Below are 67471 nucleotides of genomic sequence, written 5' to 3'. Positions count from 1 at the left end.
AGTAATTGTGGCCAAGAAGGAAATTTACATTGAGATATATATATATATATATATATATATACATACAGTGGGGGAAATAATTATTTGACCCCTCACTGATTTTGTAAGTTTGTCCGATGACAAAGAAATGAAAAGTCTCAGAACAGTATCATTTCAATGGTAGGTTTATTGTAACAGTGGCAGATAGCACATCAAAAGGAAAATCGAAAAAATAACTTTAAATAAAAGATAGCAACTGATTTGCATTTCATTGAGTGAAATAAGTATTTGAACCCTCTAACAAAAAAAGACTTAATACTTGGTGGAAAAACCCTTGTTTGCAAGCACAGAGGTCAAACGTTTCTTGTAATTGATGACCAAGTTTGCGCACATTTTAGGAGGAATGTTGGTCCACTCCTCTTTGCAGATCATCTCTAAATCCCTAAGGTTTCGAGGCTGTCTCTGTGCAACTCTGAGCTTGAGCTCCCTCCATAGGTTTTCGATTGGATTAAGGTCCAGAGACTGACTAGGCCACTCCATGACCTTAATGTGCTTCTTCTTGAGCCACTCCTTTGTTGCCTTTGCTGTATGTTTTGGGTCATTGTCGTGCTGGAACACCCATCCACGACCCATTTTCAGTTTCCTGGCAGAGGGAAGGAGGTTGTCGCTCAGGATTTCACGATACATGGCTCCGTCCATTTTCCCGTTTATGCGAATAAGTTGTCCTGTGCCCTTAGCAGAAAAACACCCCCAAAGCAAAATGTTTCCACCCCCATGCTTGACGGTGGGGACGGTGTTTTGGGGGTCATAGGCAGCATTTTTCTTCCTCCAAACACAGCGAGTTGAGTTAATGCCAAAGAGCTATATTTTGGTCTCATCAGACCACAGCACCTTCTCCCAGTCACTCTCTGAATCATTCAGGTGTTCATTGGCAAACTTCAGACGGGCCTGCACATGTGCCTTCCTGAGCAGGGGGACCTTGCGAGCCCTGCAGGATTTTAATCCATTGCGGTGTAATGTGTTTCCAATGGTTTTCTTGGTGACTGTGGTCCCTGCTAATTTGAGGTCATTAACTAACTCCTCCCGTGTAGTTCTAGGATGCTTTTTCACCTTTCTCAGAACCATTGACACCCCACGAGGTGAGATCTTGCGTGGAGCCCCAGAGCGAGGTCGATTAATGGTCATTTTGTGCTCCTTCCATTTTCGAACAATCGCACCAACAGTTGTCACCTTCTCTCCCAGCTTCTTGCTAATGGTTTTGTAGCCCATTCCAGCCTTGTGCAGGTCTACAATTTTGTCTCTGACATCCTTGGACAGCTCTTTGGTCTTTCCCATGTTGGAGAGTTTGGAGTCTGCTTGATTGATTGATTCTGTGGACAGGTGTCTTTTATACAGGTGACTAGTTAAGACAGGTGTCCTTAATGAGGGTGACTAATTGAGTAGAAGTGTCTAACCACTCTGTGGGAGCCAGAACTCTTAATGGTTGGTAGGGGTTCAAATACTTATTTCACTCAATGAAATGCAAATCAGTTGCTATCTTTTATTTAAAGTTATTTTTTCGATTTTCCTTTTGATGTGCTATCTGCCACTGTTACAAAAAACCTACCATTGAAATGATACTGTTCTGAGACTTTTCATTTCTTTGTCATTGGACAAACTTACAAAATCAGTGAGGGGTCAAATAATTATTTCCCCCACTGTATATATATATATATATATATACACACACACACACACACACACACACACACACTACACAACCAGTTATGTATTTTGCCCCCTGAGAGTTGAGTGTATGTGTATGGGTGTGTATATATATATATATATATATATATATATATCGATCTATATATGTTTCATTTCAATAGAATACTATATTAATTAATATTGGTATCAATCTTGTTTTTACCTCAAAATTCTGGAGTGTAGAAAAGGGGGATATAATATAGTCCTCTGTATGTCTTTGCGTGCTGCTCCATACAGCGCTTGGCAGGCTCTGAGTGGCTGGCTGCAGTGCTCGTCTGATGAGGAGGTTGAGCGAAGTGCGCGCATGCGCACTTCGCTCAATGAGGCTGATTGTAAATGTCCGCACGGGCGCATCAGGCACAGCCCTGTGCGCACGCGCGGGATCTTTGAAAAGGAGGAGGGGGCACTGAGAGAGAGCCGGAGGCGTATTTGATTAGATTCAGGCGGCGCTGAAAGCATGAGGGGAGGAGCTGGGCACCAACGGTGGCGGCGGCGGGCGGCAGCTTGAGACCAACAGAAACGCCCTGGGCACCTTATCAAGAAGATTGACAGGTTAGATAAAAGCTCTTTTTATCAAAAGGAGACGGCGAATTTATCTTCTAACAACACATTTATAATCACAGGGGCGCCATGGAGATAACAATACTTTTAAAAGGGGGGGTTAGAAAGTGGTTTAAAGTCCATCTGTTTAAATCCAAGACCAGAGTAACACATTTCCTTACATACAGATACAATATCTGGCACAAAATGCCAATATGGTAAAAACAGTATGTACAAAAATACAAATATGCAGAACAGTTTTTATACATGATTTAGGCCTCTTTCACACTTGCGTTGTTGGGATCCGGCATGCACTTCCGTTGCCGGAGGTGCCCGCCGGATCCGGAAAAACGCAAGTGTACTGAAAGCATTTGAAGACGGAACCGTCTTCCAAATGCTTTCAGTGTTACTATGGCACCCAGGACGCTATTAAAGTCCTGGTTGCCATAGTAGGAGCGGGGATCGGGGGAGCGGTATACTTACAGTCCGTGCGGCTCCCGGGGCGCTCCAGAATGACGTCAGAGCGCCCCATGCGCATGGATGACGTGATCCATGCGATCACATGATCCATGCGCTTGGGGCGCCCTGACGTCACTCTGGAGCGCCCGGGGAGCCGCACGGACGGTAAGTATACTGCTCCCCCGCTCCCCACTACACTTTACCATGGCTGTCAGGACTTTAGCGTCCCGGCAGCCATGGTAACCACTCTGAAAAAGCTAAATGTCGGGTCCGGCAATGCGCCGAAACGACGTTTAGCTTAAGGCCGGATCCGGATCAATGCCTTCCAATGGGCATTAATTCCGGATCCGGCCTTGCGGTAAGTGTTCAGGATTTTTGGCCGGAGCAAAAAGCGCAGCATGCTGCGGTATTTTCTCCGGCCAAAAAACGTTCCGTTCCGGAACTGAAGACATCCTGATGCATCCTGAATGGATTTCTCTCCATTCAGAATGCATTAGGATAATCCTGATCAGGATTCTTCCGGCATAGAGCCCCGACGACGGAACTCTATGCTGGAAGACAATAACGCAAGTGTGAAAGAGCCCTTAGGGTAATTTCACACTATGAAGAATCCGGCAGGCAGTTCCGTATGCAAACGGATATCTTTTTTTTCCCTATCCGGTAGACTTATTCATTGAAATACCGGATCCGTCTTTCCAGTATCATACGGAAAAACTGATCCAGTGATGTGGTAATTTCTGGTACCGGATCTGGCATTAATACATTTCAATGGAAATTAATGCCGGATCCGGCGAGTGTGGTAGTTTTCCGGGATTTTGGCCGGAAAACAAAAACCGCTGCGGTATTTTGTCCGGTCAAATACCGTACAAGGGACGGAACGGAAGACATCCTGATGCATACTGAACGGATTCTTTTCTATTCAGAATGCATTGGGACAAAACTGATGCGTTTTTTTTTCCGGTATTGAGACCCTATACTAGATTTTTCAATACCGGAATAACGCTAGTGTGAAAGTACCCTTATATATCTTCTTACTTTCTTTGAGGAAATAATGGTATATGAAGCTGAGGCTTTATTGAATGCCAAAGGAATATTCCTGCAGTTAAAAATACTCTGCAATACTTTAATACTATGCCAAGTGTCACAAATCTTTAACACTCTGAGGTAATCATGGTCTTCTTTTAGTACAATCAAATAACATTCTGAAGGAGTCCATAAAAAAAAAAAGAAAATTATATACAGTGGATATAAAAAGTCTATACACCCCTGTAAAAAAAATGAGACAAAGATAAATCATTTCAGAACTTTTTCCACCTTTAATGTGACCTATAAACTGTACAACTCAATTGAAAAACAAACTGAAATCTTTTAGGTGGAAAAAAAACTAAAATAATATGGTTGCATAAGTGTGCACACCCTCTTATAACTGGGGATGCAGCTGTGTTCAGAATTAAGCAATCACATTCAAAATCATGTTAAATAGGAGTCAGCATACACCTGCCATCATTTAAAGTGCCTCTGATTAACCCCAAATAAAGTTCAGCTGCTCTAGTTGGTCTTTCCTGAAATGTTCTTAGTCGCATCCCACAGCAAAAGCCATGGTCCACAGAGAGCTTCCAAAGCATCAGAGGGATCTCATTGTGAAAAGGTATCAGTCAGGAGAAGGGTACAAAAGAATTTCCAAGGCATTAGATATACCATGGAACACAGTGAAGACAGTCATCATCAAGTGGAGAAAATATGGCACAACAGTGACATTACCAAGAACTGGACGTCCCTCCAAAATTGATGAAAAGACGAGAAGAAAACTGGTCTGGGAAGCTACCAAGAGGCCTACAGCAACATTAAAGGAGCTGCAGGAATATCTGGCAAGTACTGGCTGTGTGGTACATGTGACAACAATCTCCTGTATTCTTCATATGTCTGGGCTATGGGGTAGAGTGGCAAGAAGAAAGCCTTTTCTTACGAAGAAAAACATCCAAGCCAGGCTACATTTTGCAAAAACACATCTGAAGTCTCCCAAAAGCATGTGGGCAAAAGTGTTATGGTCTGATGAAACCAAGGTTGAACTTTTTGGCCATAATTCCAAAAGATATGTTTGGCGCAAAAACAACACTGCACATCACCAAAAGAACACCATCCCCACAGTGAAGCATGGTGGTGGCAGCATCATGCCAAGGGGCTGTTTTTCTTCAGCTGGAACTGGGGCCTTAGTTAATCTAGAGGGAATTATGAACAGTTCCAAATACCAGTCAATATTGGCACAAAACCTTCAGGCTTCTGCTAGAAAGCTGAACATGAAGAGGAACTTAATCTTTCAGCATGACAACGACCCAAAGCATACATCCAAATCAACAAAGGAATGGCTTCACCAGAAGAAGATTAAAGTTTTGGAATCGCCCAGACCTGAATCTGATTGAAAATCTGTGGGGTGATCTGAAGAGAGCTGTGCACAGGAGATGCCCTCGCAATCTGACAGATTTGGAGTGTTTTTGCAAAGAAGAGTGGGCAAATCTTGCCAAGTCAAAATGTGCCATGCTGATAGACTCATGCCCATTAGTTTAACCTCTTAAGGACACATGACGTACCGGTACGTCATGATGTCCTGGTACTTAAGGACACATGACGTACCGGTACGTCATGTGTTGTTCCGATCACTGCCGCCCGGCCGGCAGTGATCGGAACCCGGTGCCTGCTCAAATCATCGAGCAGGCACCTAGGCTAAATGCGCGGGGGGGTCCCGTGACCCCCCCATGTCGGCGATCGCGGCAAACCGCAGGTCAATTCAGACCTGCGGTTTGCTGCGATTTCTGCAGTTTCTGATCCCTGCGGTCCCTGACCGCGGGGATCAGAAACTTTAGTATTCCTAAAATAGATCTGTATCCCTCCCCCTGCACCCCCCGAGTGATTTTAGCCCGGTGGGAGGTGCAGGGGGAGGGTTGCGGGCAGTGTGGGCGGTGCGGGAGGCGGGCGGTGCGGCAGGCGGGATCGCGATCCCCCGCCCGCCTCCCCTTGTATAATCGTTGGTTTCTAGTGGGGATACCAGGGTGCCAGCACATTGCTGGCACCCTGGTATAAACGGCTGACATCTGCGATGCGATGTCAGCCGTTAACCCTTTCCATACAGCGGTCCGTACGGACCGCTGTATGGAAAAGGTTAACAGCGCAGGGAGCTCCCTCCCTCTCCCATCGGGGGGCTGCTGTCCCTTTGCAGCCCCCCGATGGGAGAGGGAGAGAGCCCCCAGAGAGCCCCCCTCAGCCCTGTGCTTACCCTTCCCCGTCTGCGCAGTTCTGAGCAGACGGGGAAGGTTCCCATAGCAACAGGACGCCTCTCAGGCGTCCTGCTGTCCATGGTGCTGAACAGATCTGTGCTAAAAGCATAGATCTGTTCAGTGTAAGTAAAATACAGTACAGAACAATATATATTGTACTGTACTGTATTATACAGACATCAGACCCACTGGATCTTCAAGAACCAAGTGGGTCTGGGTCAAAAAAAAAGTTAAAAAAAGTGAAAAAAAAGTAAAAATCAAAAAACACATTTATCACTGATTAAAAATGAAAAAAATAAAATTCCCTACACATGTTTGGTATCGCCGCGTCCGTAACAACCTGATCTATAAAACGGTTATGTTACTTTACCCGAACGGTGAACGCCATAAAAATAAAAAATAAAAAACTAGGATGAAATTGAAATTTTGCCCACCTTACTTCCCAAAAAAGGTAATAAAAGTGATCAAAAAAGTCGCATGTACGCCAAAATAGTACCAATCAAATCGTCATCTCATCCCGCAAAAATCATACCCTACCCAAGATAATCGCCCAAAAACTGAAAAAACTATGGCTCTTAGACTATGGAAACACTAAAACATGATTTTTTTTGTTTCAAAAATGAAATCATTGTGTAAAACTTACATAAATAAAAAAAAAGTATACATATTAGGTATCGCCGCGTCCGTATCGACCGGCTCTATAAAAATATCACATGATCTAACCCCTCAGATGACCACCGTAATAAAATTAAAATAAAAACGGTGTAAAAAAAGCCATTTTTTGTCATCTTACGTCACAAAAAGTGTAATAGCAAGCAATCAAAAAGTCATATGCACCCCAAAATAGATGCCAATCAAACCGTCATTTCATCCCGCAAAAAATTTTTGGAGTTTCTACTCTAGGGGTGCATCAGGGGGGCTTCAAATGGGACATGGTGTAAAAAAAAAATGTCCAGCAAAATCTGCCTTCCAAAAACCGTATGGCGTTCCTTTCCTTCTGCGCCCTGCCGTGTGCCCGTACAGCAGTTTACGACCACATATGGGGTGTTTCTGTAAACTACAGAATCAGGGCCATAAATAATGAGTTTTGTTTGGCTGTTAACCCTTGCTTTGTAACTGGAAAAAAAATATTAAAATGGAAAATCCGCCAAAAAAGTGAAATTTTGAAATTGTATCTCTATTTTCCATTAAATCTTGTGCAACACCTAAAGGGTTAACAAAGTTTGTAAAATCAGTTTTGAATACCTTGAGGGGTGTAGTTTCTTAGATGGGGTCACTTTTATGGAGTTTCTACTCCAGGGGTGCATCAGGGGGGCTTCAAATGGGACATGGTGCCAAAAAAACAGTCCAGCAAAATCAGCCCTCCAAAAACCAAACGGCGCACCTTTCACTCTACGCCCCGCTGTGTGCCCGTACAGTAGTTTACGGCCACATATGGGGTGTTTCTGTAAACAGCAGAGTCAGGGCAATAAAGATACAGTCTTGTTTGGCTGTTAACCCTTGCTTTGTTAGTGGAAAAAATGGGTTAAAATGGAAAATTAGGCAAAAAAATGAAATTCTCAAATTTCATCGCCATTTGCCAATAACTCCTGTGCAACACCTAAAGGGTTAACGATGTATGTAAAATCAGTTTTGAATAGCTTGAGGGGTGTAGTTTCTTAGATGGGGTCACTTTTAGGGAGTTTCTCCTCTAGGGGTGCATCAGGGGGCTTCAAATGGGACATGGTGTAAATAAACCAGTCCATAAAAATCAGCCCTCCAAAAACCATACGGCGCACCTTTCACTCTACGCCCCGCTGTGTGGCCGTACAGTAGTTTACGGCCACATATTGGGTGTTTCTGTAAACGGCAGAGTCAGGGCAATAAATATACAGTCTTGTTTGGCTGTTAACCCTTGATTTGTTAGTGGAAAAAATGGGTTAAAATGAAAAATTAGACAAAAAAATGAAATTCTCAAATTTCCTCCCCATTTGCCAATAACTCTTGTGCAACACCTAAAGGGTTAACAACGTATGCAAAATCAGTTTTGAATACCTTGAGGGGTGTAGTTTCTTAGATGGGGTCATTTTTGGGTGGTTTCTATAATGTAAGCCTCGCAAAGTGACTTGAGACCTGAACTGGTCCCTATAAATTGAGTTTTTGTAAATTTCTGAAAAATTTCAAGATTTGCTTCTAAACTTCTAAGCCTTATAACATCCCCAAAAAATAAAATATCATTCCCAAATCAATTCTAACAAGAAGTAGACATATGGGGAATGTAAAGTCATCACAATTTTTTGGGGTATTACTATGTATTACAGAAGTAGAGAAACTGAAACTTTGAAATTTGCAAATTTTTCCAAATTTTTTGTTAAATTAGGTATTTTTTGGTGCAAAAAAAATAATTTTTTTGACTTCATTTTACCAGTGTCATGAAGTACAATATGTGACGAAAAAACAATCTCAGAACGGCCTGGATAAGTCAAAGCGTTTTAAAGTTATCAGCACTTAAAGGGACTCTGGTCAGATTTTCAAAAAATGGCCTGGTCCTAAGGTGTAAAAAGGCTGTGTCCTTAAGGGGTTAAGGGTGTGCACACTTATGCAACCATATTATTTAAAAAAAATAATAAATTATTCCCTCTACCTAAAAGATTTCAGTTTGTTTTTCAATTGAGTTGTACAGTTTATAGGTCACATTAAAGGTGGAAACAGTTCCGTCATGGATCTGCACAGACGGATCCACACTGATAATACAGCCGTCTGCATCCGTTCAGAACAGATCCGTTTGTATTATCTTTAACATTGCCAAAACATGTGCCATATTGTGTCAGTGAAAATGGATCCGTCCCCATTGACTTACATTCTGTGTCAGGACGGATCCGTTTGCCTCCACATCGTCAGGCGGACACCAAAATGCTGCAAGCAGCGTTTTGGTGTCCGCCTCCAGAGCGGAATGAGACTGAACGGAGGCAAACTGATGCATTCTGAGCTGATCCTTTTCCATTCAGAATGCATTAGGGCAAAACTGATCCGCTTTGGACCGCTTGTGAGAGCCCTGAACGGATCTCACAAACGGAAAGCCAAAACCCTAGTGTGAAAGTAGCCTAATTCTGACATGGAAGCCCACAGGAGCGCTGCTACCTCTTTAAACTGCTGCTCAGTGGGGTGCCAGTAGTCGGACCCTTGCTGAACGGATATTGATTACCTATCCTGAGGATAGCAATGTAGAGAAATCCGCAGCACTCGTCCAATTCAGTCAATGGTGTTTTATTTAGTATTTACGCAGCATACATAGCGACATGGCAGTTAGGCAGCACACATAGTGACTTAAACATTGAATATGGATTTATCCCACTATGCTGCTCATCTTTCTTTTCTATCCGGAGGATAGGTCATTAATATCTTTGACTGCACAACCCCTTTAAGTGTGCCTATAGTATGAGAAATCTTACGACGTCATATTAACATGTCAGAAATCTTGATTGGTGCGAGTCCAGGTGCTGAGACCTCCACCAAAACTAAGAGGTATAGGCTGTGTCACTTCAGCCGAGATTGAAACTGCTCGACTTATCCTCTGAGAGGCAGGGTTAAGGTTACCATCAACTGCCCAAACTCTCCTGTTTATCTTCTCTGCTCCCGATTTCTGGAGGGTTAGTATATAGGACGCTTTCCGTTGTATACTGTAAGAGACAATGAATTATAGCTTTTATATTGCAAGTTAGTTTTACCGAATACCATTTTGTTAAATAAAGATCACTAGAAATTCATCCAAAGCAGAACACTACTCTATAAACTAATGAATTATAATGTTTGCCCATTAATTTACCATTGCAAGCAAACCTTGAAAAAATGGGTTGTAGGAACAGAGAGACCAGATGTGCAATGTAGAAAACTTTATGAACATGGAGCACACAATTATGCCAGTGGTTGTTCCAGGTTTTGTAATATCCAACAATACAGCATCTCAGTAGTTGGATGCTGGACTATGAAACAGTTACTGTACATTGTTACATACCATTTGGCTAGAGTTGCCACATGGGTCAGAGATTAACGAGCCAAGTTCAAGATCTGCAACCATCTGACGTGACTTTGCCAACAGGTTTTGCAATTTAGTTGTTGGGGAATGAGTCTGTCATATGAATAGAAACAAGATAGTTTAACATTTTGGGCAATGTAAAGAGTATTATTCTTAAATTCTTATTACAGGTAAAAAAAAAATAGGATCAATTTAATACTTCCCACCATACCTACTAAACCTCTTACTATTTCTGTCCTTTGCACCTTTTTTGTTTTCCATTGGTGGACCATACAAGGAATATAGACCTAAAGAGCTCTGATGCCCTCCTACTTCACCCAGGCAGGGAGGGCATCAATCACCCCCTGCAATGTAGTCCTGCTTAGGTAATGAGCCAAGCACCATACAAAGCATGTTTTTTAGCATTGCCCCAAATAACTAAATTTTTTTGAAGAGCACATTTGAGATAACCTACGCTAAAAATATCTATTCTTGTGGCAGTATCCTGGCAATTCACATACTGCCAACATAATACACAACATTTTACAGCCAGATAATAGAAGTTAGGGTACGTTCACACTTCCGCAAAGAACAGCCTGCCAGAGTTCACCAGATCCGGCCTAGCAGAGAACAGCCTGCTGGATCCTTTTACTGCAAGTGTGAACCTACCATTACTGTTAACCATATTTACCAAAAATAACTTCTGGCTCCAACCACTGTATAGTTTCTGGCGCTGGAGGCTGCCTGAAACAGCTGATCGTTAGGGAGTGGGGTGTTGGGCCCCCACTGATCTAATATTTGTGTCCTGTCCTGAGAATAGGTCATGAAAAGCTAAGTCCTGGAAAAAGCCTTTATGGCAATTTCTGATGGTCCCCTGATGTCTAAAGGACTGAAAAGGCTAAAATTAAATATGCTTAAAGCAGCACTCCAACAAAATTGTTTATTCTCTGACCGGTTAGAAAAGTACATGATGTAAACTGTAGTAAAGGTAATCTTCTTAACAGTGACTGTATTTCTAAATTATCCCCTCCCTTCTGATCCTCAGCTGTGTCATGTGACCAACACTCTGGCTCTTATGTATGGACAGGAAGCCAATTTCTCTATGTATTCCTATGTACTGCTCAACGTCAGTCTCATAGGAATGAATAGAGAAGTAACTGACTTCCTGTCCTGTGTCAGTTAGAGGAGCAGAGTGCTGGTCACAAAACACAGCTCAGGCTCAAAAGCGAGGTTATAACTCACAAATACAGTCACTGGTGAGAAGATTACATTCACTACAGATTACATCATAACATCTAACAGGTCAGAGAATAAAGCTTTTTGTGGGAGTGCTACTTTAATCCTATGTTCCTCCAGGAGATAAAGGAAACCAAAGATAGCTGCTTAGCCCAATCATTGCTGAAATATGCAAGTTTGGGCACTTAAATGCTGCACTACAGTACAAACGTAATGATTTTTTTTTTGTCATACATATTATGCTAAAAATCGGATTCTATTCAGCACAATATAAGGTTTCTTACAAGTACAATTTGTGAACTGCTTTTTACATGTGATTTATTTACAACAGTTTTAGTTACAACTATTTATTCATCAAGCAGCCTTAGGGTTATTGCATTTAAATTGGTATTCCCATCTCATACATTGCTGGCATATCACTAGGATATGACACCAATGACAGATAAGCACGGATCCCACCCTCTAGGACCCAATCCTATATCTAGAACAGGCCCCCAAAGTGAAAAGATTGCATACACTGCTACCTCTCCATTCACTGCTATGGGACTGCCAGAAATAGCCAGTGCTCGGTTATTTTCGAAACTCCTATAGTGAATGGAGTTTGGCCACACTTGTGCTATCCTTCACTTTGGGTGGTCCGTTTTGGAGACAGAAGCAGGTCGCAGAGGTGGAACCTGCACCTATCTGACATTTGTGGTATATCCTAGCAAGATGCCAGCAATGTCTGGGATGGGAATACCCTTTTAAGTTGATCAATTCTTAACCTGTCACTAGGTTTGGGGACACTAAACCACAGCACGACCTTACGCAGCTGGGGTTTAGCTTTCTAAAAGATGCCCCTGAGATGAATCCAGCCATTTCAGATGCAACAGAATTGTGCAGATGGAGCAGAGGACACCTGGCTTCATGAGATGTACTGACTTCCGTTTCACTTGCACAATACACATGGGTCCAAAGCCAAATGCGATAGCTCCAAATGCATCTCTGGTAATACTACTCAATGCCAAAAAAGCTGGTTGTGACAGAGACCTCTTTAGAAAAGTGTAAACCCCATCTACATAAGGACATGCTTGGGGTTTAGTGGCCCTAAACCTAGTGATAGCGCACTTTAAAGGGAAATAAGCATTAGATTTAGAATGTAAATCTGTTTTCCCTTAGTCCCGTGAACAGAAAAAGGCATATGGAGATCTCTCCATATGTTGTGCTGCTGTAAGGGAAGCATTAGATTTAGAATGTAAATCTGTTTTCGCTTAGTCCTGTCAGCAGCACAAGGCTCTCTCCTGATATTAGTCAGTCTGCTAATAAAGATTTAAAATACAAAAAGGGGTGGGGCACCTTGTATATAGTGTTCAGGTGCAGAGGCGGCTCTTCCATTAGGCCACTTAGGCCGCCGCCTAAGGTCTCGCGCTGGAGGGGGCCTTGCTCTGGCTCCCACCCGACACCGCCGCAAGTACTTACGGCAGTGTCGGATGGGAGAGTCCTTAGGTCCAAACATTCCAGGCTTGAGCCAGGGACCCGAATGCTATTCCCCACCCCCCTTGTACTTGTCCACTAATAGGCTAGGCTGCTGCGCGGTCATGAATTCAGTCACTTCAGAGCGCAACCCAGTAGTGCGGTGCGTAATCCCGCGAGACCCACCGCGGGAGGTCACGGGTCTTGCGGGATTACGCGCCGCAGGATGGGGTTGTGCTCTCAAGTGACTGAACTCATGCCCGCGCAGAAGCTTAGCAGATCAGCGGACAAGTACAAGGTGGGGGGAAAATTTCATAATATGAAGCAGTGTGTGGGCAAATTTGTGAGGCAGTGTGGCGGACAAATTACTTAATGGGGGGCAGTGTGGCGGACAAATTACTTAATGGGGGCAGTGTGGCGGACAAATTACTTAATGGGGGCAGTGTGGGGGGCAAATTACTTAATGGGGCAGTGTGGGGGCAAATTACTTAATGGGGGGCAGTGTGTCGGACAAATTACTTAATGGGGGCAGTATTACTAATAAAAGCATTCTAGAAGGGAATTACTATTGGTGGGACTATGAGGAGCACTATTACTATGGGGGCACTATTATTTCTTCAGGATAGTATTTGGGGGTATTGGGGGGCACAGCAATCAGCAGGATAACACTGTGGGGACTCCAGGTCGGGGGATGATTATAGAAAAGTGAGGGCACTAAGATGTCTGTGTGTCACACTCTGCAGAGACGAGATGGCTGAGAGAAGTGTCCGGACTGAATGGAGAAGATGACAGAGAAAATCTACATCTGAGGAGACGTCACCTGGAGGCCCTGGATGTGACAGGTATGTGCTGCTATATGGCAAATACAGCAAAATGCGGTGTGCGGGGGGAGGGTCGATTTAGAGAACTGGGCCAGTTGTCACTGTGCATATTAACCCTTTACTGTGATGTCACTGCATATTAAAGGGGTACTCCGGGATAGGAAAATAAATCCCCTATCCAAAGGATAGGAGATAAGTGTCTGATCGGGGGGTCTGGCCGTTGGGATCCCCCACGATCTCCTGTATGGTACTCCGGATCTCCTTGTGCCCGAAGCGGTGGTCAACACTCCCCCTCCATGTATCTATGGGAGAGCCGCAGATACAGCACCTGTGTATCTCTGAGTCTTCCATAGAGATACATGGAGGGGGAGTGTTGACCACACCACCGCTCCGTGCGGTGGTGGACACAGCTTATTTCTTGAGGACTGAGCCGGGGTGCCGTACGGGAGATCACAAGCATCCCAACAATCTTCGTGGGGTCCTCATGTTCGAGTTTCGCCTAAGGCCTAACAAAGTCTAGAGCCGCCTCTGTTCAGGTGTCAATTAAAAGTTCCATCTTTCTTATCAGCCCGCAAGGCGGAGAATTCCCCATATGTTGTGCTGCTGTAAGGGGCGTAAGGGAAGAACATGTTTTTAATAATTACCACAAACAGCAGTTTTAAGTGAAAGCAATACCTGCGAACAATACCTCAAAGTAAAAGCAAATTACCTTCTACAAACAATATTTGACTTTGTGAAAAGTAAACTAACTGAAATGTGATAAATTCATATCTTGTATACCTCTGAGGTTTTACTTCATGTACCTGTATCAAGAATTTGGCTACCGAGCAAGTCAAATAGTAAAAAATTAACAAGAAGTAACATGAAGGTCAGGTGAATAATAACAGAAAGATAATACATGCCATTTTTAAACCTGATCTAAATACAATGTACTCATAATTCACTAGCTATAAAAAGTGCAGCAGAAATATTTCCAACATTTATGCAGGCCACTCAGGTCAGAAGAAAGTTGATATTACATGTGTATGGGGGCACATTTACCATTCCCCGTCAACATGCTGTTGCTGCCTTCTCCCCATTTAAATAAACATGCACACTTCTGGGAAGGAACATGGCAGATAGCTGTCCACTGTGTACGACTGTCCTTAGTTTCTTTTCACAAACTTACTGTAGCAACCTGGGTAGGTGTATTACTGAGCAAATCCATTCTGACATTTGTCAGAATAACTTCTTGTTTACGAAAATTATTTTCAAGTGTCTCTTAAAGTGAAAAATTTATCAGGGGAATTTTTTTAATTTGTTTTGCAGGAGTCTAAATTGCCGTAATTTAACAAATGTCGCTTGATGTTTGATAAATTTGGTTTATCTGTAAGTCTAACACTTCTGTCTTGGGATGTTACTCCACATCTTTACTGGAGTAATATGGACACGATTTTTGTGACTGGTGTGGTCATGTGAATAGACCACTGGAATAAACTTCAGTTAGAACAACAATGTCACTACTGGCTGTAATATTTACAGGCATCTCACGTGCATGGGGACTGTCCAAATGTCACTGGCCCCAGCCATTGAGGGTAACAGGGGACTTACAAGCTGGTTCTTGAACCACTAAATGCAAATGTTTTCCACCTGAGAGGACCAACTCTACAGGGGTCTGGAAGCCACTCAATACCCCCTCCATGGTGCACACCTAGCTGAAGATTAAAGGGGTTGTCTCACTTCGGCAAAAGACATTTATCATCATGTAGACAAAGTTAATACGAGAGACTTGTATTGTGATTTGTCCATATTGTTTCCTTAGCTGGCTGGATTAATTTTTCCATCACATTATACACTGCTTGTTTCCATGGTTACGACCACCCTGCAATCCAGCTTGCACACAACAAGAAAAGGTACTGACCTATGCGCACTCCCGCGGTCCCGGACCACCAGAAAAGCTGGCACTTTTTCCTATAGTGTGCAAGCACGACCACCGATGCTGGATTGCGGGGTGGTTGTAACCCTTGAAAACGAACAGTGTATAATGTGATGGAAAAGTGAATCCAGCCAGCAAAGGAGGCAATATGGATAATCACAATACATTAGTAAGTGCTAAATGCAACAATTCTGTTTAACGTAACAAGCAATAGGACACTTATATGAAAGGTCATTTCTAGTGAAAGCAAGAAGCAGCGGAGCTGAAGCAGATTTATGGAGCATATTACAACTTATTGTGTCACATGTGGAGGTAAAAGGCTCTCCAATTTCATGATAGTCCTGACCCATCCTTAGGATAGGTCATCAATAACAGATGGGCAGGGGTCTGACTTGAAGGAGTCACAGCACTCGAGGTAGTGCTGCGTCCTCATCAATGTTTACCTGCATGTCATCTACTTTGTACATCATAATGTACATCATAATGTGTGAAGGGATGTATGGAGAGGGCCATGGCTGTATCATATAGCCGGCACCCGCCGCACTGACAGGAGGCGGCAATTGCGTCAGCCATGTCATTTAACCCCTCAGGTGCCGCAATCAACCCTGATCGCGGCACCTGTGAGTAAAGCCAGAGGGATGAGGCTCCCTCTGTGCAGTGAAATCGGTTGCCATGGCAGCCTGGATGCTACTGAAGCAATACAGGCCTACCATGGCTTTCTCCATACAGAGCTATGCATGAGGCATAGCTCAGAATGAACAGTGTGAAAATACTCTATTAGGCCTATTGCACACGGACGTTTTTTTTTCCCGTTTACTGGACGTTTTTTGCGTTCCGTATACGGTCCGTATACGGAACCATTCATTTCAATGGGTCCGCAAAAAAAACGGAATGTACTCCGTATGCATTCCGTTTCCGTATTTCCGTTTTTCCGTTCCGTTTTAACATAGAACATGTCCTATTATTGCCCGCAAATCACAGTCCGTGGCTCCATTCAAGTCAATGGGTCCGCAAAAAAACGGAACACATACGGAAATGCATCCGTATGTCTTCCGTTTCCGTTCCGTTTTTTGCTGAACCATCTATTGAAAATGTTATGCCCAGCCCAATTTTATCTATGTAATTACTGTATACTGTATATGCCATACGAAAAAACGGAACGGAAAAACGGAACACAAACGGAAACACAACGGAAACAAAAAACGGAACAACGGATCCGTGAAAAACGGATCGCAAAACACTGAAAAAGCCATACGGTCGTGTGCAATAGGCCTTAGAGTGAATAGGAGAGGGGATCAAAAGATCCCATGTACAAGGCCCCTATGGGGGCTAATAGTTTAAAAAAAAAAGTGAAAAAAGTTTTAAAAAATAAAATAAAAAAGCACCAATAAGTTTAAATCACCCCACTTTCCCACTTTTACATTTAAAAATATATAAACAATAAAAAAATAAACATTAGGTATCGCCGCATCTGAAAACGTCTGAACTATTAAGATATAAAAAAAAAATATTAAAATTCCTGTACAGTGAACGCCATAACGGGGAAAAAAATTAAACACGCGATTCACCATTTTTTTTGTCATCTTGTCCCCCTAAAAATTTTATAACAGTGATCAAAAAGATGTACATACCACAAAAATGGTACCAATAAAAAAATACAGTTCATTGTGCAAAAAACATAGAGCTCTGTAGACTGAAATATAAAAAAAAGTTATGGCTGTCAGAAAATTTGGAAAAATAAAAGATCTTTGAAATTAGTAAAACAAAAAAACCTATACAAGTTTGGTATCACCGCATTCATATTGAGCCGCAGAATAAGGATGTCAGGTTATTTTTAGAGCACAGTAAACGCTGTAATGTCAAAACCCCAAAAACCTTGGCAGAATACAGTTTTTTTAATTTATTTTGCCACACAAAGAATGTTTTTCCCGTGATCCAATACGAGATATGGTAAATTAAATGGCGGCAATAAAAAAAAGCATCTTGTCCCGCAAACAAAAAGCCCTCATATAGCTATATAAACGGAAAAATAAAAACGTTTGGTTATTGGAACGTGGGCAGGAAACCTTTGTAAAAAAAAATAATAATAATACTCTAATTTATTTTGTGCAGAAAATCATTTCTCCAATTGGTTGTATTTATCTATATTTTTTCATTTTCCTTCTACAGCCCGCTGTGCTTCCTATCTGACGGATTCTCTGTAACTCCTCCCGGCTCCACACAGGAGCGTGCAGTGTCTTTCTCCCTCCTCTACCCCCTCCCCCCTTCAGGATGGCCGAGGGTGCAGACTGTCAGCTGTAACATACAGCTGACAATCTGCTTCAAACTGCAGACATAACCCCTTCCATGCTGCGGTCCTAAAATGTCAGGTTTCTGTGATGTAAAAAAATGAGAACTTTTTCCACCTTTAATGTGACCTATAAACTGTACAACACAATTGAAAAACAAACTGAAATCTTTTAGGAAGAGGGAAGAAAAAATATAAAAATAAAATAATATGGTTGCATAAGTGTGCACACCCTTAAACTAATACTTTGTTGAAGCACCTTTTGATTTTATTACAGCACTCAATCTTTTTGGGTATGAGTCTATCAGCATGGCACATTTTGACTTGGCAAGATTTGCCCACTCTTCTTTGCAAAAACACTCCAAATCTGTCAGATTGCGAGGGCATCTCCTGTGCACAGCCCTCTTCAGATCACCCCCACAGATTTTCAGGTCTGGGCTCTGGCTGGGCCATTCCAAAACCAATCAGATTCCACCTTTCATCTATCACAGATTCATTGTAAATTGTAAGGAGTCTGGTTGCTATGGGCAAGTAAGCCAGTTCAACTTTACGCCAGTTTTGATAAATCTCCCCTGCTGTGTACTTCTATGTGTACAAAGCATTGTGTGTCGTCACACTGTACTAATCTGTGTGGGAAAAGTGACCGCTCACTGTGCGGACTGCACACAATACTGTATTCAGAAGAGAGAGCATGATGCTACCATGTGGGAGCTGTCAGTAATGAGATCTATATCCTGCTAATAACGCCATGGTTCTGACTGTAGATATCTCCACTAACGTTATCAGCAGAAATATCTATTGTCTACAAATAGTGGACTTTCTACAGAATGGAAAGAGAGAAATAAATCTGCTGCTTACAGGCTGTAGCATACAAGCAGCCTATATGTAAGTGGCTGCTAGCTGTGCTGTGTAACAGGATGTGGGGCGGGGCAGCAGAGCTTGTGCTGGTGCATGTGAAATCAACAGGAACGCCCGCAGAGCCTCACAGGAGATGACAACAGAGAGTAAAAATCATATCAGAGCATTTCTGAGGGCATGTGAAGCAAAGCTGATACCAATAAACAAACAAGTGCAATTTTATTATGTGCTGCATTACGGTAAGATATGGGGTTATAGATTTTTTAATGCACAAAGGTGTCCATAGCGTTTAAAGCACCAACCTGGCATCTGAGAGGTTCTGAGTATGTAAGGGTTGACTGCATTAAGGGCATATTCAGGTCTTCCATGCAAAGAGGTGGGCTCTGAAGGTTCGCTACTAATCCATCATTCTCAGCAGAATCCAAAATGATATCTGAAGGATTACAACTAGAAACAGAAGGTGGACACATGACATTAATGTTAGAGCTGCAGAACTTACTGATAATGACACATTTCTATGAGAAAAATGCACTGATTATTACATAAAGAAAAGTTGATCAACTATTAGATATACTGACTTCTTTGTAAAATACAATCAATTAAACATTCTAAGGGGCAAATTATTTTTTTGGGCCTAGTGGGAGGGGGCATGGCTTCCCGCAGCCCAACAGATGTTCTTCATTCACAGCAGAAACTGTTGTAAATGATAGTAGAAATCTATGCTGGTTCATAGCTGGTGTAGATTTGTAAGCCGGAATGCCTGAAAACGCACCAAATTTATGAAGAGACCTGTGTCGTGTCTTAATACATTTGTCGCATTCTCTTCTAACAGACTTGATATCAAGACCAGAGTTTGTAAGTTTCACATGAGCACAGTATGGGTGCATTTTTGTACCCATATTATGGATGAGTTTTTGCCGTCCAACCACCATTCTACTGACTCAAACGCACAGTATCATACAGATCTCGGTAGACACGCAGTGGGGCCCAGACAATGGTGCATAGTATGAGTGCAAAAATGTGGCCGTAGACACTCGTGTGAAACGGATTCTCACACATTTTCCAGTTTAGATTTTTTTGCAGTGTTATTGTTGATACTTTTAATAGCTTTTTTTGTGTTTAGGAAAAAGACACTTACTTTAAAGCATACATGAAATTACTGAAAAGTCTATATACACAAAGGAAAATTTATCAAAGTTTCTACGTTCATTTTCAGGCACAGAAAAGTCTCCAACTTGTGCACAAAAATTCAATACAGTTAGCTCAACACTTTTCTAAAAGTGACAAATTTATAGGGGCAGTTTACCCCTGGTGGCCTTTCGGGCAGAAACACGAATTTGGCCAGACCTGGGCCAGAGGGAATCATACTTACCTGCTCCCTGCTGCTGGATTCCAGCTCCTTCACTCCCCTGCCACTGCTTTCTGGTCTCCCCTCATTAACATCTGGTTTGACATGGGTCACGTGACCGCTATAGCAGCGACGTGCCCACCATGGGTCATGTTAAGTGACACTTTACCAATGCAGCCAGTCATGTGACCAAATGTTGATACACTGAGACTGGAAAGCTGCAGTGCCAGAGAAGCAGTAAAGGCACTGGAACAGGTATGTATGATACCCTGCAGCGTCCATCCACGTTGCGGTTATATGTCCAAAAGGCCTTCGGGGGTGAACAACCCCTTAGACGTTACCTGGCATTTGGACCTCCTGAAATGCATCTAAATTATTAAGAGGCATCAGTTTTAGGCCTCCTGCACACGAACGTGTGCGCTCCGTGGCCATTTGCGGATCCGCACTACACGGGCACTGTTCAGTGTGCATTCCGTATCATGGATGCGGACCCATTCACTTCAATGGGTCCGCAAATCCGGAGATGTGGAATGGTGCGGAACGGAACCCTACGGAAGCACTACGGAGTGCTTCCGTGGGGTTTCGTCCCGTACTTCCGTTCCGCAAAAAAATAAACATGTCCTATCTTTTTGCGGAACGGCCAGATCTCGGACCCATTAAAGTGTGTTCGTGCACGACCACGGGGCGCACACGTTCGTGTGCAGGAGGCCTTAATAAATTCCCCCATATCCTCTTTGTTTCATTTTATATATATAATTTTTATTTATTTATTTATTTTTTTAAATACAGCACATTCTTGGCATTCATTTCTTGCGATTTTCTTAAAGGCATCTCTATAGGACTTACAAACACCAGAAAAAATGCAAGTTTCAGATGTATTAAAACAAGTGTATGTGTGAAGGAGGCCTTGTGGTTACTATTTTTGATATACTGGGAAATCTCATGGGTATTAACAGTTACCTCACATCCACTTGCTTATGTGCTTTGTCGCAGTAACTCTCCAAAGATAGGTGAAGAAACTGCAGTTCATGCTGCTGCTTCATGTATATCTGTTATAAGGCACCAACAAGTGACATATTACAGTGTATCTGTTATAAGGCACCAACAAGTGACATATTTTATATATTACATCAAGGTTCAGCAACCTCCGTCCCTCCAGCTGTTCTGAAACTACAACTCCCAGAATGCTCTTTTCACTTCTACAGGAAGTAGAACGACAACTGAGTATGTTTGCATGCTGAGAGTTGTAGTTTCACAGCACTATAAATATTGATTTGTACTTGAGAATGTCGAAGGAAACCTGATACTACTAATAAATAAATGTTCTATAATCATTTCAAAACATCCACAGGGTGTAACCATCAATGTCTACCTGTCGTAGGTTCTGCAGTTCTTTGTCTGTCCGGTATTGCTTTGATTTTGCTAATTGAAGTAGTTGATCTTTACGTTTCTCTCTTTCAGCTGTAACAAAGATTTCACATGTGATGTAAATACGACTCAAGTAAGGGTGTTACATGTGCATTAACACCCGCGGGTACCGCCACATATTCAAGTTTCCTGCTGTCGTTTTGGGATTCAAACCAGGAGAGAATAAAAAAATAAAAAAGAGCAGCAGTTGTATCTGTCCTTAATACTTTCTCTGCTTTTATGATTTACTCTTGATGTTGGCTTCCATAACTGCATCAGGAAACCTGACCCTTAGCCTCATGCACACGACCGTGTGCCAGCCTGGCCCATATTTCTCTTTGCAAACAGCGGTTCTGCAAAATACAGGCCCCGGCTGTTTTGGCACTGCATCACGGATGCGGACCCATTCAAGCAATCCTGAAGGTGCGCAGCGGCATGGAATCCCACGGAAGCACTCCGTAGTTTCTCTATTTTTTGCCGTGCGGATGGATCACAAACCCATTCAAGTTGAATGGGTCTGCACTCTGCATCAGTCTGTGGCAGCCGCACGGATGATGCCCGTGCATTGGGGACTGCAAATTAGTTTGCCAGTTGACACATCTGAACAAGCTAAATAATACTACATAAGCTGAACATGCTAAATAATGAAATAGTACTCACCTGCAAAGACCAGCTCAGCCTGCAGATAAGCACCTTCCTGTTTTAGATGAATTCTCTCTTCCCTCTGCTCATTGTTTTCCACAGTCTTTTGGCTGAGATCATCTTAAATAATACAAAACCGTGCACTGATGAACACTAGCTTAAAACAAATGCTTTTTGACACCTCAGTGAAACTGATATATGGATGACAAAGTAGGTGGCTATACACGTCAGATAGCTGTCGGCTGAATGTTATCCCTTATAACCCCCGATTCAAAGGGGAAAAACCTGCTGCAAAACACCACTGGCAGTAGGTTATCTCTCTTGAGGACTTAAAGGGATATTTGATTATAATCTAACTAATTATATACAATCATTAAAGAGGACCTTTCACCGATTCTTACCCTATGAACTAACTATACAGATAGGTAGAGCGGCGCCCGGGGATCTCTCTGCACTTACTATTATCCCCGGGCGCCGCTCCGTTCTCCTGCTATGCCCTCCGGTATCTCCGTTCCCTAAGTTATGGTAGGCGGAGTCTGCCCTAGCGCTGGCCAATCGCACTGCAGAGCTCACAGCCTGGGAGAAAATAACCTCCCAGGCTGTGAGCTCTGCGCTGCGATTGGCCAGCGCTAGGGCAGACTCCGCCTACCATAACTTAGGGACTGGTATCTCCGCCTACTATAACTTAGTGAGCGGAGATACCGGAGGGCATAGTGGGAGAACGGAGCGGCGCCCGGGGATAATAGTAAGTGCAGTGAGATCCCCGGGTGCCGCTCTACCTATCTGTATAGTTAGTTCATAGGGTAAGAATCGGTGAAAGGTCCTCTTTAACTACTAAAAAGTGCCTTAGATGTATTCACTTACTGGTGTGACAGATGGTTACCTCATAATAAACACACAAAGATGCCGCATGCTAATGAGCTGATTTGAGTCCAGCGTGATGTCATTGAGTCCAGCGTATATTTAATTCAGAGCTATAGCCACTCCCCTGCCCACCTGCTGCTGGTTCATATGGAAACAAACTGTCATTCAGCAGCAGGTGGGCGGGGAGAGTCAGGAGCTCATGAATATTCATGACTCATAATTATCAGCTGGAGCTTTTCAATACAAGATGTTGGCAGATTGACTGGGTCAATTAAAGAAAGTGACCCAGCATTGTGCTAAGAGAATCAGTCACTTATTTATGTTGCCCTTAGTTAGGACACCATAAAACTGGTGACAGGTTCCCTTTAAGGATCAGGCATGCTGGATTTCAACAGCAGCCATTAGGCTAGAATACGGTAGAAATCACCATTCAATACATTTTTTTTTGCAGAAGCATGTAATACATAAACATATTTCCTATTATATGAACAATATTTCCCACGGAAAGTCCACAACTTATGTGTCTAGTGCCCAATCTATGAAATAATTTGTATGCCACTAGTATGGCATTAGGTGTTTTGCTTTGTAGCGCATAGTTTATTTCAGAAATGTAGAGCATTTTCTGTCACTTATTAAAGGGGTTATCCAAGTTCTCAAACAACCCCCCCCCCCCTTGTGCCGGGCCCCTCACAGGTAATATACTTACCCCGCTCCAGGTCCCAGCACCGCCGATGCTGCTTCTCCCTGTGCACAGATAATAACATCCTCTGACGAGCCTCCCTAGCGTCACCCACGATGCTAGGGAGGCTCGCCCCCGTCCCCACCTACCATTGGCTGCTCCCCCTGACACCGAATGTTTTCATCTGTGTACAGGAAGAAGCAGCAGCGGTGGTGCCAGGACCTGGAGCAGCACTGGGATCGGGGTAAGTATATTACCTGTGAGGGGCCTGGCCAATGGGGGGGGCTGTTTGAGAACTTGAATAACCCCTTTAACACTCAACTTCATTCTTCTGATCTATTCTCTTTTCTCAATCTACAAAAAAAAAGGAAGGACATATTTAGCTTGGAGCCTCAACATATTTTCATCCAGCTGAGAGTAAACTTGGCATGCTTGCTCCAGAAAGAATCATAGAGAGTACAATAAAATGAGCTGACCAGGGTGCTTGGCCTTAAAGGGGTTCTCCAGTAATTAAGAAAATTAAACTAATTAAATATTCATGTAAGAGATTGGGTCTGGAACACAACTTATTTCTCAGCTGGTAGGGTTGAGCAAGAATTAGCGCTACCGTGGGATTTAGTAGCCCTTATACACACCAGGCTTAAAGATCTTCCAGGCGAAGTTAAACAATCCATTCTTCTCAGAGATACCATAATGGCGTGGAAATTTATTTATCACCCCAGATGCCCCTGTGGTCTTCTCCCTGCCTTTTCACAGGGTAGAGAGAACAAGATGTACAAAAAATGGAGGGAGAAAGGCATCCGCACACTAAATGACATAATAGTAGACTCGGACCACAAACTGATGTCATGGGAACAATTAATGAGCAAATACCAACTTGCCGCTACGCATTCATTACCAAATCTATCAGCTTACAGCTTATTGCAAACCCCAATCGACCTCTATGGGTGACGCTGATAGATTGACCTGGTTTGCAGCTCTTCTGGGGAGAGATGGGGGCACGACTTCACTTGCTGACCTATATAGACGTATCCGAAATACGAGCTCTATAGGCTTGGTTAAAAAGGTATTTGCACATTGGGAAAAAGACATCAAGGTTGCAGATCTAGCCCTCAAAATGAGAGAGAGTTTAGAATATATTAGAAAGGCAATCCAAAGCGAACAGTGGCGAGAATCGCAATTGAGAATCTTAGGCTACTTTCACACTTGCGTTTAGAGAGGATCCGTCTGGTGTCTGCACAGACGGATCCTCTCCTATAATGCAGACGTTTGGATCCGTTCAGAACGGATCCGTCTGCATTATAGTTTAGAAAAAATTCTAAGTGTGAAAGTAGCTTCAGACGGATCCGTCCAGACTTTACATTGAAAGTCAATGGGGACGGATCCGTTTGAAAATTGAGCCATATTGTGTCATCTTCAAACGGATCCGTCCCCATTGACTTACATTGTAAGTCTGGACGGATCCGTTTGCCTCCGCACGGCCAGGCGGACACCCGAATGTTGCAAGCAGCGTTCGGGTGTCTGCTTGCAGAGTGGAGCAGAGGCTGAACACTGCCAGACTGATGCATTCTGAGCGGATCCGCATCCACTCAGAATGCATTGGGGCAGTACGGATGCGTTCGGGGCCGCTTGTGAGCCCCTTCAAACGGAGCTCACAAGCGGAGCCCCGAACGCTAGTGTGAAAGTAGCCTTACATAAAGCAACATATGCTTTCAACCTTTCAAACTCTAATGCCCCGGCTCACTATCTTAGAGAGTGCCCTAAATGCTCACAGCCAAAAGCAGATCTCTTACATGGATTGTGGAGTTGCTCACATATCAAGCCATTGTGGGAAGAAATAATTTCCTTTATCAGGGAGGTTTGGGATGTAGAGGTAAAGGCAGAACCCCAGCAATGTATATTTAAATATATCCCGGTGAGACAAGATGACTCCCAGGGGAAAGGGGTTGCGGAACCAGGGATAAATATTGTCCTCATGGCAGTAAAAAAGTGTTTATTGCGTCATTGGCTGACTAGCACATATCCTACAAAGGAAGAAGTTGTGGGTCTGGTAAAAAAAAGATACTTTATTTGGAAAGGCTGGAAGCTGGTAAAAGTAAGGGGAAGGCAGTGGCAAAATTCATAAAAAAGTGGAGGAAACTGGTTGAGCATATTTCGACGAGAGAGGAAATCAAGGAATTGATGTCCCCTTTTGTGCAAACCAAGTGGTATCTGGAAGCAAAAGTTAAGGGCACACTAGGACTACTTGAGATTTAGAGGAGAGAAGTCACATATAGTACCATGAGGATAGGAGTTTTTATTTTATTTTTTCCACAGATGATGTTTAGGATCAACATGAGCAAAAAAATTATTATTAGTTTATTATAAATATATTTCCAAATACCTTTCATTAGTTATAATGGCTCATTTTGTCTATAGAGAAAACTTTAGGAGAAATAAAATGGCCGCCATCCTATTAGTACACACACAACCCATCCTAATCACACAGCAGGACAAGTTACTTCACAGCACTGAGCTAAAGAGCTGCCTCATCCTCCTTTCTGCTCTGCTTGTCAGGGATTATGACCCTGAATACAGAGGGTAAGATCTTCAGCTCAAACTCTGTAGGAATAGAGTTCATGAGGAAACGAAGTACAGGAGGGTGGGGGTCTGAGAAGCAGCACTTGTATGCAGTCTCTATTACCATAGTTCATCCTCTCTGTACCTCATGTCTCCTTATGACCTCCATTCCCACAGAGATTCAGCTAAAGATCTTATCAGCTGTAGTCAGGATCATAATCCCTGACAAGTAGAGCAGAGGAGGAGGATAAGGCAGATCTTTAGCGCAGTGTTCTGAAGTAACTTATCCTCTGTTATTAGGATGGGTTTTGTGTGTAATAATAGGATGGCGGCCATTTAATTTCTCTTGATTGCTCCCTAGACAAAAAAAAAACATTATAACTAATGAAAGGTATTTGGGAATATATTTACAATAAAGTAATATTTAAAACAGCTCTGTCACCAGGATCAACCCTATTAAACCAGTCATACCGCCTGGTAGGGCAGATCATGCTGATTAAAACCATACCTTTCTTTAGTCTGTACGTTAAAAGGCTGCAAAGAGATCAGCGTTTTTATTCATATGCAAATGAGCAATTCGAGCACTCAAAGGCGGGGCTGAATATTCTGAGCACTGCTGTGTAACACCCCCTGTGCTCTGCACACGCCCCCCTCCCCTTGATTGGCAGGACTAGACATCAGGCTGAGGGCAGAGCTATGTCCTGGCTTATACATATCTACTGTATATATGTGTATTATACACTCTCTGCACTATAGCTCCACCACACTGAGATCTGCTCAGAAAGCTGATATACATAATACCACTGTTTCTCGTGAATGACATTGGGGGACACAGCACCATGGGTATATGCCCAGCTGCCACTAAGAGGCTGACATTAGAAAGAAAAAGTGTTGGCTCCACCCAGATGGGCTATACCCTCAGCTCAGACACTAAACTAACTAGTTTGATCTAGTGTCCGTAAGGAGGCAGACATGACCTGCTCTGTTTTTTTGCAGGTCTTCCTGCTTTTTATTTTTTGTTTTTTATTTTATTCTTTTTCATCTCTTCTGCAGGTCTCGGCCTGCTGCAGGATGGGGCTCCATAGTAGGTATCCACTTTAGTTGCACCCCCTGTGGGCACGTACTCTGAGTACCTCGCCAGTCACCCAGTTCCCCTTTACTGCATCCGGCAATCCCACATCTGTGACGAGTTTGCCGAAGGGGTGACCCTGCGGCGCCTAAAGATGCCGGACGGCGAGTATCTCCCCACCTTTCCCCTGCATCCCTGCCACATGGTCTTGGGGTGGGAGTCCTTATTCAGGGGGCCTGTCAGGTTTCCCTGTCCCCTTCCCCCTTGTCTCTCCTGGGGGGGTCTTCTCTCCACATTGTGGGGGCCCTTGTTCCCCCCCTCTTTATTAGCATCATCCCTGGCCACCTTCTGCCTCTTGGGCCCCTGGTGCTCAGTCTCCCGGGCCCTCTTCTACTTTAGTCCTCAGCTTCTGCCAGGGACTAGGCCGCATCTTCCCTTTCAGGACAGCCTCTGGCTGGCTGCTTTTCCTTTTTTCAGGCTCCCAATCAGTCCTCATGTCCTCTTCCAGAGAAGACTCCCATCCCTGAGCCGGTTTGTGCGCAGTGCCTTGCCCCCAGACCCTCTCAGGACGCCCTGACCACCGTTCTGGGTCGGTTCCTCCTGAATGGGCTGCCTCACTGTCCCATACCATAGGGAACCTTGCCCAACTCTCCCAATCCATGGTTGAGTCACTGGACCGCTTGCCTGCCCAAATTGCAGCCGCCTCGGTCCCTCCCAGGGACTCCTCATCGGGAGGGGCACGCTCCCGTTCAGACACCAGGTCCTGCAAACGACCTCGGGTTGTCAAAACCATATCCCGCTCATCCTCGGGTCACTCCCAGGACATGTCTGAGGCTGGCGACGAATCCTCACCCTGACGCGCCTTACTCGCCTCGGGGGACACCTCTGACTCAGATTCCGGATCGGAGCAGAGCACAGTCCTGTCTGCAGCCATGCAGGATCTCATCAGGGCAGTTAGGGATGCTCTCCACGTGCAGGAAGACCCCTTCTCTTCGGCTCAGGAATCCGCCGTTCCAGGCGCCCCACTTTGGTTTTCCCTAAACATGCGGATCTGGACGCGCTCCTGGCCAAGGAGTGGCGTCATCTGGATAGGCGTCTTCAGCCCGCCAAGAGCTCGGACGTCCTCTTTCCCTTTTCCGAGGAGTCCATTACTATGTGGTCTGTCCCTCCTCAGGCAGACACACAAGTGGCCCGACTTGCAAAGGCTATACCACCCTTCCTTTGGCCGACACGGCCTCCTTGTCTGATCTGTTCGACAAGAAGATAGACTCATTGTCCAAGTCTGCATTTGTCACAGCGGGTTCCGCTATCCGTCCTGCCTTTGCTGCGTCATGGGTGGCTAAGGCCTGTGTGGTATGGGCCAAACAGCTTGTTCGGTCCTTACCACAGGATTCTACTCAGGAGGAGCTCCATCTCCTTGCTTCTCATCTTCTCCAGGCATCCCTGTACCTTTGTGATGCTTCCCTGGAATCGGCACGCCGCTCTAGAAGGGCGGCTGCCAATTCTGTGGCCATCCGCCGCACTATTTGACTTTGTGCCTGGGCAGCGGATACCGCCTCCAAAAAGGCGCTCATATCTCTCTCCTTTGGAGGAGCTTATCTCTGAGGCCACGGGTGGGAAAAGTTCTCTCCTGCCCCAGAACCGTCCCTGCCGCTGCCGTCTTACGTCTGCATCGCGATCTCAGCACTTTCGCTCCTTTCGGGATTCCTCTTCCCGTCAGGACAAAAAGACGGTTTGGCCTTCCTTCAAGGCCAAGCCATCCTGGCACGCCCGCCCTAAGCCTTCTAAACCCCAGTCTGCAAAGCAGCTATCTGCATGACGGGTTTTCCCCGCTCAAGTTGCCCCCTCCAGTGGGGGGTCAGTTGCTCTCCTTTCAGGAGTAATGGAGCGCAAGCGTCGACGATGCCTGGGTAATGGTGGTTGTGTCATCTGGATACAAGATAGAATTCTCCGCCCTTCCCACGGGTCGGTTCTTTCAGTCGACACCACCCAGGTCCCCCTCCCGTACGGCCGCCTTTTTTCAGGCCATTCATTAATTTCACGCGCACAAAATGATTGTTCCCGTCCCGACCTCGGAACGTTTTCAGGGGTTTTCCTTGAACCTCTTAACAGTTCCCAAGAAGGACGGTTCCTACTTCCTTTCGTCCCATTTTGGATCTGAAGGCGCTCAATTACTTTGTCCATGTCCGCCACTTTCGCATGGAGTCCCACTGGTCAGTGATTGCTTCCCTCGAGGTGGGCGAGTTTCTGTCGTCCATCGACATCCGAGACGCCTACCTGCATGTCCCCATAGCTCAGTCTCATCAGAGGTACCTTCGTGGTAGGTTCTCTGCATTTTCAATTTGTGGCATTGCCCTTCGGCCTGGCGTCCGCCCCAAGGGTCTTTACCAAGGTGTTGGCTCCCCTTGTCGCACTTCTCCATGCCAGGGGAGTTGCCATAATACCCTACCTGGACGATCTTCTGGTGAAAGCTCCGTCTCGGGAGGACAACCTGTCCAGCCTCCACATCACCCTGTCTGTGCTGTCCCAGTTCGGCTGGCTGGTGAATCACTCCAAGTCCTCCCTTGTTCCCAGCCAGAGGATGGAATTCCTAGGCATGGTCCTCAACACTCACCTTGGCCAAGTGTTCCTTCCTCAGGACAAGGAAGTGGCTCTCTAGTCAGGGGTGGCTCGCCTTCGCGAGCCGTCTCCTCTGTCCATCATGCGCGTCCTGGGCCGGATGGTTGCCTTCTTCGAGGCAATTCCTTACACCCAATTCAACACCCGGTCCCTTCAGCTCTCTATCCTTGCCCGGTGGAACAAGTCACCGTCAGGTCTCGATTGCCCGATCCGCCTGTCCCCTCAGGTCCGCTGGTGGCTGAACCCGCTAACCGCCTCCCTCTGCAGATCCTTCTTTCCCCTCTGTTGGCAGGTGATCTCCACAGATGCCAGCCTGGCAGGTTGGGGGGCAGTCTTCGGGTCTCTCACTGCCCAGGGTTAGTGGTTGATATGGGAGAGCTCCCTACAGATTAATATTCTGGATCTCAGAGCCATTTACCTAGCCCTGTCCTGTTGGACTCCACTCCTCCGCGGTCATCCTGTCCGGATTCAGACGGACAACTCCACTGCGGTGGCTTATTTGAACCACCAGGGGGGCAGCCTTTTGCATCCTGCGGTGGGCAGAGGGACACGTTTCCGCTCTCTCCGCGGTCTACATCCCCAGGGTCAACAATTGGGCAGCTGACTTCCTCAGTTGCCAGCGCCTCGACCCGGGCGAGTGATCTCTCCATCCAGAGGCGTTTCAACAGCTCTGCTAGCGTTGGGGAATCCCAGACGTGGATCTCTTCGCCTCCCGTCTGAATCACACGCTCCCGCTTTACGTCGCCAGGTCTCAGGATCCTCAGGCTCTGGCGGTAGACTTGAAGTAAAAGAAAATCCAGCACCTCGTATCTTTGCTTGACGGTGTTTATTCCACAATCCAAAATGTAAGCGGTAACGGAACCTTCAAAGTACAAGCCCCAATGCTGTCTACATGTTTCGAACCAGATGGTGGAGGTCATGATTAAGAACCATCTGGTTCGAAACATGTAGACAGCATTGGGGCTTGTACTTTGAAGGTTCCGTTACCGCTTACATTTTGGATTGTGGAATAAACACCGTCAAGCAAAGATACGAGGTGCTGGATTTTCTTTTACTTCAAGTTTGTTAAATCGGGGTCTCATCCCTTCCGTGCACCTTTCAAACTGCAGATGCAGGTGAGCTGGACTTTTACCATTATCTGGCGGTAGACGCCTTGGTGCTCCCGTGGTCCCAACGCAGTCTCCTGCATCTCTTCCCTCCCCTTCCACTTCTTCCTCGGGTACTCAAACGCCTCAAAATGGATCGGGTTCCGGCGATATTAGTGGCTCTGGACTGGCCCCGCAGGGCATGGTAGGCAGACCTAGTCTTCCTGCTCGCCAACGCCCCATGGTGGTTACCTCTGCGTCTCGACCTCCTTTCTCAAGGTCCGCTATTCCACCCGAGTTTACCTTGGCTTCATTTAACGGCGTGGCTGTTGAGGCCGTGGTCCTGAGGTTCCGCGGTCTCGCCGAGTCAGTCATCCAGACTATGCTTCATGCACGCAAACCCCAGTCAGCCAGGATTTACCATCGTACCTGGAAGGCCTATTTTGCTTGGTGTAAATCTAGCGAGGTGCACCCTCTCCTTTTTTCCACCCGTACGATTCTTGCCTTTCTTCAGGCCGGCATTGAGAAGGGTCTCCGCCTGGCCTCCCTCAAAGGTCAAGTCTCGGCCTTGTCTGTCCTTTTTCGAATGCCCTTGGCTTCCCAGGTTAGACTTTCCTTCAGGGGGTGGCTCATCGCGTCCCTCCCTTCCTTCCTTTCTCCGGTGGAACCCTGGAATTTAAATTTGGTCCTAGATACCCTTCAGTCCTCTCCCTTCAAGCCCTTGAAGGAGGTCTCCCTTTCTTATATCTCCTTTAAAGTTGCGGTTTTAGTCGCGATTACTTCCATTCACAGAGTCTCCGAGCTGGCGGCACTCTCGTGTCGGTCCCCCTTTTTGTTTTTTCACTGGGACAAGGTTGTCCTGCGCCCAGTTCCCTCCTTTCTGCCCAAGGAGGTTTCTTCCTTCCACATTAATGAGGAGATAATGAGGAGATTGTCCTACCTTCATTCTGTCCCATCCCCTCTCATCCCAGAGAGCGGTCTCTCCGTCTGGATGTGGTTCGGGCGCGTCGGCTGTATCTCCAGTTATCGGAGTCCTTCCGTCAATCTGACTCTCTCTGTGTCGTCCCTGAGGGCTCACATAAGGGTTTACAAGCCTCCAAAGCTATCATCTCCCGCTGGATTAGGTCAGCTGTCAAGGAAGCCTATGTGGCGAAGGGTCGTGAGCCCCCTTCCGGTTGACCGCTCACTCCACTAGGGCGGTCGGGGCATCATGGGCGGTCCGGCATCTAGCCTCTGCTTCTAAGGTCTGCAAGACCGCCACCTGGGCTTCAGTTCACACCTTCTCCAGATTCTACCATATTCATTCCTTGGCCTCTTCTGATGCCAGTTTGGGTCGCAAGGTTCTGCAAGTGGCTGTGCGCTAGGTTCTTCGCATGGCTGCTTCTTCCCACGGCTGCTTCTTCCCACCCTCGGGGACTGCTTTGGGACGTCCCATGGTGCTGTGTCCCCCAATGCCATTCACGAGAAAAACTGGATTTTTGTACTTACTGTAAAATCCTTTTCTCGTTGGATGCATTGGGGGACACAGATCCCACCCTTGTTTTTTTCTTCATTCAGCTTTTCTGGATTTCCCGGGACCCTTTGATAATGGTCCTCTTTCTGGTTTAGGACATGTTGGCTTCACTGTTCGTCTGTTTTTTGATGCTCCTACTGCTTTCAGACTAACTGGTTAGTTTAGTGTCTGAGCAGAGGGTATATAGCCCATCTGGGTGGAGCCAACACTTTTTCTTTTTAGTGTCAGCCTTCTAGTGGCAGCTGGGCATATAACCATTGTGCTGTGTCCCCCAATGCATCCAACGAGAAAAGGATTTTACGGTAAGTACAAAAATCCAGTTATTCATAGGCACAATGTATGATTATGAAGACACCTGTGCTGTGTGTGAGTTTATAACGATAGAAAACCATGTATCTGTATGTGGTAATGCTATAGCTTCCTAGGAGCTATATAGTCCCAGGAGAGGTATATATTTTTTTCTATTATATTTTTTTATTTAAAACCATATTAAAAGACTATACTATAATAAATAATATGTAATCATATAATAATAATAACAATAATAAGGCCTCATTAAATTGAGAATAGTGTTTAGTTTTTTTTCTAAAACCTGTTACTGCTTAATTCATAGACACAGTACATGATTATGAAGAAACCAGTAATATTTATTAGCTTTCTAAAAAAAACATTCTCAATATAATAAGGACATAGACTTTTCTTATGGGATAAATGTGGAAGAAAAAAAAATCTGAAGAAAAAAACTTCCAAGTCTCTACTCAGATTCAATCCTGGGATCTTTACATACAAAACCAGTTGCTTAACCTCTAAGCTATAGCATTACCACATAAGAGTGCATATTTTTGTCTATACAGCAGTGATCTAGATATCAGCTTTCTGAGCAGATCTCAGTGTAGTGAAACTGTAGTACAGAGTGTGTATAATACACATATATACAGTAGATATGTATAAGCCAGGACATAGCTCTGCCCTCAGCCTGCTGTCTTGCCCTGTCAATCAAGGGGAGGGGGGCGTGTGCAGAGCACAAGGGGTGTTACACAGCAGTGCGCAGAATATCCTGCCCCGCCTCTGAGTGCTTGAATTGCTCATTTGCATATGAATAAAAACGCTGATATCTCTGCAGCATTTTAACGTACAGACTAAAGAAAGGTACAGTTTTTTTTTTTTACTTTTTCATTGCCAAAAGTGAAATTAACAATGATAGCAAACACTCTTCTCGCCAAATACAACATAAACTTGCATGCCATTTTCATATTCTCAATTTCTTTTGTTCTTTAGTACATAATAAACTTAAATACAGAAACAATTTTGCCATTATTTCTAATCAGCCAATGCATTTTCCCAAAACCCTAAGTTCTCTGTCTAGCATAGCATCAAATAGTATAGTCAGACCGCCCCTCTAAACCATCTGACCCACGTCACCCCGAGCCGACATAGGGCTTGTCGCATTCTCGAGGGAGTGTGTGTTGACTCGCACCAGAGGCCCCAGACTATCAAATTTTTGTGGCTTGTTACGGTGTTTAAATACTAGTACTAAATATGGTAAGATCTGGTTAATTTGTGATTTCCACATGGTCAGAGTTAGTGTATTGGGACTATACCATCTCAGAGCAATACATTTCCTTGCCATAAACAGTGCCTCCCTCAAAAATATTGTCTTGTAGTGATCCCAATTTTCTTTACTCAATATCCCCAGCAAGCAGATCTCAGGGGTGCAATCCACCCGCGCCGGCAACAAAGAAGAAAGAAAATCAATAACTTCCTTCCAAAACTTAGCTATCGGATTGCAGTTCCACATCTTTTGCCAAAAATCCACTTCCAGTTCTCCACATCGTGGGCATGCCGTGGACATCCTAGTTGGTGTTAAAGGGGTTGTCTGGGATTTGGGACCTTTGTCTTATAGTACTGCAGTGTCACACACATCAACAACACCCATGTCCTACCTGATGAACTTACTTCTAATGCCCCCTTTTGCTCCAATAAATTCTCTGCCGGAAGTGAAGGTTTTCTTTCACTCAGTGACGTACCGGGTCCCTTGCAGAGGAGGAAAGCTTCCTCTTCCGCTGCTCAGGGAGCCCGGTGACATCACTGCCAGCCTAGCTAATTATGCAAAAGTATTGGAGGGGTGGTAACTAGCCTGGCCGAGATCCCGCTAAGCTCCGTCCCCTCCAGTCCGGTGACGTCACCGGGTGCCGACAAGGGACCAATCAGAGTGGTCCCTTGCCCACGCTCACTCCAATTGGTTGGTCTATGCAGACCAACCAATTGGAGCGCGGTACTGTGAAAATGCTGGTTTTAGTCTGCAATCTCCACTCAGAGTGTAGATCGCTGCCTGAAAGCGAGTAAGTGCCCTCAGTTCCCTATATAAAATAAAAGGCCCCCTCATATGTGCCCCAGTGCCGGTCATCAAATAAATCCCCCCTCATGTATGGGCCCCCATTGTCCTCGATCGCCCCCATGTTCCTCCGCTACTGCTCCTACTGCCCTGGAGCCGCTGACATTTGCAGAGAGAGTGTTAGCTGTAATTTACAGCTAACACTCGTCTCCAACACCCCAAATCCATGCTGGCACTGATCTGTGGTCTTTAACCCTGTAGATGCCGCGGTCGGCACCCGAACCTTTCTGTAAAAGCTCGGGTTCGGTGTTCGGGTAATATTAATATACCATCGGATCTGAGTTTTCTCCAATCCGATAGTATATTTTAACTTGAAGCGTCCCCATCACCATGGGAACGCCTCTATGTTAGAATATACCATCGGATTTGAGTTAGATCGTGAAAACTCAGATCCAACAGTATATTCTAACACAGAGGCGTTCCCATAGTGATGGGGACGCTTCAAGTTAGAATATACTGAGAACTGTGGACATAACGGCCGCCTGCTGCCTGGCAGCACCCGATCTCTTACAGGGGGCTGTGATCCGCACAATTAACCCCTCAGGGCCAGACCCCCCTCCCTCCCCAGTATTAAATTGATTGGTGGCCAGTGCGGCCCCCCCCTCCCTCCCTAGTATTAAATCCATTGGTGGCCAGTGCGGCCTCCCCCCCCCCCCTAATTAAAATCACCCACCCCCCCTGTGCTATAAGCAATGCGCCGCACAGACCTTTCACTTACCAGTAAGAGGAGCGACCGGCCGGTCACAGACAGCGCAGGTAAGTTTAATGCTTCTAAAATTGCTAAGTAACCATGGCAGCCAGGACTGCAGTAGCGTCCTGGCTGCCATGGTAACCGATCGGAGCCCCAGCGATTAAACTGGGACTCCGATCGGAACTGCCGCTCCACTGCCACCAATGATGGGGGGTTGTTAACCTGTGGCCACTGCCACCAATGATTTTAATTAGGGGTGGGAGGCCGCACTGGCCACCAATGAATTTGAAACTGGGGAGGGAGGGGGGCCGCACTGGCCACCAATGAATTTAATACTGGGGAGGGAGGGAGGCCGCACTGGCCACCAATGAATTTGAAACTGGGGAGGGAGGGGGGCCGCACTGGCCACCAATGTATTTAATACTGGGGAGGGGGGGGCCGCACTGGCCACCAATGAATTTGAAACTGGGGAGGGAGGGGGGGCCGCACTGGCCACCAATGATTTTAATACTGGGGAGGGAGGGGGGCCGCACTGGCCACCAATGATTTTAATAGGGGGGGGCCGCACTGGCCACAAATGATTTTAATACTGGGGGGGGAGGGGGGTCTGGCCCCTGCTGCCTGGCAGCACCCGATCTCTTACAGGGGGCTGAGATCCGCACAATTAACCCCTCAGGTGCGGCACCTGAGGGGTTAATTGTGCGGATCAAAGCCCCCTGTAAGAGATCGGGTGCTGCCAGGCAGCAGGGGGCCGTTATGTACACAGTTCTTAGTATATTCTAACTTGAAGCGTCCCCATCACCATGTGAACGCCTCTGTTAGAATATACTGTCGGATCTGAGTTTTCACGATCCTGAAAACTCAGATCTAAAAAGCTAATACTATTATTTTCCGTTATAACCATGTTATAACGGAAAATAATAAAGTGAAGTTCGGGTCCCCATTGACTTCAATGGGGTTCGGGTCCAAGTTCGGATCAAGTTCGGGTCCTGAACCCGACCTTTTTTTTTTATTTCGGCCGAACTCCCCTAACCCGAACATCTAGGTGTTCGCTCAACTCTATTAAAAATAAATAAAAAAATTAAAATTGATATAAATATTTTATAAAAATTGTCTTTTCTCATATCCATTCATTTTACGCCATTAAAAAAATGTATAAATTAAAAAACTACACATATTAGGTATTGCCACGTCCGAAATAACCAGCTCTATAAATATATCACATGATCCACCATGTCCGATAAACACCACAAAAAATAAAATAAAAACTGTAAAAAAGGCAATTTTTTTTCACCTTACATCACAAATTTTTAACAGCAAGCGATCAAAAAGGCGTATGTCCCACAAAATGGTACCAATAAAAACGTCACCTCATCCTGCAAAAAAGAGCCCCTATATAAGAAAATTGCTTACAAAAAATATATATATATTGCTCTTAGAACATGGAGACTCTAAAACATAATTTTTTGTAAACAAATTCTATTATTGAGATAAAAGTTAAATAAATTCGTAAAAGTAGACATATTAGGTATCGCAACGTCCATAACAACCAGCTCTGTAAAAATATCACATGACCTAACCCCTCCGGTGAACACCATGAAACAAATAAAATAAAAACAGTACCAAGAAAGCCATTTTTTTTTTGCCACCTAACATCACATAAAGTGCAACTCCAAGCTATCAAAAAGGCGGATTACCCCAAATATCGTATCAAACAGTCATTTCATCCCGCAAAAAATCAGACCCTTACTAAGACAATCGGTCAAAAAATAAAAAAGCTAAGGCTCTCAGACTATCGAGACACTAAAACAATTTTTTGGTTTCAAAAATGATATTATTGTGTAAAGCTGTCAGCGATGTTTATGGATAGATGTGGGAGTGTGGCTTTTATAGTGTGATACTGTCAACGATGTTTATGGATAGATGTGGGAGCGTGGCCCTTATAGTGTGATGCTGTCAACGATGTTTATGGATAGATGTGGGAGCGTGGCCCTTATAGTGTGATGCTGTCAACGATGTTTATGGATAGATGTGGGAGCGTGGCCCTTATAGTGTGATGCTGTCAACGATGTTTATGGATAGATGTGGGAGCGTGGCCCTTATAGTGTGATGCTGTGAGTGATGTTTATGGATAGATGTGGGAGCGTGGCCCTTATAGTGTGATGCTGTGAGTGATGTTTATGGATAGATGTGGGAGCGTGGCCCTTATAGTGTGATGCTGGGATGCTGTCAGTGATGTTTATGGATAGATGTGGGAGCGTGTCTTTTATAGTGTGACGCTGTCAGCGATGTTTATAGATAGGTGTGGGAGTGTGGCCCTTATAGTGTGATGCTGTCAGCATATTATGTCCTATTCTTGTCCGTCTTCCTGAAAAAAAGAGGTGTTCCTATGAGGGCTCATTCACACGTAGGTGTGCCGTTCCGTGCACTAGTGACCTCAATTTCAGGTCACCAATGCATGGGCAACGTCCGTACGGACGCCGGGACGGATCCAGATCCTTTAAACTTGAATGGGTCCGTGATACCTCTTTTTCACATAACAGTATTGCATGAATTATTTTTTTTCGGCGTGGAGGCATGGCTAGAAACGCCGTAGTGCTTCCACGGGGTTCCGCTGTGTACTTCTGCACCGCATTGTCATGGACTATTAATACAAAATGGATACTTGCTTGTTGAGGACTATGTTTAGCTAAGATGGCGGCCAGGCATTCAGCCAACACCTATAAACTAGAATCTTACTTTGTGTTTTATCATGTGTTTCTTTGTGGTTTCCGTTCAGCTCAAGCAAGCAGTTACAAAGAGGTTTCCGTTCAGCTCAAGCAAGCGGTTACAAAGAAAGAAGAAGTAACGGTTTCTCCCACGAGCAAGGGGGGAGGGGGGAGGAATTTACTCTGGCCGTCAAGGTTACAGAAAAGTATAGTGTTCGTAGCCAATAGAAAAGATATACTCTATCTTTCACCCCCCCCTCCCACTTCTTCCTGTCGTAAAACCTATGTATTGTGTGTTGTTTTCAGAAAATAAACCAGAGATTCTGTTTTAACCCCGTGCTGTGGGTTGTCTCAGATTTGATCTCTCCGTGCACGTACATTAATTAATTTGGAGCAGTACATCAACCGAACTGGCAGCTTGGCCAGAACCAGAACAGCATCTCCATGATTGCGAACACTTTCAAGTGAATGGGTCCGTGATCCGTGTCACACACGGCCACTTGACGTGTATTGTGGACCCACTGTATGTGGGAGACAATACGGCCATGGCTGGGCAGCCGCAGTGTACATGAGCCCTAATGGACTGACCGTTTGTTTAGACAAATTTCTGACGGCACACAGACGGCATTTGTATTTTTGAGGAACCGCATAAGGCCTTAACTGCCCGCATAAGGCCTTGTTTGCACGACTTGGTGCAACCCGTGCTCGTGCTGTAGACCGCAAATCTAGGTCCACAATGCACCGTGTTGCACTTGAATGGGTCCACGATCCATCTGTTCCGCAAAAAGATAGAGCAAGTTCTATCTTTTTGTGGTGCTGAGGCACAGAATGGAACCCCAGGAAGTGTTTCCTTAGGCCTCCTGCACACGGGCGTTTTTTTTTCCCGTTTACTGGCCGTTTTTTGCGTTCCGTATACGGTCCGTATACGGAACCATTCATTTCAATGGTTCCGCAAAAAAAACGGAATGTACTCCGTATGCATTCCGTTTCCGTATTTCCGTTTTTCTGTTCCGTTTTAACATAGAACATGTCCTATTATTGCCCGCAAATCACGTTCCGTGGCTCCATTCAAGTCAATGGGTCCGCAAAAAAAACGGAACACATACGGAAATGCATCCGTATGTCTTCCATTTCCGTTCCGTTTTTTGCTGAACCATCTATTGAAAATGTTATGCCCAGCCCAATTTTATCTATGTAATTACTGTATACTGTATATGCCATACGGAAAAACGGAAACACAACGGAAACAAAAAACGGAACAACGGATCCGTGAAAAACGGACCGCAAAACACTGAAAAAGCCCTACAGTCGAGTGCAATAGGCCTTAGTGATACATTCCGCGCTTCTGTTCCGCTCCATTCCGCATCTCCGGATTTGCAGACCCATTGAATGCATCCGCCAAGGTGGACAGTTGTTTTTCCGGAGTCCGTTCTGTTTTTTTTTTTCGGATAGGATGGGGACCCATTCAATTCAATGGGTCAGTAAAAAAATGATGATAGGTGTTCTGCATTGTCCGTGGTTTCCATAAGAAAAAATAATAAAATAGTGTATGTCCGACTTTTTTCTCATTTGCGGACAAGGATAGGCATTTATTAAAAGGGATCTGTGAAAAAAACGGATCCTACGAAAAAAAAACTGGCATCATTTTTTTTTTTTGCCGATTCCCGATTTGCGGACAGCAACAAACAACTGTTGTGTGCATGTAGCCTAAGGCTACTTTCACACTGGCGTTTTGGTTTCCGTTTCTGAGATCCGTTCAGGGTTCTCACAAGCCGTCCAAAATGGATCAGTTTTGCCCTAATGCATTCTGAATAGATAAGGATTCGCTCAGAATGCATCAGTTTGCCTACGATCAGACACCATTCCGCTCTGCAGGCAGCTTGCAGCGTTTTGGTGTCCATCTGACGAAACTGAGCCAAACTGATCCGTCCTGACACACAATGTAAGTCAATGGGGACGGATCCGTTTTCACTGACACAATATGGCACAATAAAAAAAGGATCCGTCCTCCATTGACTTTCAATGGTGTTCGAGAGGGATCCGTATTGGCTAAGGTAAAGATAATACAAACGGATCCATTCTGAGCAGATGCAGACGGTTGTATTATAGATGCGGATCCGTCCATGATGGATCCACACCAAACGCAAGTGTGAAAGTAGCCTTATCTGTGTAGCAGAGCAAAATTGGGGACATTGTAAAACAACTTTATCATTGCTTGGATAGATTACTATAAATTGGTTATTGTAATGATTAATGTAAACATAAAAGGAATGCAGTATAAATGATGGACCATTCTGAGCACATGACATGTGCAAGGAGGAGTTTATGGGGGCGGATCTATGGAGGAGTGAATAATGTGCAGGAGGCTGAATATGTAAGAGGGGGCGGATCTATGGAGGAGTGAATAATGTGCAGGAGGCTGAATATGTAAGAGGGGGCGGATCTATGGAGGAGTGAATAATGTGCAGGAGGCTGAATAAGTAAAAGGGGGCGGATCTATGGAGGAGTGAATAATGTGCAGGAGGCTGAATATGTAAGAGGGGGGCGGATCTATGGAGGAGTGAATAATGTGCAGGAGGCTGAATATGTATGAGGGGGCGGATCTATGGAGGAGTGAATAATGTGCAAGGAGGCTGAATATGTATGAGGGGGGCGGATCTATGGAGGAGTGAATAATGTGCAGGAGGCTGAATATGTAAGAGGGGGCGGATCTATGGAGGAGTGAATAATGTGCAGGAGGCTGAATAAGTAAAAGGGGGCGGATCTATGGAGGAGTGAATAATGTGCAGGAGGCTGAATATGTAAGAGGGGGCGGATCTATGGAGGAGTGAATAATGTGCAGGATGCTGAATATGTATGAGGGGGCGGATCTATGGAGGAGTGAATAATGTGCAGGAGGCTGAATATGTATGAGGGGGCGGATCTATGGAGGAGTGAATAATGTGCAGGAGGCTGAATATGTATGAGGGGGCGGATCTATGGAGGAGTGAATAATGTGCAGGAGGCTGAATATGTAAGAGGGGGCGGATCTATGGAGGAGTGAATAATGTGCAGGAGGCTGAATATGTATGAGGGGGGCGGATCTATGGAGGAGTGAATAATGTGCAGGATGCTGAATATGTATGAGGGGGGCGGATCTATGGAGGAGTGAATAATGTGCAGGAGGCTGAATATGTAAGAGGGGGGCGGATCTATGGAGGAGTGAATAATGTGCAGGAGGCTGAATATGTAAGAGGGGGGCGGATCTATGGAGGAGTGAATAATGTGCAGGAGGCTGAATATGTAAGAGGGGGCGGATCTATGGAGGAGTGAATAATGTGCAGGAGGCTGAATATGTATGAGGGGGCGGATCTATGGAGGAGTAAATAATGTGCAGGATGCTGAATATGTATGAGGGGGCGGATCTATGGAGGAGTGAATAATGTGCAGGAGGCTGAATATGTATGAGGGGGGCGGATCTATGGAGGAGTGAATAATGTGCAGGAGGCTGAATATGTAAGAGGGGGGCGGATCTATGGAGGAGTGAATAATGTGCAGGAGGCTGAATATGTATGAGGGGGCGGATCTATGGAGGAGTAAATAATGTGCAGGATGCTGAATATGTATGAGGGGGCGGATCTATGGAGGAGTGAATAATGTGCAGGAGGCTGAATATGTATGAGGGGGCGGATCTATGGAGGAGTGAATAATGTGCAGGAGGCTGAATATGTAAGAGGGGGCGGATCTATGGAGGAGTGAATAATGTGCAGGAGGCTGAATATGTATGAGAGGGGCAGATCTATGGAGGAGTGAATAATGGGCAGGAGGCTGAATATGTATGAGGGGGCGGATCTATGGAGGAGTGAATAATGTGCAGGAGGCTGAATATATAAGAGGGGGCGGATCTATGGAGGAGTGAATAATGTGCAGGAGGCTGAATATGTATGAGGGGGCGGATCTATGGAAGAGTGAATAATGTGCAGGAGGCTGAATATGTATGAGGGGGGCGGATCTATGGAGGAGTGAATAATGTGCAGGAGGCTGAATATGTAAGAGGGGGCGGATCTATGGAGGAGTGAATAATGTGCAGGAGGCTGAATAAGTAAAAGAGGGGCGGATCTATGGAGGAGTGAATAATGTCCAGGAGGCTGAATATGTATGAGAGGGGCAGATCTATGGAGGAGTGAATAATGGGCAGGAGGCTGAATATGTATGAGGGGGCGGATCTATGGAGGAGTGAATAATGTGCAGGAGGCTGAATATATAAGAGGGGGCGGATCTATGGAGGAGTGAATAATGTGCAGGAGGCTGAATATGTATGAGGGGGCGGATCTATGGAAGAGTGAATAATGTGCAGGAGGCTGAATATGTATGAGGGGGGCGGATCTATGGAGGAGTGAATAATGTGCAGGATGCTGAATATGTATGAGGGGGCGGATCTATGGAGGAGTGAATAATGTAAAGGAGGCTGAATATGTATGAGGGGGGCGGATCTATAGAGGAGTGAATAATGTGCAGGAGGCTGAATATGTATGAGGGGGCGGATCTATGGAAAAGTGAATAATGTGCAGGAGGCTGAATATGTATGAGGGGGGCGGATCTATGGAGGAGTGAATAATGTGCAGGAGGCTGAATATGTATGAGGGGGCGGATCTATGGAGGAGTGAATAATGTGCAGGAGGCTGAATATGTAAGAGGGGGCGGATCTATGGAGGAGTGAATAATGTGCAGGAGGCTGAATAAGTAAAAGAGGGGCGGATCTATGGAGGAGTGAATAATGTCCAGGAGGCTGAATATGTATGAGGGGGCGGATCTATGGAGGAGTGAATAATGTGCAGGAGGCTGAATATGTATGAGGGGGCGGATCTATGGAGGAGTGAATAATGTGCAGGAGGCTGAATATGTATGAGGGGGGCGGATGCAGGGAGGTGATCTTACGCTGTAGAAAGCGCCTGCTGCTGAGCTGCACTGGGACACACAATGCTTTGCAGCAGGAAGTGATGGCATACATAAACAGATATGTAAACAGTCTGTTGGGGACTGTAGGAGCAATGCAGCAGTGTCAAAGCTACCTAAAAACATCTTGGGAACATAACCTTGGCTACTAATGGTGAGTAAGCTACTTTAAAAAAAAATGAGTTTGACAACCCCTTTAAATATGTCTGATGCATCATATAAAAGTTGGGCTATTTTGTTGTTAACAGCTGGTGACAAATGTAATTGTGATTCTAATAAAGTCGTTATGGACTCTTCTGCGAGTGTGGATATCAATCATTTCCATTTATCTATTACTGGAAGGGGATTTGTACTGATCTTTGCGCATACTAGATGTGAGTAAATTGCAGATACTAGTCCTCTAGGACCCTGGGTTTTGACAACTCCTATAAGTGGATATTTGTACAGTTTTAATCAGCATGACGTGCCCTTACCAGGCCGTATGTCTGGTTTAATAGGGTTGATCCTGGTGACAGAGCCTCTTTAAGTACTTACCTTTTTTTTAATTCCAGGGAACCCCTTTAACCACCTCCGGACCGCCGAACGCAGCAACGCGTCCTGGAGGTGGTTGATTCATTCCGCCTGGACGCGCCGGCGCGTCCTCTCGCGAGATTTCGGTCACAGCCGGCCCGCGCATGCGCATCGCGGGCCGGCAAAAGTTCGAGGAGAATTGCATCAGCAACCTGCCAGCCAATGATCGTCGCTGGCAGGTTGCTGATTTTTAAAAAATCGAATCACAAGCCATATAACAGATCATATTAGTAAATATGATCTGTTATATGGCTTCTCTGCTCCTCTGCTGGTCCTTTTCGTCGGTTGGATCCAGCAGAGGAGCAGACTGAACTGTGAGTACACACCAAACACTGTCCTTAGCCCCAGATCACCTTCCATCACCCCCATCATCCAAATTAACCCCTTGATCGCCCCCTGTCAATCACTTAGTGAAAGACAAAAAGTGATCAGTGTAAACTGTCACTTTTTTTATTCACTAGTATTGGCTGTTAGGTTTTAGGATTAGTTTAGGCCCCTTGGTTAGGTAGTTTAGGGATCAGTTAGCGCCCAGCCCACCGCACCGCAGTCCCTTATTCGCTGATTAGCGTATCGCTAATCAGCATTTGTACTTTTATAGTATCTGTAAGTGATCAAAACTGATCACGGTCAGATCTAGTAGCCTTAGGGGGTGATGTTTACATGGGATTGTGCGTTGGAGGCGGCTGGGGAGGAGGTGATGTTATTTACATGGGACTGTATGGTGGAGGGAGGATTATAACTGCAGGGGGCACTGCAGATCCAGGGGACATTATAGGTGGTCTTATTACTACTGGGGGCTCTATAGGAGGGTCTTATACATCCGCCTTTTTTCTACTAAGCGCACTATGGGGGCCTTATTACTACTGAGGGGTCTGTAGGGAGCTTTATTACCACTGGGGGAACAATAGGGGGCCTTATTTCTACTGGGGGCTCTGTGAGGGTATTATTAATATGGGAGGGCTCTTCTAATAATGGGGGCATTGTTGAGGAGCATTATCACGGTTGGGGCAGTGTTACTAATGAGGGCATTCTAGAAGGGAATTACTATTGGTGGGACTATGAGGAGCACTATTACTATGGGGGGCAGTAATGTTTCTTCAGGATAGTATTTGGGGGTATGGGGGGGGGGGGGGAGGGGCGTAACTAAAGGCTCATGGGCTCCGGTGCAAGAGTTCAGCTTGGGCCCCCCTTCCCTCAGTGCTTTGTGTGTCTTCTTATGCGGCACAAGTGTCTTTGGGCCCCTTCATGCTCCTGGGCCCGGTAGCGACTGCTACCTCTGCACCCCCTATAGCTACACCCCCGGGGGGGGGGGGGGGGGAGGTACAGCAAGCAGCAGGATAACACGGTGGGGACTCCAGTTGGGGGATAATGATAGAATGTGAGGAAGCTAAGATGTCTGTGTGTCACACTCTGCAGAGACGAGGCGGCTGAGAGAAGTTGTCCAGACCGAGTGGAGAAGATGATGACAGAGAATATCTACAGAGAAGATGATGACAGAGAGGAGACGTCACCTGGAGGCCCTGGACGTGACAGGTAAGTGCTGCTGTATAGCAAGTACAGCAAAGTGCAGGGGGGGGGGGGGGGGGGGGATCCAGGGGGCCCAAGTAAATTCTTGCCCAGGGTCCAATCAATATTAAAGACGGCCCTGGGTACGGTGGCACGTGCAGTAGTTACCCCGTCGCAGCCACCGCACAGACAGGCCCGTAGAGCCCCTAGAGTCCCTGAGGTGCTGGCAAACCCTGATTGGCAGTCACCAACTTCAGCCGCACCAGTAGTTCCCCCTTTCATCGCCCAGTCTGGAGTTCGGGTTGAGACGGCTCAGATCGGTTCGGCCCTGGGATTTTTTGAGCTGTTCTTGACTGCGGAGCTCTTGGACTTAGTCGTGGCAGAAACAAATCGGTATGCCACACAATTTATAACCGCAAACCCGGGAAGCTATTATGCCCAGCCTTTCCGGTGGAAACCAGTCCAAGTTTCCGAACTTAAAATTTTTCTGGGCCTTCTCCTCAACATGGGTCTAACTAAAAAGCATGAATTGCGGTCATATTGGTCCACGAACCCAATTCATCACATGCCCATGTTCTCTGCTGCTATGTCTAGGACACGATTTGAGACCATCCTGCGTTTCCTGCATTTTAGCGACAACACCACCTCCCGTCCCAGAGGCCACCCAGCTTTTGACCGGCTCCACAAAATTCGGCCCCTCATAGACCATTTCAACCAGAAATTTGCAGATTTGTATACCCCTGAGCAAAACATCTGCGTAGACGAGTCCCTAATACATTTTACCGGGCGCCTTGGCTTCAAATAATACATCCCAAGCAAGCGTGCCCGGTATGGGGTCAAATTGTATAAGCTCTGTGAAAGGGCCTGTCACGGCTGTATGTGAGCAACAAGAGTATACACAGTAAAAAGAGCTACTGACCGGACCCAAACTAGGGAGGATAAAGGGTGACCCCTGTCAGACCCTCAAAGCTCTCCCTATGCTGCTAAAGCACATGCCCGGATCCAAATGGCGGAACGAGGCATGCCCGCGTACCTAAGACTGATGACCACTGTAACCCCTACAATAGTGGAAGGGGCACGGCCACCGGTGCCCTGCTCAGAATATGGAGGGAACCGTGGCCACCTCAGATCCAGTCAGAAAATAACCAGGTACACAACAATGTCTGCACACTTAGCTGAAGGTGCTGCAGCCGCAGAGAAGACGGATCCAAGGACAGCTGGCAATATCCGGAGTGCTTGCAGCAGCAGAACACAGGTCCAGTGAACTGATAGCTACAAGTGAAGATACTCAATAAAGAGCTACAACTGAAATGAGAAATATAATCCACGCCCTACAATAGGAGGAGGGGTGATTTAAAGGCAGGGAAATCAACCGCAAGAGGAACAGCTGGGAGGAAGGAAACAGAAAGTAAAGACTTCGTCACAGGGGCGGAGAAACAGAGCAGTGAGAACTCCTCCAAACTCTAGTAGTGACATCATCACAGGGGTGGAGAAACAGAGCTGTGAGAACGTCTCAAAGCTCTGGTAGTGACAGGGCCACAGGCTATACCCACAAATTTCGGATCTATGAGGGAAAAGATCAGACCCTGGAGCCGGTCGGTTGCCCTGACTACCTGGGGAGCAGTGGGAAGACAGTCTGGGACTTGGTGTCACCCTTATTCGGCAAGGGGTACCATCTTTATGTGGACAATTTTTACACAAGTGTGGCCCTCTTTAGGCATTTGTTTCTAAAACGGATTTGCGCCTGTGGCACCGCGCGAACTAGTCGCGTGGGCTTCCCCCAACGGCTCGTTACCACCCGTCTTGCAAGGGGGGAGAGGGCTGCCTTGTGTAACGAAGAACTGCTCGCGGTGAAATGGAGAGACAAGCGTGACGTTTACATGCTCTCCTCCATTCACGCAGACACGACAATCCAAATTGAAAGGGCAACCCATGTCATTGAAAAGCCCCTCTCAGTCCACGACTATAATGCGCTCATGGGAGGGGTGGACTTCAATGACCAGATGTTGGCTCCCTATTTAGTTTCCCGACGCACCAGACGCTGGTATAAGAAGGTGTCTGTATATTTAATTCAATTGGCTCTGTATAATAGTTTTGTTCTCTACAGTAAGGCTGGGAAAACACGATCCTTCCTCAAATTCCAGGAAGAGATCATCGAGAACCTCCTGTATCCAGAAGGTTCCGTGGCCCCAACCACCAGTGTAGTTAGCCGTCTACACGAGCGACATTTCCCCAGTGTCGTTCCTGGTACCTCAACCCAACCGCCACCCCGAAAAAAATGTCGTGTCTGTAGCAGGAGTGGAATAAGGCGTGACACCCGCTATTTCTGTCCTGACTGTCCTGACCACCCTGCCCTATGCTTAGAAGAGTGTTTCCGGAAGTACCACACACTGGTACACCTAGCATAGGGATTGCATCTCACAGGACAGGCACACAGGGCTATTAGGGCCCTTTTACTCACAGCTGCTGCAAACCTCTCCTTTCACCTGGGATAAAGTGCATAACGTACTTCGCCACATCTTTGGGCGATTTGCGCTTTGCACATTGTCCCATGGGGAAGGAGAGGTTTGTTCTATAAAGGTAAAAAAAAATAAACAAAAAAAAAATTACCGGTAAGTAAAAAAGTTAACGTTCAGTTAAAAAAAGTTTATATGTTCTGTTCAAAAGTTAATAAATTTATTGCGTTGCGGCCTGGTTTTTTCTTTTTTGTTTTGTTTTTTTTTACCTTCCAGGTGGACCAACCGATCGACTAGCTGCAGCACTGATGTGCATTCTGACAGAAGCATTGCGCTGCTGTCAGATTACACGCAAGTCGGTGTATGCGGCGCTGCAAGACGAGATTTCTCCTCTGCAGTAAAAGATACGTTTGCCGAGGCATATGAGCTGAGGAGGTGGCGGTGTTCATATACTTTGGCAAACACTTTGTAAATATAAAAAAAAAAATCCCGGCAATGATTTATTCATCCACATCGATTGATGTGAATGGAGAAATCTGGTTTGCCAGGGCATACGAGCTAAGTGGGTACGGATGTTGGGCGGAGCTCCTATGTCCTGGCAGACGCCTTTCCCCTCCTTTTTCTTTTTTTGGCAGAGATTTTTTCATCCACATTGATCGATGCGAATGAAGAAATCTGTGCCGTTCATTTTTTTCTTTCAGCCCAGAGGCTGAACGAAAAAAAAAAATCTCATTACCCGTATGCTCAATATAAGGAGAATAGCAGAAACTCCTAATGTTGGGCATACATGTAATGATTGCGGAGACCCTCAAATGCCAGGGCAGTACAAACACCCCACAAATAACACCATTTTGGAAAGAAGACACCCCAAGGTATTCGCTGAGGGGCATATTGAGTCCATGAAAGATTGAAATTTTTGTCCCAAGTTAGCGGAAAGGGAGACTTTGTGAGAAAAAAAAATCAATTTCCGCTAACTTGTGCCAAAAATTTATTTTTTCTATGAACTCGCCATGCCCCTCATTGAATACCTTGGGGTGTCTTCTTTCCAAAATGGGGTCACATGTGGGGTATTTATACTGCCCTGGCATTTTAGGGGCCCCAAAGCGTGAGAAGAAGTCTGGTATCCAAATGTCTAAAAATGCCCTCCTAAAAGGAATTTGGGCACCTTTGCCCACCTAGGCTGCAAAAAATGTCACACATGTGGTATCTCCGTATTCAGGAGAAGTTGGGGAATGTGTTTTGGGGCGTCATTTTACATATACCCATGCTGGGTGAGATAAATATCTTGGTCAAATGCCAACTTTGTATAAAAAAAATGGGAAAAGTTGTCTTTTGCCAAGATATTTCTCTCACCCAGCATGGGTATATGTACAATGACACCCCAAAACACATTCCCCAACTTCTCCTGAATACGGAGATACCACATGTGTAACACTTTTTTGCAGCCTAGGTGGGCAAAGGGGCCCACATTCCAAAGAGCACCTTTCGGATTTCACAGGTCATTTACCTACTTACCACACATTTGGGCCCCTAGAATGCCAGGACAGTATAACTACCCCACAAGTGACCCCATTTTGGAAAGAAGACATCCCAAGGTATTCGCTGATGGGCATAGCGAGTTCATAGAATTTTTTATTTTTTGTCACAAGTTAGTGGAAAATGATGATTTTGTTTTTTTTTATTTTTTTTTCTTACAAAGTCTCATATTCCACTAACTTGTGACAAAAAATAAAAAGTTCTATGAACTCACTATGCCCATCAGCGAATACCTTAGGGTGTCTACTTTCCGAAATGGGGTCATTTGTGGGGTGTTTGTACTGTCTGGGCACTGTAGGACCTCAGGAAACATGACAGGTGCTCAGAAAGTCAGAGCTGCTTCAAAAAGCGGAAATTCACATTTTTGTACCATAGTTTGTAAACGCTATAACTTTTACCCAAACCATTATTTTTTTTTACCAAACATTTTTTTTATTATCAAAGACATGTATAACAATAAATTTAGAGCAAAATTTATATATGGATGTCGTTTTTTTTGCAAAATTTTACAACTGAAAGTGAAAAATGTCATTTTTTTGCAAAAACAATCGTTAGATTTCGATTAATAACAAAAAAAGTTAAAATGTCAGCAGCAATGAAATACCACCAAATGAAAGCTCTATTAGTGAGAAGAAAAGGAGGTAAAATTCATTTGGGTGGTAAGTTGCATGACCGAGCAATAAACGGTGAAAGTAGTGTAGGTCAGAAGTGTAAAAAGTGGCCTGGTCTTTCAGGGTGTTTAAGCTATAGGGGCTGAATTGGTTAAAGACTGTGTACAGTATAGGAACGTAAAAGTTAAATTTCTACATTTGTTTGATTATCCAAGTACGGTAGTCAGTAATTTACTTCCAGAAAGGTGGTCTTGGGGACTGTGGTAATGAAGGCAACATTGTTTGTTGCTATACAGTGTCCATGATTAGCCTGTGCCTACACAGAATACCATATACACATGCTACTAATGGATGTGTGGTAAAAGACGACAAGCACAGTCTATGCAGTTTTGGTGAGGAGCCAGCGCTGGGAGGCAGGTAAATAATCTTCCGTTAACAGATCCGGACAAGTGGGGGGGTTGGGTTGCCAAAACTCCCTCCATTTTTGCACAACCCCTTTAAGTTTCAAACAGCATATATGAAAGGGGTACAGCCAGCCACACTTTCAGGTTTCTAGATGCAGTTTTAGAAACCAGTATCAGGACTGGATCATAAAAGGAGAGAAAATATAAAAGAACAGATATGACTATTCCTCTTTCTCATCCGTCTCATTGGGGGACACAGGCATTGACCATGGGTATAGCTGTTGCCGCTAGGAGGTGGACACTAAGCACACAAAGTGTAAGCTCCTCCCTCTTTAGCTTGGTCCCTGCAGGAAGGGTATAGCTGATGAGTTTTAGCTTAGTGTCTGTAGGAGGCAGACCTTCCTGCGTTGCAGGTCTGCCGATTTACTAATTTTGTCTTTCTTTTTTTCTAGCGGGAAGCTTCAGGCAGTCAGAGTAAAAACTGCCTGCCCTCCCACCCAGGAGACGGGAGACCAGGGGGTCACCCAAACCCCCTGCTCGTTCCCACTCTCTAGAAGAAAAGGAAGACCAGAGGTCCCTGTAAAAACCTCTGTCTCCCGCCAGCAAGCGCATCACCGCGGCCGCCTATCACGACCGGCGTGCTGATCACATACAGTGGGGGAAATAATTATTTGACCCCTCACTGATTTTGTAAGTTTGTCCAATGACAAAGAAATGAAAAGTCTCAGAACAGTATCATTTCAATGGTAGGTTTATTGTAACAGTGGCAGATAGCACATCAAAAGGAAAATCGAAAAAATAACTTTAAATAAAAGATAGCAACTGATTTACATTTCATTGAGTGAAATAAGTATTTGAACCCCTACCAACCATTAAGAGTTCTGGCTCCCACAGAGTGGTTAGACACTTCTACTCAATTAGTCACCCTCATTAAGGACACCTGTCTTAACTAGTCACCTGTATAAAAGACACCTGTCCACAGAATCAATCAATCAAGCAGACTCCAAACTCTCCAACATGGGAAAGACCAAAGAGCTGTCCAAGGATGTCAGAGACAAAAATGTAGACCTGCACAAGGCTGGAATGGGCTACAAAACCATTAGCAAGAAGCTGGGAGAGAAGGTGACAACTGTTGGTGCGATTGTTCGAAAATGGAAGGAGCACAAAATGACCATCAATCGACCTCGCTCTGGGGCTCCACGCAAGATCTCACCTCGTGGGGTGTCAATGGTTCTGAGAAAGGTGAAAAAGCATCCTAGAACTACACGGGAGGAGTTAGTTAATGACCTCAAATTAGCAGGGACCACAGTCACCAAGAAAACCATTGGAAACACATTACACCGCAATGGATTAAAATCCTGCAGGGCTCGCAAGGTCCCCCTGCTCAGGAAGGCACATGTGCAGGCCCGTCTGAAGTTTGCCAATGAACACCTGAATGATTCAGAGAGTGACTGGGAGAAGGTGCTGTGGTCTGATGAGACCAAAATAGAGCTCTTTGGCATTAACTCAACTCGCTGTGTTTGGAGGAAGAAAAATGCTGCCTATGACCCCCAAAACACTGTCCCCACCGTCAAGCATGGGGGTGGAAACATTTTGCTTTGGGGGTGTTTTTCTGCTAAGGGCACAGGACAACTTATTCGCATAAACGGGAAAATGGACGGAGCCATGTATCGTGAAATCCTGAGCGACAACCTCCTTCCCTCTGCCAGGAAACTGAAAATGGGTCGTGGATGGGTGTTCCAGCACGACAATGACCCAAAACATACAGCAAAGGCAACAAAGGAGTGGCTCAAGAAGAAGCACATTAAGGTCATGGAGTGGCCTAGTCAGTCTCCGGACCTTAATCCAATCGAAAACCTATGGAGGGAGCTCAAGCTCAGAGTTGCACAGAGACAGCCTCGAAACCTTAGGGATTTAGAGATGATCTGCAAAGAGGAGTGGACCAACATTCCTCCTAAAATGTGCGCAAACTTGGTCATCAATTACAAGAAACGTTTGACCTCTGTGCTTGCAAACAAGGGTTTTTCCACCAAGTATTAAGTCTTTTTTTGTTAGAGGGTTCAAATACTTATTTCACTCAATGAAATGCAAATCAGTTGCTATCTTTTATTTAAAGTTATTTTTTCGATTTTCCTTTTGATGTGCTATCTGCCACTGTTACAATAAACCTACCATTGAAATGATACTGTTCTGAGACTTTTCATTTCTTTGTCATTGGACAAACTTACAAAATCAGTGAGGGGTCAAATAATTATTTCCCCCACTGTACGTGACGCAAAGGGAGGGAAAAGGGAAGGCCCTGTCCAAGGGAGAGGGAAAGGTGGTGACCCCTAACTCACCTTGAGGCTGGCACCTGACTGCCCTGACGTTCCTAGACGGGTTTCTCACCCGTACGCCGATCACGTGCCTAAACCCTGGCTTTCCCTAAGATGAGCCCTAAGTAGTGAATAGGGCGGTGGGGACACTAGTCCTCACCACTAACACTAAAGGAAAACACCAAGGAGAGGGCAGACAATACAGACAAAACATATAATCCCAGGTGGGCGACAACAGTAGACAACAAAAGCCCAACAGGGATCCGGAGGGTAACGCTCTGGAACGACAACCAGGAATGACAGCTACACAGCTCCAGTGGGTCAGTATAGAAGTCCAGCCAGGAAGCTCTATATCTGGCAACCAGAGAAGTGGGAGGGAGAATATAAGGAGGTTGGGAGTGACGGACAAGAAACAGCTGAGGAGAAGCTACGGATCCCTGAGTGAGAAAAAAAGGATTGCAAGGCAAACACAGAAAGCTACCATTAAGAAACAGCGCGATCTTTAGACATAGAGCGCGCAGCCACCCGCTGCGACTTCCTGACCCCGGGTATAACGGAGTCAGACGTGGCTCTTGACACCCTCGTGACACCGCCTCAGCGAAAGTCCCCTCCATTTCCGGTGTAGCGTGCCTCACCAAGGGGCCGCACACCGAAGGTGGTGATCCGGCTGGAGTCAGGGGGGCAGAAGACGTCGGAGAGGCGAGTAGGAGCTACCACCGGACTTGGAAGTCCTACTCCAGTTGGTGCGAGCGGAGACAGCTGTCTCCCGTTCGTTTTTCTTTGCCGCGACTTTTGGCTTTTCCTGCAGTCGGGCATGGACTTGGGGCAGCCTCTTAGCTCTCTCAAAGGGCAAGTGTCGCCTCTCTCCATTCTTTTTCAGCGAAATTTAGCTTCGCTTTCGGAGGTTCAGACTTTTCTGCATGCTGCGCCCCCCTTCCGTCCTCTATTGGATCCTTGGGATCCTAATCTAGTGCTCAACGCTCTCAAATCTTCTTCGTTTGAACCTTTGCAGCAAGTGTCGCTGCGCTTCCTGTCTTATAAGGTGGCTTTTTCGGTTGCAATTACTTCTATCTGTAGAGTGTCGGAACTCGCGGCTCTGTCATGTTGGTCGCTCTTCCTGATCCTCCATCAGGATAAGGTGGTCCTTCGCCCTGTGCAATCCTTCTTGCCGAAGGTGGTGTCGACATTCCATCTAAATGAGGAGATTATTCTTCCTTCCATTTGTCCGGACCAGTCTCATCCTCGAGAACAGTCGCTCCATAATCTGGACCTGGTGTGTGCAGTGCGTATCTATTTGTCCCAGACGGCATCTTTCAGGCGGACGGATTTCCTGTTCGTGATTCCAGAGGGGCCGAGACGAGGGCTGGCAGCGTCAAAGACTTCCATTTCCACATGGATTTGTTTGGCTATTGTGGAAGCGTACCGCGTTAAGGACCGGGCCCCGGCCTTCCAGGTGACTGCTCATTCGGCTCAGGCAGTGGGAGCTTCTTGGGCGGTGCATCACGGGGCTTCGGCCCTTCAGGTGTGCAAGGCGGCAACCTGGTCGTCTTTGCATACTTTTTCTAAGTTTTACAGGGTGCACCCCTTTGCATCTTCTGACACATCTTTGGAGCGTAGAGTTTTGCAAACAGCGGTTCTCTGATTGGCAGGGGGATTGTAGTTATGCCCACCCCCAGGGACTGCTCTGGAACGTCCCATGTCAATGCCTGTGTCCCCCAATGAGACAAATAAGAAAACTAGATTTTTGTACTCACCGTAAAATCTGTTTCTCTTCCGTTCATTGGGGGACACAGCTCCCAACCAGTTTTTTATTTATGGGCCTGTGGGGTTCTGGGTTTGCACATAATGTGATTTTCTTATGTCTGGCTTCTCCTACTGCTTTTGCACTAAACTGATTAGCTTGGTCCCTGCAGGAAGGGATATAGCTAAAGCGGAGGAGCTTACACTTTGTGTGCTTAGGGTCGCCTCCTAGCGGCAACAGCTATACCCATGGTCAAGGCCTGTGTCCCCCAATGAACAGAAGAGAAACAGATTTTACGGAGAGTACAAAAATCTAGTTTTTAAATTCCCTCCTGGGTTTTATTTTCAAAACTGCATCAGGAAACCTGAACATGTGCTGTACCCTCACATGCTTATTTCAATTAAATTACAAAAACACAGTTTTTTGCTCCCAGAAGGTGAAAATACACCATGGAGGTAGAAGGTCCACAGCATGGTTTACACAGATCGAAACGGACCTTGTGCTGACATTGCAAGAATTGTTCAATTCTGTGGCTCTCAGAGATGAGGGAAAAAAATCTCATACCTTTCAGCTTATCAAGTTCAGTCTTCAAGCATTTTATTCTGATCTTCAGCCCTTGCATTTCTTTCATAGCTGAAGTTTCTCTGTGTCTTGTCTCACGTAATGCTGCTTCCAGGTCTTTAAATCGAGAAGTGAACTCTGAGATGTGATTGGTCGCTTCTACAATATCCTTGTCCTAGAAAACAAAATTGCATATTGCTTGGATAGGACAACAAGCAAAACACTTCACTGGGCAACTTGTTAATAATAAAATTATTTTAATGTACCACTGACATGTACGTGCATCTCCCAGTAGAGTTTTATTCTTTTTTTTTTTTTCATGAAAATAGATCAAACCTGGTATAGCAAGGTCCTGTTCACATCAGTGTTATTGCTGTTGTTGAGAGAAGCTAAAATGCGGCACAGCATCCATTGCACGAAGGACACTGCCTTTGCCAGGCGGATTCCAATCATGAATAATGGATCCATTAGGTTATGCCAAGTTGTCGGTCATCTTACCGGGATAACATAGCCAACAACCTTTGGCTACAGCATCGATGTGCCTGTATACCGCACGTGATTGCTGCAGGCAATCTCTGGTCTCCGCAATATACAGCAAAAGATTGCTCAGCCCAGTCATTGGCTGTAGAGATCAAGTACAGTTTACAGGCACGTCACCACTTCACTGAGGAAGATAAGGCCAAACAGGGAGGATGGAGTGATGACGCTGGAATGGAGGAGGTTCACGATGGAAAGTAAAACTATTTTTAATTACTCTAATTGGTTGGAACGTCAACAACCCCTTTACCTCTCCTGACATGTCTGTCTTAGTTACTACTTGCAATTTCTCCATTATTACTGTTAGGCCCCTTGCAGACGAGCGTTCCTCCCGCAGCGAGTCCGCATCGCAGCTCCCGGCCTGACCCAGCACTGATGGGATTCACATAGCATTATATTGATTTATGATGCTATGTAACCCTTACAGTTCTGGAATGTATTGGATAACACTGGCAGCATGGGAGTTCAGACCGGGTGTGTGATGCGGACTCTCTGCGGGAGGAATGCTCATATGCAAGGGGCCTTAGAAGTTTGTGAATCAATCAACAGTAATAAACAGTCTGTAATAAAGGTTGGTTACAGGTGCATGGTGGTAGGGGGGCATATACCAACTAGGCACATTGCTGCAATCTCACTCCACCACTTTCCCTACTTACCCATGCCCCATTCCCTTACAGCCCTCATCCCTCCTCCTCTCTCCATAGATTTGTGTGTGAGGCTGGAGAAGGGAACTACTAGAGATAAGAGAGTGAGGGAATGGAAAGAGGAGGAAAGCAGCCTGAGAAGCCCATGAGGAAAAAAATATTTATTCATGTATCTTACAAAGTTAGATTCACCCGTACTATTCATTTATAAAATCTTGTTTATAACTGGAGGTATACTTTAACTCAAAGTAATATATAATGCAATATTCTCTATGGGCTGCATTACACCAACAGATTTTCTGACTAATCATTGGTCAGATGGCAGTTTACACACACAGATATTTTGTTATGCACACCAATGATTGGTCAGAAATTGGTCAGATAATCTGTCGGTGTATCTGACAGCCCTATGTGTCCTAGGAGATCACCCACGTCTTCCTTCTTGTCAAATCCTGTGTCTGGCTGTACAATAACTGGCTGCAGCAGGAGCCTCCCCATTTGTCCTGTCTGCAGTAAGACCATGTTAGCTGATGTCTTCATGCCATGCATAGTCTATGCACTCATTTGGTTTGCCCCGCTACTGACCACTGTAATGTATCAGCATCAACTCTTTTGAAAACCAATTAAAAAATAATTAATAAATATTGGTTAGCAGGAATAGAACATTACCTTCAGCCTCAGTAAAGTGGAAAGCTCCTGTTCTCTGGCCTTTAATCGTCCCACCTGGGCAGACAACTCCAAAACGGAATCATTCAAACTTTGATTCTTTTCCTATTAATGCAGTTCAAATAAGTGCAGACTTTTAGGCAATTAGAAATAACATCATTACCAAGTCCAGAAGTTGAACTACATTACAGTAAAATCTCTTCTATCCTGCTACTGTGCATTTACATTTCACAGCCCCCTTTCTACATGGTCTGATTGATCATTCTGTTCTCAGTAGCTTATGCTCTGTGTTGCACACAGCAGATCAGAGGATGGAGAGGGGGGAAAAGCATGAGAGGAAGGCAGCTCATACAGTTGTAGATAGGATTGAATGCACAGCCAGTCAACAGGCAGTTTGAGAGGGGGAAATAGTACAGGCTGTGTACACGAGTAGAGAGAAAGCAGGACACTCACATCAAAACAGCACCACCAGTCAGTACAAATGAGAAGAGATCCTTCATGGGTTGTATCACTACAGGAATGAAGCTATGTCGATACAAAAAAGGTAGCGAAGTCAGCAGCATCCTGGACACACAGATCCAGCATGTATTGCTGGAAGGGACATATCTATGAGAAAGATCTGAAACTGGAAACAGGTTGCAAACTGAATTTCAAGGAGTTTGAAAGTTAAGGAAGGAAAGAAATTGCAGCCTGAAAGTTAGTGCTACTTTTTTTTTTTTGCACAAGGCCACCTCTAAGAATCATCTTTACCATGTCAGAGGTGTCTATAGCCTTTAACCCCTTCAACCACCATGACGTACCCGTACGGCATCGGTGGTTGAGTTAATGTATGGAGCGGGCTGCTGCAGTGAACCCTCTCCATACGTGGTGTGTGCCAGCTGTATCATACAGCAAGCACCCAGTCGCAATGACGGGGAACAGCGATCCCGGTGAACCCCGTAATTTAACCTCTCACCGATAGCAGGCACCGGTGAGGCAAGAGAGAGGGATGAAGCTCCCTCTGCCTTCCGATCGGAGCCCCCACAGTGAAATCGCAGGGCTTCGATCTAGCGATCGACCAATTATCGGATTTACCGATGTTATCAGGCGATATTCATGATTTTCTAAGTTATCTGTATCTAACCTTGCCGATAATGCGTCCAGCGCGCTATCAAAGAACAGCCTATATGACAGGAAGCTGCGTTCAGCGGCAGTTAACCCCTAAGGTGCCGCACCTGAGGGGTTAACTGCTGCCGCTGATCGCAGCTCCCAGTCAGAGGCAGGGTGCCGGCTATGTGATTCTGCACCAACACACTCGCCTCCTGTATTAAACGTTAATTATCATTAGTAGCGCACTGCGCCCTCCCCAGTATTAAAAACATTGGTGGCGCAGTGCGCCCCCCTACTCCCCCGAAGTATTAAAGTAATTGGTGGCGCAGTGCACCCTCCCCCCCAACTCCCAGTATTAAAATCATTGGTGGCAGTGGCCACAGGGTCCCCTCGCCTCATCTTCATTTGTGGTGCAGTGGCAGTTGTGATCAGAGCCCCAGCAGTGTAATCCTGGGGCTCCATTCGGTTACCATGGCAGCCAGGACGCTACTGAAGCCCAGGGCAGCAGGGAGAGTGTAAGATCCTATTCACCCTAATAGAGCTCTATCAGGGTGAATAGGACAAGGGATTAAAAGATCCTAGGTTCTATATAAACAATAAATAAACATATCACATATTGCCACGTCCAAAAAGTCCAAACTATTAAAATATAAAAAATATAAATCTCCTGTGGTGAACGCCATAACAGAATTTTTTTATTTTTTTTTCAAAAACGAAAATGCACAGAATATCGGTATAAGTTATCGGCCTGAAAGTTCACAGGCTCTAAAAAAAAATAAAAAAATCAATATCAGTCAATCCCTACTACGATCAGTTACCATGGCAGCCTGGATGCTTGTGTAGCCTTCCAGGCCTGCCATGGTAAGCTCCCTGCTGCTGTGTGCACAAAGCACAGTGCAGCAGGGAGCATGTGAAAATCCTATTCACCCTAATAAATCTTTATTAGGGTGAATAGGATGAGGGATCAAAAGATTCCAGGTTCTAGCCCCCTAAGGGGGTTTAAAATAAAAAAACATTAAAAGTTTAAATCACCCACCTTTACCTATTTTACATATAAAAATATATTAACAATAAAAATAATATACATATCAAGTATTACAGCGTCCGGAAATGTTAAACAAAATTCTTGTGCGGTGAACACCTATTTTTAGTCACCTGTCCCCCCCCAAAAAAATTGAACAACAGTGATCAAAAAAATAGTCCCAATAAAAACTACAGTTCATCCTACGAAAAACAAGCCCTCATACAGCTCTGTGGATGGAAATATAAAAAAAATTATGTCAGAAAATGGCGATGCAAAGAAAATGTAGATTTTTTCAAAGGTTTTTATTTTTAAGTAGTAAAAAAAAGTATACAAGTTTGATATAGCTCTGTATTCATATTGAGCCGCGGAAAAAGAACGTCATGTCATGTCAAACGTCACGTGATGTCAAAATATCAAAAACCTTAGCGTAGTTGTGGTTTTTTTGCAATTTAACCTCACAAAGTTTTTTTTTCCTGTTTTCCAATAACAGACATGGTAAATTAAATGGTGCCCTTAAAAAACACAACTTACCCCACAAAAAATAAGCCCTCATATGGCTATATGAATGGAAAATTAAAAACGTTATGGCTATTGGAACGTGTGGAAACGAAAAACAAAAATGCACAACCAAAAATGGGCCCGGTACTTAAGGGGTTAAACTTACCTCCAAGTCTTGACAATGGTTGTTTGCTTCTGAAGCTTTGAGACACACTTCCTGAAGTTGCTGTTGGGTATTTTCCAATGTCGTTTTTCGATACTGCTGTTGTGTTTCCAGTAATTTTATCCTTTTAGTTACTGATCTGATTACTTCATTCCTTCTTTGAAGTTCATCTAAAGTAAGTAACCACACCACACACAGGGTAAGGTCATTCTGTCTTTCTCAAGCTGACCCAAATGTTAGTGAAGGCGCAGAGATGAGTACAATACTTCATTATATCTTAGCGGGAGAGACATTATACGTCAGTATACTGTATTTCTGGGGGACATATTCCCCTGTGACCCAGGTTTATCGACGTCATACTGGTGGCCGCCATATTTTGTTTGTTGTGTAATACACCTGTAAAAGGGGTGCTGATGCAGTTTTCTCCATCTGTATCTGTTTGTATGAGACTGCATCCTCCAGAGAAGAGGAACCAAAGCGAGGAGAAATCTGCATTGTTAAGAGGCATGGGGTAGGTCTTAGGCCTCTTTCACACTTGCGTTGTCCGGATCCGTCGTGCACTCCATTTGCCGGAAGTGCCCGCCGGATCCGTAACACCGCAAGTGAACTGAAAGCATTTGAAGACGGATCCGTCTTCAAAATGCATTCAGTGTTACTATGGCACCAAGGACGCTATTAAAGTCCTGGTTGCCATAGTAGTAGTGGGGAGCGGGGGAGCAGTATACTTCCCGTCCGTGCGGCTCCCGGGGCGCTCCACAATGACGTCAGAGCGCCCCATGCGCATGGATGACGTGATCCATGCAACACGTCATCCATGCGTGTGGGGCGCCCTGACGTCACTCTGAAGCGCCCCGGGAGCCGCACGGACGGTAAGTATACTGCTCCCCCGCTCCCCACTACACTTTACCATGGCAACCAGGACTTTAGCGTCCTGGCAGCCATGGTAACCATTCAGAAAAAGCTAAACGTCGGATCCGGTAATGCGCCGAAACGACGTTTAGCTTAAGGCCGAATCCGGATTAATGCCTTTCAATGGGCATTAATTCCGGATCCGGCCTTGCGGCAAGTGTTCAGAATTTTTGACCGGAGCAAAAAGCGCAGCATGCTGCAGTATTTTCTCCGGCCAAAAAACGTTCCGTTCCGGGGATAATCATGATCAGGATTCTTCCGGCATAGAGCCCCGACGACGGAACTCTATGCCGGAACACAACAACGCAAGTGTGAAAGAGCCCTTAAAATCACACAGGATATGCAAACTTGCTGTACAAACTTGGTCTTTATTAAAAATATTGAGATCTGTAACAAAGGGTTAACTGGTTTTCTAATTGTGTGACTGGTACTTTCACTTTGTACCATCATCTAATAACCCTCATCTCTAAACTACTAAGGCCCCTTTAACACGAGCGTGACAGATTAGGTCCGGATGCGTTCAGTGAAACTCGCACCACTTTGCAAGCAAGTTCAATCAGTTTTGTCTGCGATTGCGTTCAGTTTTTTCAGCGCGGTTGCAATGCGTTTTGATGCATTTTTTACGCGCGTGATAAAAAACGGAAGGTTTACAAACAACATCTCCTAGCAACCATCCGTGAAAAACACATTTCATCCACACCTGCTTGCGGATGCAATGAGTTTTTCACGCAGCCCCATTTGCTTCTATGGGGCCAGGGATGCGTGAAAATATATAAATATAGAACATGCTGCGTTTTTCACGCAATGCAGAACTGATGCGTGAAAAAAAAACGCTCATGTACACAGACCCATTGAAATTAATGGGTCAGGATTTAGTGCGGGTGCTATGCGTTCACGTCACGCATTGCACCCGTGCAGAAAACTCGCTCGTGTGAAAGGGGCCTAAGTCCCCTTTCACACGGGCGAGATTTCCACGCGGGTGCAATGCGTGAGGTAAACGCATTGCACCCGCACTGAATCCGGACCCATTCATTTCTATGGGGCTGTGCACATAAGCGGTGATTTTCACACATCACTTGTGCGTTGCATGAAAATCACAGCATGCTCCTCTTTGTGCGTTTTCCACGCAACGCAGGCCCCATAGAAGTGAATGGGGCTGTGTGAAAATCGCAAGCATCCGCAAGCAAGTGCGGATGCGGTGCGATTTTCACGCACGGTTGCTAGGAGACGATCAGGGTGGGGACCCGATCATTATTATTTTCCCTTATAACATGGTTATAAGGGAAAATAATAGCATTCTTAATACAGAATGCATAGTACAATAGGGCTGGAGGGGTTAAAAAAAAACGTCATCTTTGCTGTGCACAGGAAAAGGACCTGTGGTGATGTCACTGCGGTCATCACATGGTCCGTCACATGATCTATCACCATGGAGATGGATCATGTGATGAGCACAGTGACGTCATCAAAGGTCCTATTCCTCAAAGAAGAAGACAGAAGAGAAGCCAGGCTGCGCGAGCAAGTAGATTAAGGTGAGTTAAATATCTTTTTATTTATTTTTTAACCCCTCCAGCCCTATTGTACTATGCATTCTGTATTAAGAATGCTATTATTTTCCCTTATAACCATGTTATAAGTGAAAAAAATAAAATCTACACAACACCTAACCCAAACCCGAACTTCTGTGAAGAAGTCCGGGTTCGGGTCTGGGTACCAAACATGTCGATTTTTGTCACGCGCATGCAAAACGCATTACAGTGTTTTGCACTCGCATGGAAAAATCGGGCATTTTCCCGCAACGCACCCGCATCTTATCCGGGCCAAAAACATGACGCCCGTGTGAAAGAGGCCTAAGAGGTCATAAACACTTATTTAAGCCACATTCTAAGGCTACTTTCACAATAGCGTTTTGGCTTTCCGTTTCTGAGATCCATTCAGGGATCTCACAAGCGGTCTAAAACGGATCAGTTTTGCCCTAATGCATTCTGAATGGATAAGGATCCACTCAGAATGCATCAGTTTGCCTCCGTTCAGTCACCATTCCGCTCTGGAGGCGGACACCAAAACGCTGCCTGCAGCGTTTTGATGTCCGTCTGATGAAACTGAGCCAAACGGCACAATAGAAAACGGATCAGTCCCCCATTGACTTTCAATGGTGTTCAAGACGGATTCGTCATGGCTATAGAAGATATAATACAACCGGATCCGTTCATAACGGATGCATGCGGTTATATTATTGTAACGGAAGCGTTTTTGCAGATCCATGACGGATCCGCAAAAAACGCTAGTGTGAAAGAAGCCTTGAGTGTTTATAATCCGTAATGAGTGTTTATAATGTCAGAGAGCAGAGATAACTCCCTAACTGTCGGAAAAGACAGAAAATCCACAGGCTGCTACTAGAGCATCTAAGATATGTACAGAAAAAAGGGCTTCATATTTGTAATAAAGACCAATTAAAAAATGTTTTTTTTTTAGCTCAAAATGAGAGTACAATGCAATAATTTTAAAAAAAATGCCCCCAAAGGTGTACATAGCCTTTAAGTGTTATTCCATAACATATACTGTGTGAACTTAGCCTAAAACAGCTTGTTATAAGCAGAGTCTATGAGACAAATACGTCAGCTTGTTTATATCATTTTCAGGTTCTTTCATGTGTATAGAGACTCTTTTATATGAGCCAACGCCCAGGCAATTATCAGGAACAGACCAATGATTCTCTGCTGTATAAAAGATGCGATCACCTAATAAACAAGCATTTGCTCATTGGTTGATCAGAGGCACATTGACATGGGCCAGCTTTCGAGAGTGAGTGATAAATAGTTCCCTACTGTGTATGAAGAGACATTGGTACAAAAGCCTTGGGATCCATACTTTCCAGCCTGAGAACATGCTGTCTATCATTCTCCCAAGCGATCAGCTGCCTCTGATGCGCTGACACCATATCATTTAGCTCCTTGTCTCTATCTTTAAGCTCGGCGATCAATAGTTGTAGCTCCTTCCTTTGCTTCTGAATTGTAGAATTTTCAAGATCTGTAGAAACAAACTTGAGAGAGAGCAGACAAAAAGTAACAGAACATGAGACTGAAATCCTGTGCATATTATAGAAGTCTATACTGTCTGAGTACAGCACGTTGTCACTGCTGCTGACAACCTCATGAGAAGTGCGTGCTAGATTGTGAATTATGCCATCTATTATTACTTTTTATATCCCTAGCGTACCATAGGCCGGGTTCACATCACCACTTTCACACTGGCGTTTTGGTTTCCGTTTGCGAGATCCGTTTCAGGGCTCCCCAATGCATTCTGAATGGATGAGGATCTGCTCAAAATGCATCAGTTTGGCTCCGTCCTGCCTCCATTCCGCTTTGGAGGCGGACACCAAAACGCTGCTTGCACCAATTTGGTGTCCACCTGACGATGTGGAGGCAAACAGATCTGTCCTGACACACAATGTAAGTCAATGGGGAGGGATCCGTTTTCACTGACACAATCTGGCACAATAGAAAACGGATCCGTCCCCATTGATTTTCAATGGTGTTTAAGACGGACCCGTTTTGGCTATGTTAAAGATAATACAAACGTATCCGTTCTGAACGGATGCATGCAGTTGTATTATCGGTGCGGATCCGTCTGTGCAGATCCATGACGGATGCGCACCAAACGCGAGTGTGAAAGTAGCCTTAGTTTTCCGTTCTGATCCATCAGAAGAACAAAAAGATAAATCAATTTTGATCCTGTATTTTGAGTGAAGGCGCAGAGATGAGTACAATACTGTATTTTCAGTTCTGTCTGAGATTCTTTATTTTTGACAGGAGAAAAAGTCCACAGACGAAAGTGACAAAATCAGATGCAAAATTTGTATAACGGATGCTCAAAATACAGATGAAAACAACGGAAAACTAAACGGTGATGTGAACGCCACTAAGGCCAACGTATTATAGCGCTGTAACAAGACTGTTACCATTCACATCAGTCACAATGGGCTCCAAAATCAAAAAAATTTGTCATGAACACTAGGACAATTTTATAGAAAACCAATTAACCCCAGGGTGCGTTTTTAGATTGTGGGAGGAAACCCACAAGGAGCAATTTGATACACGCAGTCCACATCCCTTCCACAAAAAATACAGAACATGTCCTATGGTGTGCCTGGCGTGAAAAAACGACTATCCCCTGGCTTTTCACCAACATTATGCCTGCTTCCAGGCTTAAATCTTTTTGCTGGGGCCCCTGTTCTGCCTAACAACGTTAAACTGGCGGTGGAACTAAATACTGTTGCACAGCTGGTCGAATAAGGGACTTTTTTTACAACTAAAATATTAGCAAGTCCTTTAATAAATGACCCCCATTGTGCGCGCAGCAGTTATCGTCCAGCCGATTCTCAGCATATTTGCCTGGTTGTGGCCAGATCTCCGCCAGTCCCCATTATAGTTAATATGTCAGGACAGCGGCACTTCAGCTTCCGGATTCTAAGCAATAGTGTAAAACTAGCCTAAGGGCTCATGCACACGGAAAAAAAAAATCTGTATCGTACCGTTTTTGGCGGCCCATATGCGGAAGTTCACTTCAACATACCGTACCCCTGCATACCACTGTGACGTGCAAGCATATGGCAAGTCACCGCTGCAGCTAGTCATTGTACTCAGCGTTAAACCATTAAAGGGGTTGTCCAGGCTCAGAGCTGTACCCGGACATAACACCTTCTTCCCCTACTCAGCCCCTCTGACATGAGCATTGGAGCATTTTATGCTCTGATGCTCTCCCTCGATTGTGCTGAATTGCGCAAGAAAATTGATTTTCTTCATTAGATCCGGTGATGTACCAGGTCTCTGGTAGTCGGACCTAACAGTGTTCCCGGTGATGTCACCGGCACTAATGGGCGGGCTTTAGCGCTGCCCAAGCCTGTAAAACGGCTAGGGCAGCGCTAAAGCCTGCCCATTAGTGCTGATGATGTCACTGGGAACACTGCTAGGTGGAAGCCTCCGCCTAGCAGTGTAAAAATGTAAACAAAAAAGCCCTTGCCCTGCACAATCCAGAGCAGGGCATGGGAGACCATCGGAGCTCATGTCAGGGGCTGACTGGAGGAAGAAGGGGATATGTCCCTTTAAGGACAGAGATTGGTTATGTATTTTGTAAAAGAGCAGTGGCAGGAGGACTGGACCAGCGCTGCAGAAAGGAGTTAGTATTAAGGCATCATGCACACAACCATATATTTTTTTCCACATATGTTCCACTTTTTTTTTGGTGGATTGGATATATATTATATACCTATACATGTCAAAGAAGCCACACAAAATGCCGACAACACACTATGTGCTGTCCGCACCCGTATATACACCCCACAAACAATAAAAAAAATAATAGAACATACCCTATTCCTGTCCGTTTTGTGGACAATAATAGGTATTTTGACATTGGGGCCCACGGAAATTGCTGATCAGCAAAATACGAATACAGTCCATGATGCATCCTCATTTGGTCCACATTTTGCAGCCACGTATAGGATGTTCTATCACTTTGTGGAACAGACATATGGATGCGGAAAGCTCAGGGATCATGGACCCATTGAAGTCAATGGGTCTGCAAAAAAAAAAAAGAAAAGTGAATGGCACGCAGACCACATGTGTATTTTGCAGATCTGCGATTTGTGTACCGCAAAACAGATTTAGTCGTGTGCATGAGGCCTAATTATTTTTACTTTAGGCCATTGGAGTTCTTGTCCAAGATTTTTAAAGAGGACCCTTCACCACTCCTGACATGTCTGTTTAATAGCTTTATGCCTTCCCCATGTAATAATTCTGGAGCCTCTATTCTTATGTCTGTATGTCGTGTCATTCCTTTATTATTTCTGCTAGAAGTTATGAATGAATTGCTATTAGCCTTCAGTAAGGGCACAGAGGGTGGTAACCAGTTGGGGGGGGTGTCCCTGCACAAACCTCTATCCAATCAGTGCTGCCATTTTCAGACTGTGCAGGTCCCCCCCCCCCCCACCCCACACCAACTTGTTACCACCCTCTGTACCCTTACTGCAGACTGCTAGCAATTCATTCATAACTTCTAGCAGAAATAATAAAGGAATGACACAACATACAGACATAATAGATGCTCCAGAATTATTATTACATGGGGAATGCATGAAGCTATTAAACAGGCATGTCAGGAGCGATGAAAGGTCCTCTTCTTTATGGAAGTCCCAACAGTACCCAGGGGGTCTCCTCCACACCTCACAGACCAACATGAACAGCCAAGATTTATTTCACCTATTCTGTTACGTGACGCTTCAAGCAATATGGCGCATGCATCGACATCACAAGTGAGGACCAGTGACAATAGTGATTTATGGCCCCAGTGCATTGCATAGTTGCCAAAACTGCCGGAATAGTTCCAAATTTTCAGAGACAATCCCAGCGAATTCAGCTTTTCCGGCGGTCACATCACTTTCTATTAGATTTAGGTAGGATCTCTGTACCTTCGGGGTGGAATCTGAGAAGTTCATGAGGACTGGGCCGCATCACCACAGGGACACACTGTGAGAAGAGAACAGACAAAGATTGGGGCTAGCATTTCATCAATGAGCAGAACCTGGACCCACTGCAGACACCAATCTGTCCGGTGCCGTACAGCCAGTGACTACTAACGCATGGTACTATCACATAACGCATGCGGCAGGTAATGGTGCATGTTCACATGCAGCACCATGACGATACAGAGTCTACCCCGCCCCCATAACGTATCCTACACTTACCTGCAAACCCTACCGCTCCAATTCCTGTACTAATACTAACGCGAAATCACGTCCAACTTTAAACCAAGTCTCGCGAGATGTGATCCATCATTAACGCGACATTGTAGCGCCCTCTGCTGGCAGCTCGGCCAACTGCACGGAAATGATGTCAAGTATTGTTATGACCTTTCCTAGGCATATAGAGAATGAATGGTGTCTCTTGTGCACATTTCTCGGTGTTATGTTAGAAAAAGGTGCTTCCATATGATGTGTTTGTTCACTTTGTGCTGTTTTTGTTTTGTCAAACTGAAGAGGAAAGATGTAAAGCTTTTTATAATCCATTTAGGGTGCTGCCACGCTATGTATTTTGTGATGGTGGTTTTTTTTGGTCCTAAATAGTGGAGGCGATTTATAAAAACTGGTCTGTGTAGTAAAACTGGCTTA

General features: G+C 45.2%; 1 protein-coding gene across 2 annotated transcripts; it reads right to left on the bottom strand.

The window, feature by feature from the left end:
- Positions 1 to 9040: 9040 nt before the first annotated feature.
- CCDC62 (coiled-coil domain containing 62) lies at positions 9041 to 67148 on the bottom strand. Of its 2 annotated transcripts, XM_040416172.1 has the most exons (12): positions 67049 to 67148; positions 66773 to 66830; positions 63175 to 63346; positions 59398 to 59564; positions 56624 to 56725; positions 54777 to 54948; positions 21975 to 22076; positions 21280 to 21368; positions 20868 to 20956; positions 18862 to 19006; positions 9991 to 10104; positions 9041 to 9655 (listed from the first exon to the last, which is right to left on the bottom strand). In XM_040416172.1, exons 2-12 carry the CDS (start codon positions 66797 to 66799, stop codon positions 9575 to 9577), a joined length of 1260 nt encoding a protein of 419 aa, XP_040272106.1. In that variant the 5' UTR covers positions 66800 to 66830; positions 67049 to 67148; the 3' UTR covers positions 9041 to 9574. The 2 variants fall into 2 exon arrangements, with proteins under 2 accessions (XP_040272106.1, XP_040272107.1); XM_040416173.1 differs by lacking the exons at positions 66773 to 66830; positions 67049 to 67148 and having other exon boundaries at positions 63132 to 63329.
- Between the last annotated feature and the right edge of the window lie 323 nt (positions 67149 to 67471).

Source organism: Bufo bufo, chromosome 2 (genome assembly GCF_905171765.1).
Source record: "Bufo bufo chromosome 2, aBufBuf1.1, whole genome shotgun sequence".
NCBI classification, from domain to species: Eukaryota; Metazoa; Chordata; class Amphibia; order Anura; family Bufonidae; genus Bufo; species Bufo bufo.
Note: the sequence above shows the minus strand (reverse complement) of the source record. Positions and strands in the feature narration are given on the sequence as shown.

Excerpts from the sequence above, each read along its gene's own strand:
- CCDC62 (XM_040416172.1), bottom strand. The coding sequence starts at position 66,799 with ATGAACTTCTCAGATTCCACCCCGAAG. Across the intron at positions 22,077-54,776 it reads TGAACTTGATAAGCTGAAAG|ATGATCTCAGCCAAAAGACT; the intron begins GTATGAGATTTT and ends GTATTATTTAAG. Across the intron at positions 20,957-21,279 it reads AACTGCAGAACCTACGACAG|ATATACATGAAGCAGCAGCA; the intron begins GTAGACATTGAT and ends GCCTTATAACAG.